Source organism: Electrophorus electricus, unplaced genomic scaffold, assembly GCF_041902795.1.
Source record: "Electrophorus electricus isolate QZ-2024a unplaced genomic scaffold, ASM4190279v1 Scaffold34, whole genome shotgun sequence".
Classification (NCBI taxonomy): domain Eukaryota; kingdom Metazoa; phylum Chordata; class Actinopteri; order Gymnotiformes; family Gymnotidae; genus Electrophorus; species Electrophorus electricus.
This window is the reverse complement of record NW_027658627.1, coordinates 1,889,830-1,961,918: the sequence shown is the minus strand read 5'-3', so window position 1 is coordinate 1,961,918 and position 72,089 is coordinate 1,889,830. Positions and strand designations below refer to the sequence as shown.

Below are 72,089 nucleotides of genomic sequence, written 5' to 3'. Positions count from 1 at the left end.
TAATATATATATATATATATACACAAATAAAATGTTTCTCTCATACTCAAGGTCACAGAAACCCTAGAGACAGGAGTCACTGCTGAATAAAAACAAACCATAGAGGGCATGAGTTCATGCTGGATTTATATTTATGGCATTTAGCTGACACATTTTTATCCAAAGCAACTTACAATTATGACTGAGTACAACTTGAGCAATTGAGGGTTAAGAGCCTTACTCAGGGGCCCAGCAGTGGTAAGTTGGCAGTGGGGGGGCTTGAAGCAGCAGCCTTCTGATACTTTAACCACTGAGCTACCACTGGAGAAAAAAAAAAAAAAAAAAAAAAAGCTAACCCTAGCAGACCAGCTGTACTGTCCATCCTGCTCTCCAATGTCTGTTCCCTGGTCAACAGGTCAACTCTAGCATAGCACCCAACGCGAGTGTAGAGACTGTTGTGCTTTAGTTTTCATAGAACTGTGGCTCAGTGACAGAATTCCTGACACTGAGGTAACAAAATGAAATTATTTATGTAATAACATGATGGAAGGAAGTGTAAAAGACCAAATTAGGCTGCATGTAGACATCTGAAAATCAGTAAGCAGGTAATTGTTTTATTCCTAAGAAATGTTATCTCGAAAAATGTACTGTACTTTAAGAATATTGGATGTTATAAAGTGATTTATTTGAGTATGCCAGTGTGGATTCTCCCGCGGGCCCGCTAGGGGGCGAAGTGCAGCATAAAGTTGGCCCCAAGATGCAGTAACCGTTAGTGAGCAAAGATAGCCATCAAGCTAGGATAGCTAACGTTAGCTAGTTAACTATTCATCCCATTAAATCACGCTTTTAATACTGTAAATGCTGTAATAATGTAAATAATTGTATATTTCCTCATTTATACATTTTGTAGCAGAATTATGATCGTAGCTAGTCCATGCTAGAAGCCACTGAAGCAACGCTTAGCTTCCAGCTCATAGCTGCCCCCAAACAACTCCACACACACATCAGCTAAAATAAGCCTCTTTTATTCCATGATGTCTAAAGGTATCGGCGATCAAATCATTTATATGGCTGCATAAGTTTCACCAAACGGCGTCAAACTATTTATCTGCCTAACGGAAACGCAGTTTGACAGTTCAGACCTTTAAATGGTTAAAGGGTCTAACCTAGGTTAGCTATCTTAGCTACCTAACGAGGTAAGATAAGGAACGGGGTGTTTGCAGTTGTTCATTTTTACACCTTCCTGTGTGGTCCGTTTTCAGATATTACAGTTACGTTAACAATATTGTGAAAATTGTAAAGGATACTTTATTCATGTCCTCATTGTTAAAAATTGTATCGCTTTATCACAGCGATAAGCTGGTTAGCTAGCTAATAGTTGAGGTCAGCGAGTGTCTAACTCGGGGCTATAAACCATTCCTTGTGGAACCATTTCATAGTTCATCTTTCAACTTAGATCGTTTAGGTGCTGGTAGTTTGTTAGCTAGCTAACTGTTCAGAAATAGAAAACCTACTTTTGTATGATTTAGAGACCCAAATTCACAAACCTGTGGGTTTTCAAATTTATCGTTCTCTCTAAATAAGCAAAATGAGGTAAGCCATTACTACAGCTATCGGACTGTTTGAACTACAATATTCGACTGTTCATTTATTGTTAGTTAGATTAAATTAACTTTCATAAACATTCTTAATTAATAGAATGTAGTTTTTAATGACTGATTAACTGTGTATATTTAACAGGAAGCTATTTATATAAAGTTTCAAGTTTGGTTTATTTGTCACATACATTTATTTGTCACTTTCATTTTTAGGCTGTAAAATGAAAGATCCTTGCTCACAATCATTGCTACAGTTTGATCAAATTCAGTTATATATATAAACTCCCTATTCAATAGGAAGAAACCAGTTCATGTCATTGTGAATTGCTTTTTCTGTAATCAAAACACTGAGGTTCCATATGGGAACAGAAACTGCTGGGACTGTCCATTCTGTGTGCAGTACAATGGCTTCTAAGAGGTATTGCTGTATTTGAGACATGGTGAGGACATATTTTAGTGAAAGTCTTCCAATGATGCACCCTTAACTGAACCATTTTATGCTGTTGCTGCTGTTAAAAAATGCAGAATGGTGATTATAACGAACCGATCCTTGCACAATATATGGAGCACCTCAACCATGGGGTATCAGCTGGTGTCCCTGTGCTTGATGCATCCAAGACTCAACCAGACACTGAAGATCAAGCAGCTGGCTTCCTTCACTCCCAGAGAGGAAGTAGGTTTTCCATTTGAACTGTTGCCTTCTTAGTTAAGACGTATGCAGGGTTTATTGCAGTGCCAGAGCTGTGAAACTGCAAGGTAATGCATGTCCAGTGCTGGACTTGGGCAAAGATTGTGAGTGGGTCTTCACGGGCAAACAGGATCTGATGGCCCACATGTAGTTTGATATTATTCCTAAATAACTAAGTTTACATGGCTATTTGAAAGAAGCTGATCATGTAAGCAGCAAAGACAGAATATAATTCTCTGACTAAGGATTTAGTTGACTCATGTTTAACCCAACTAAACTGTGGTCCTGGCTGATTTTAGTTGGACTATTGAGCCACTGACTCATGCACAGAGTTTTCTGAGTATTTTGCAGTTTCTTACTGTACTGAGTTCTTACTGAGTATAACGTCAACTTTGATGCATTTGTTTTCTTTTCACCGAACAAAGCCTTCAACTTTGACTGTGGTGACATGAAATCCAGATGTGCAGAGTGTTTTTTCAGTAATGCATCTTTTGCCCGTGCATTTTGATTGCAGTGTTAGGAGGTCATAACTGCTGATCAGAACTTTGGACAAGAGGGCTTATCCTCATGGCTCTCTGACTTTCATGTACATCAACAAACAATATTTTCTTATTTATTTTTTTCCAGTTGTAACAAACCGTTCTGCTGTTTTTTAACTTCTGTCAAATTTTTAATGGTTGTACAGGACAATTACGATGGAAATTGAGGTGTACAAGTGCTACCTTGAACAGACCTACGAGTTGTGCGTGCCTGTCAGACAGCTAAGCAGTATGACATCCAGCACCAGAACCGACAGCTGCGGGCCCTGCTTTTCAACCACCAGCTCAGATGCAGCCAAGATGCAGACAAAGCATTCATTAAGGTGAGGTCTTCTATAGCCAAGGCGATTCTATAGCCAAGAATTCTCAAGATCACATCTAGCTGCATTCCTGTTGGGTGTGAATGACAGTTGCTCCTTCCCAGTTGATACAAAGTGACGATAGAAAAAAAGGCATACACGGAACTGGTAGTGAACACTGTCCTTAAAGTGCATATAAGTGCATACAGTGTTTGAGCCTGCAATCCAGTTCATTACCCTGTCCAACAGCCTCCCAGGTTCCCCTCCACATCTTCCTTGTCAGAGATGAAAATTTATATAAAAAAATGGATACTTGAATACTTTTGGTTACTTTTTTGTTCCTGGCTACCATGCTTTTTAAAGCATTAATTATTTCAAACATTGATTTATCTAAGATAAGCAAAGACCTGTTCTCTCTTGCTGCATTTTGTGGGGTTTTTTTGGGTTTTTTTGTTTTGTTTTCTTTCCAAATGAAGCTGTTGTTTTCATTTTTGGTGGGTTTCATACTATCCACACCAGCTTCCAGGTTTCTCTCCTTTTACATACCAAGCAATCAGTTTCCTTTCTCTTTGCTACAGAGCACCTCTTTTCTGTCCACACCTGCTTGGCTGGTAGCTCTCAGAAGCCTTACCTTCCTCACCTGTGCTTTTCTAGTTGCGGTGGCCATATGTGGGTCTGGATGTGACTCTGGAGACACATCCTCTCTCCACAACAGCCCGCACACTCTCAGCAGGGGAATCATCCCACCCAAAGAAGCCCACCAAAGTGACACTGAAGCCAAAGCAAAGAGCATCACCAACACTATGCAAATGTGGAATGACCTGGTGGGTATTCTGCCAGAGAGAGGCAATAGAGAATATCAAGCTGATCTGGTAGTCTGGAAGCAACCACCAGATGGCTGTTGCTTCTGTTGGCCTTTTGACTTCCATCAACATCTACTCAGGCAGTAAAAAGAAATGGTGTACTGGGAGGTAGTAAATCTTGCTAATCAGTACTTGTTTTTGGCCTGTGAAAATACAAACAAACAATACACATATTCAAACACTTCTGAACTACAATTGCTTATCAGGATTTACACAGGCTTATGTTCTTAATAGCTCTTTGCTTACAACTTCATCAAAGCGGTTTTGTTCTACAGTATGTGCAAAGTCTACTTTCCCACACAGTTCACATGAGTCTTGATTCGTCCTGCTGGTTCTTCATGTCTGTGAATGTGAAAAATCAAACTTTTTTGCTTGGCTTCAAGCAGTGATCCTTTGATTGTATCATTCATGATTCATTTAGGATTACAACCAAATGGTTCAATATCCAGCTAGAGGTGTACTCAAGTGAGGTAATAAAATGAAATTATTAATGTAATAATATGATGGCAGGAATTGTAAAAGACCAAATTAGGCTTTGGAAGTAAGCAGGATGTGAGAATGACCAAATATGGCCTCTGTGGCAAGTCTGGGATTGAGGCCAGGATACCACCTAAAGATACAATTTTAATAAAAAATGGTTTTGTAACTTGATGAAAATATATAAAGATCGAACCCACCTGAGACTGTTAGACATTCTGTGGACAATGCCTCGTCTGTATGCAACATTGAGCTCAGAATAAAGATGGCACCGGCTATTCTCTTCAATGAATTACTGCATCTATATCTTTATTTTCTATTTAAAGTGTACTTGAGAAAATGAATGGAATGTGGGAAAAATCTAGGAACCACACAAGAATGTCTGGAGGTAAAAAGTCAAGCCTTAATGTGAGAGAGCCTCCATTTCAGAGTCTGCTGTGTGAGAGTCCTGTGCCTTTCTTCTCTAGCTTGGAATAGGACTGTTGCTTCTGCTTCTTAAGGTTTTCAATCAACAAGGACGGTGGCTCCACCTGCAATGAACCATGAACTTGTTATATTAAACTGCACAAGACAGTAAATTTACACTTGTATTCATTCAGTATGAAGTGCGCCTCACAAACACAGTGCTTGTCTGTGTTTATGTTTTCAGTGTTACAGTGTGATTTTATTTAGGTGAAATTTGTTTTCAGTCTATCTGCAGTAGTGCACTTAAAGGGCCAGGAAGGTTAGTGGAACACATTTGCTCTGCCTCTGACCTCACAATTCCACTGTAACAACAGTGTTCAATTCCGTCATTTAAAAAAAAAAAAAAAACTTGTTTTGGTTTAAATTTGTTTAAAGATTTGTTTAAATTGTGTGTGCCAGTGTATGTGAGCGTGTTACAGTCTCTCTGACCCTCCACACCCATTAGTGCGTTCTTCCACTAGCTTCTCTCTCGTTCCTGCTTCAATATTCAAGGGAGGATTGAGATCCATTCAGGTAATTTTGCAGTCTTCAAAAAATGCATTGAAAGACATTCCAGTAGCTCAGTGGTGCACCTGCGCTCCACTCTGCTCCCCAGTTCGGAGGATGCCAGCACCTATGTTTAGTCTTTTATGTTTAGTCTATTTTAGTCTGTTTCTCTTTATTTCCTTTGGACTCCAGTGCTTTTTAATAATCTGTTTTGGACATGGTATGGCTGCTCCATTACCCAGGAGCCCATACAAAGGTTCATTTCTGCCTGCCTGCATAACTGCTGGAGGGAGGATTTTATGTCCAGAAAATGTTAAGATGGCAACAGCTCGGTGGGAGACAGTATGTGAGAATCACGTCTTAGGCTCATTTTACTGTTTCTCATGTAGAAGGAATTCCCTCACTATGTTCCCATTCTGAGCATCAAAGCCAACTGGGATGGGGGTTTTGTCACATTCTGAATTCTAGCTCATGTCATATTTTGTCAGCAGTGGCATTGATAGACTCAGGTTATCGGTACAAATTTACATTCAAGATAAGTTGTCTTTTACATATATATCCCCTCTCCTGCAATCATGGCTAATTAGCTGCATCCGTCATTGTAATTGTTTAATTTTTCATGCTAGTTCATTCACCCTTGTATTAGTGCCATGCATGTGAAACAGACTCTTGAAAGGTTTTCTTTTTGTATATTGCATGCCTAGCATAATAGGACATTCAAAATCCCTTGAAAATTTTAAACTTTTTTTTTTTATGTATATATCTCCTCAACATTCCCAGTACAACTGCTGTAGAGTCCACGACTCAACTCTTGACTAAAGTCTTCACTCCGAGCGTCTGAGTCGGCTGCTGCGGCATACGCCACGCTGCTCTGTGACCCTCACTCTCCACTCCTCTCCTCTCCCAGCTTTTCCAGATCCCTCAGATGCAGACAGCCCAGCCTGCCATTCCAATTAACAGCGCTTCCTTTCGACCCGTGTCCGGCCAGCCCATCATGATGTTCCTGACACCCATGCCCTTCACCTCATCCCAGACCGGCCAGTACTACGTACTCCAGTACTACGTGCCTCAGGTACCCAGAGCAGAGAAAAGCGCCTGTGCAAATATGTACACAGTGTAGCAAATGGGTTGAAAATCTGTCTATAAACAGGTTGGCCAGCAATAAATAAACCGCTCCTAAAATGTGTAGATAAAAATATGTTTTATCTTGGAAGCAGAAATGAGAAGTTCTAGTTTAGTTTTTTTTCAGTGTAAAAACTAAATGTTTTTGTATTTTTTGTTTGTTTACTGCTTCGAATATCTCTTTTAGGAGTGTCCTATATGAATGGCCATGTCTGGTGCTAGGCCCTTTACTTCTGCTGTTCTGTTTCATTCTCAGTATCACCACAGTGGCCTTCCCTACGTGGGACATCCCCAGCAGTACTCCGTCCAGCCCACAGGACCCAGTACATTCTACCCTGGGCTCTTTCCTGCAGACTGCCCACTAGCATATGGTGAGTTTGGACTTCCCTTTCTCTACCCCCACCTGGGAAACCCACACGCGTGCTCTCACCGATAAAGAGACCTTTCTTCTGGGTATTCCCGCTGGCTGAAACTGGTTTTTCGTTTGCTCTCTAACTGAAACCAGTGCTTTTTTTTGGTCACCACTAGTGGCAGGGCCTTCATACTATCCTGGCCAGACCATATACACCAAATCTCCATCCATAATAGTGCATACAGCTCAGCAGCCTCCACCCACTAAGAGGGTAAAGAAAACAGTGAGTATTCCCCCTGCCTCAGAGGTGAAATTAATTTAATTGTGGATTGACTTAATAGATGCAAATAACTTGCTGTTCGCTAAGATCCGTATCCGAGACCCTAACCAGGATGGCAAGGATATCACAGAGGAGATCATGTCAGGAGTAGGCATTAGCCAGAACACAAGCCCACCAGTGGGACGTCCCTGCACTACCCCTACTGCTCCACAGGTAAGCCATTCAGTCCCGCAGCCCGAGCCCCTGATCGGCTGCAGGCCGCTGCTTCGCTTGATCCACTCCACAGGTTAAAGTACTCTCTCATCTAGTCCTCCCTCATAATAAGCTCTGAGCTGATTGTTTGGTTGTTTGGCTGGCTTTCATTCTCTTGTCCTATTAAAAGCATCATACAATCAGCAACAAAATCTGATGGTGTAGTTTGATTTCCGGCCATTCTCTCTTCCTTCTTCAGTGATTCGGTCACACCGTTGACCCTCCTCCGTCATATTTGACTTGTTCCAGTAGCTTGTGTGATTGTGGCTGTTCTGATTTAAGAAGGCTTCTCAGATGTGTTTTGATGTTCCGACTTTCCGTGCCTATTCTTTCGTCTGCCTCCATCTTAGTTCTCCCTCACAGCCACTCGAATCCTCCTGATCTTCCCTCGTGTTCCCTCTACACAGACAGTCCACGTAAAGGCCCTGTAAGAAGGATTCAGCCAAACCCTGAGCACCTCAACTCCTCTGAGGAAAGGCCTCTCTGTAAAGGGAACACTCACTACTGCGCCGTTGGCACTTACTTTGTGTCCTCTTTCCCTAAATGTTAACAGTGTTCCTCTTTCCTCTCTTTCTCTATTTCTCCTGCCCATTTATTTAAGCACCCCATGCTTGTCTGCTGTCTCTTGCTGTCTGTGTCTTCACCCCCCCCCCCCCCACCACCTCCACACACACACACATTTTGTGCCTTTGCGGCTGGATCTTTTGCCCTCTTGTGCTTTTTCATTTCCTCTCTCTCTCTTTGCCTCTTTCTCTACTCACTTCTCTAATTATGCTGTGCTGTGCTGTGCTGTGCTCACCCCCCCACCCTCATTGCCATTCCCCTTCTTCTGCATGTGTGTGCAGTATCTCTCTCTCTCTTTCTCTCTCCCTCTCTCTCTCCATCTTTTCCGTCTTTTGCTAGTTTTTATGTCCACACCCTCATTATCCTCGCATTTTCTACCTCAAATCCCAGCAGCTGAACAGCCAGGTAGCAGAGCAGGGGAATGTCAATGTCGGCCTGGCCCTGGAGGCCCACTGTCCGGCGAAGGCTGCAAGTCCAGCAGCCGGAGAGGCGGTTGCCTCAGGCACGCTGACGCCCTCGTTGCCTTCCAGCACTGCTGCTCCTTCAGGCCTCACTCTCCCAGGCCAGGCTGTTATAGAGGCAGTCCAGGCCTGTGGAGCCTCCACTGGGGCAGAGCTGAAAGAGACTGGCGAGGAGCCAGAGGTCTTGCTGGAGGATAAAGTGGAGCCCATTTTACAGTCCAATCTTAGGCAAAGCTTGAGTCAAGGTAAATAACCACATGCATGACATGCTATGTTAGGACACTAAAAAGACACCAGACTGATTTGTTATGATTTACAGCTATTAGTTTATCCAACACCTGGAAGAAGCCAAAAGAGGACACTCCTGTGGGGCAGGCCCAGTGTCCTGACAGAGAGGTGATTCCTCTCTCCAGGTGCTCACTGTACCCCTCTCTGCATGCAGAGCCAGAGCTGAAGGATGGGAAGAGGCAGTATGATAGAGACTTCCTGTTGGCCTTCCAGTTCATGCCTGCCTGCATGCAGAAGCCAGAGGGGCTTCCTCCCATCTCTGATGTGGTACTGGACAAGGTAAGCCTGCTAAAACATTGGCCTTAGGGGACCTTTAAAACCATTCCATGGAGAGGGGCTGATGGACTTCGACTTGACTCTGTTGTTTTCTAGATCAAACAAAACAAGCTGCCCCTGCAGCAGGTGGGCCCTCGCATTATCGCCAGAGACCCAGGCTTCAACCCAGCCTCTGCAGACTTCAGCAGGGCAATTCCTGGAGGCAGGGGTGCACCGGTGGGTCTCTCCGCTCATCCCTTCTCTTCTGTCACAAATGAATGAGCGCCTGGTCATCTTATGTGACCGAGGTCTTTGTGACATTGTTACCGCCCATAATAAAGAGCACCCATTCGTTGCTTCAGCTGCTCAGTGTAGGCCCGAGACGGCTGCCTCCCCGCAAGATCATTACCAACGTGTCCGTGAATGACGAGGTGCAGCTGAAGAAGGCTGAGAATGCCTGGAAACCTGGCAGGAAAAGGGAGAACACCCAGAACCCCGAGACCCAGAAAACTCAGGTCAGCACCTCACTCCGCTGTGCCCTGTTTTCAGATTTCAGAGTCACAGCCTGTTATGGTGATCTTGAAAGCTACTTAATTTTTTTTGCGATATGCTCTTCAAGAATTGGATATTTAAATTATAGAGTCGTTGTTTAATTGGGTGGGTGTGCGGGGAGTGTGCACGAATGTAGCTATGCAGGGGGACATTGGTTTCTAGTGTAAACAGGGGGTGTGATGATACTGAGGACCAGATCTTGTGTGCTTGTTGTTCCTTGTGTTGATTGTGGTGTTGATTTTGGTGAGAGAGTATTGTAGATATTGTAGTGTATTCTGTGGATGATCTTGTATATATTATAGGTTAACACCCAGTGGTTGTGTTAAAAATATTCTTGCAAATTTGTGTGCAATTCAGCATTTGGAGAGATTGACTGACAGATCTTCATTGCATTGTCTGGTCGGTAGGGTTATTATTGGATCAGATTTGGTTATTATGTATATATATTTTTTGTTTGTAGGAGTTATATATTGATTAAATCTAAAATTCTTGTAGCTGGTTCTAAGGGGTTTTCTTTTAATTTGAATTTGGAGCACATGAGGGGTTTTAGTTGATAAGATTTGATAAACTGTTTGCTGCCAGTGCTACACTTCTCGGAAAGTGTGATTGATGTATGATGCCTTTATCGGTCTATATAGCAAAGTTGAGTGATTTTTGTTCATGACGAAGTTCCAAATGGCAGAGTAAATATTTGGTGAAAGTGAGGAGTTAGTCATTATGTGGAAGAACTGCTGAATTTAACAAAAGATTGGGATCTTTGTAATGGAAAGCTTAGTCGGTAGTCTGTTTTCCTCTCCAGGAGCTTTTCCAGAAGGTGCGCAGTATCCTGAACAAACTGACACCGCAGATGTTTAACCAGCTGATGAAGCAGGTGATGGACCTCACCATCGACACAGAGGAGCGCCTCAAAGGCGTGGTTGATCTGGTTTTTGAAAAAGCCATCGATGAGCCCAGCTTCTCTATGGTCTATGGCAATATGTGCAGCTGCCTGGCTATGGTGAGTAACATGTTCCCATACATTGCTGCTGAAGTTCCATACAAAGGCAAATGCCACACAGAAGTGAACTCTGTTTGAACCACTCTAAACTGACATGGAGCTTTAATCAGCTTCTATTTAGTAACAGAACTCTCAACACTGTCTTATACCCAAGTGTTTCTCCTACATGTCTTTCCTGTGTAGTTAAAAGTGCCCATGGCAGACAAGCCCACCAGCACTGTGGGTTTCCAAAAGCTGCTGCTGAACCGCTGTCAGAAGGAGTTTGAGAAGGACAAGGTCAACGATGATGTTTTGGGGAAGCTGCGGCACCAGCTGGAAGCGGCCACTTCAGTAAGCAGCACTCCTGTCTAGTTTACCCGACTCACCAACCCACAGATCAGGAGAAAAGGGACTGAAATCGGCAGCAGTGCTGGGAGGCGGCCAGGTCGTTATCGGGTCCAAACGCGCTGTTTCTTGCTTTTGTCTTTGTTCTGGTTACTCCTCGCAAGGCCAGCGAGCGGGAGAGGCTGGAGGAGGATCTGGAGGAGGCGAAGGACAAGGCCCACAGGAGGTCCATCGGTAACATCAAGTTCATCGGGGAGCTGTTCAAGCTGCACATGCTGTCGGAGGCCATCATGCACGACTGTGTGGTCAAGCTGTTCATGAACCACAGCGAGGAGAGCCTGGAGCGTCTGTGCCACCTCCTCACAGCCATCGGCAAAGACCTGGACTTGGAGAAGGCCAGGGTAAGCAGGCCGCGGGCCTGGTCTGGGTTGATTTAATATTCTCAGCAGATGCTCAGCACTTGCATCGGTTTATCTTTAATATGTCATGTAAAGGTTTACGGCGCATGTGTAGATGAGTGCTAGTGTGCAGTGCAGCGGCTGTGCGGATTTTGTCCAGATTTGGTCTGTGTTGCGTTTTTCACAACAAGTACTTTACACATCGAAACTGGATGAAGAAGTTTTGGATATTGTATATTGACTGTCAATTTTGTCTCTAGTAGGAATGGCAGTTGTGATGTTGACAGTTCAGTCACCAACTAGTGTGACAGTTATTTGTGTTCAAGTTTCCTGGTCTTTTTTATTGTATTTTTTTTTCTCCATGCACGTTTTTAACCAAAAAACAAGCATGTTGAAATGTTGTTTATAAAAGTTTATAAAAGCCTGCACTCTGACTACAGGGTAGCCAACTAATTAGGATCATCATCTATAGTGCGACTAGCATGCTGTGCTGATATCAGTGTATTATTAGGCCTTGGCAATGATTTTAAAAGTGTCCAAGTTCATGTTGTTTAGTGAAGTTGTTAGTGTGGTTGTTAGCTCTGCTCCTACTGCAGCTGACAAAATGAAAGGCTTTTATTCAGGACTGGTCAGCTGTTAGAAGGTTTTGCTCTTACAGCCTCCTCCACGTTTGCCACCTCCTGCTGCTGCACCCTGGATTCCCCAAAGCCAAGTGCAGCTGATGACAGCACAGCTACACCCACAGTGGCAGTGAACTGCTTTACAGCACTGACCAACGTGCAAGGCAGCAGGGTTTACATAAGAGTCATAAACGTCTTGTGACATGAGTTCAGCTGAGAGCACACCTGATCGAATCGAAAGGTGAAGAATATCTGAAATTTGTCGACGTTTCTCTTACACTCTCTCTCTCTCTCTCTCTCTCTCAGCCAAAAATGGATCATTACTTTAAATATATAGAAAAGACAGTGAAGGAGAGGAGGGGTTCCTCACGCATTCGGTTCCTGCTCCAGGACGTCATCGACCTGCGACTGGTTAGAGACTCTGCCTGTGTTTGTGTGTTTGTGTTTGCCATTCCAGCGCATGGTGATGCAAAAGTATGCATCTGCTGATTTTGCTTTTCTAGAATAACTGGGTGTCGCGGCGAGCTGACCACGGGCCCAAGACCATCGAGCAGATTCATAAGGAGGCCAAACTTGAGGAGCAGGAGGAGCAGAGGAAGGTGCACCAGCAGCTGCTGTCCAAGCACAACAAGAGGCAAAGGTGTGGCCCTCAATTCCGTGACAGCCTTTTTCACCTGGCTGTGTGAGGCCGAGGACAAGTCCAAGGACAATCGACAGGAGGATGGACACATTTGCCAATGTGTGCTAAAAGACAATACAAGAATTCAAAAAAATAATATAACTGTGTGACAAAGAAACAAAAGTTCTGACTCTAATGTATTTTTGCTTTTTCCTTTATGAACTGCAGACAAAATTATATTTAACATTTGCAGATGTTCAAAAGAAAAGACAGAGGTGAATATAGAAATAATATTATTTATTTTTTATTTTATTCTTCCTTGGCTTCTCCTGAATTCAGATAGGCTCTGCCCATTAGATTTCACTTTTTTGTTTGTTTGTTTTTTTATTTTTTTGCTAATTTCAAACCAGTCCTAGGATTTTCACACAATCTGAGTGAAATTGGTGTCAAAATATTTGCAAGAGTCTGAATCTCAATAATTATTTAAACAAAAACCTGACATAAAAAATACAGCTGTCCTCTTCCAGTCTAATATTAGTAGTACAAATTAGTAGTACAAAGGTCAGGCTTTAACTTTAACTTTAACTAGCTGTCACTCCTGAACGACATGTTCAGATTTCATGAAATTTAAAAGACTTATACCAGTATTGACTTTGAGGTAGCTTACCAAATGTAGCAGTTTTGTCAATATGGGGCATTATAATATGCAAATAACTTTCTCAATGACTGCTCTTCTGATTAAGATGAAATTTTGCATACTGCTTCTGTAAGCAAGCTGAAGGATTCCTAAGGATGACTCAAACATTGGCTAATGTTTTTCAGGTAATGGGCTAATCATAGAACTGGCTTCAGTGGACTTCTATAACGTTGATTCTTGTAGAAATAACTTTAAATTTAAATATCCTACTACTTTTTATGTTGCTGATGAACTGTAACACACTAGTCGTAGGACCTTTCTCCAATCTTCCCAAATTTGGTATCATAATGTTGATGAGACTAAAACATGTTGATATTTGTATGGTATATGGCACTTACATACCTATCAATCCTTCCAAGGTGTACTGATTCATTCAAAACAGCTGAAAAAAAATTAAGACTTCTTTGAGTAATTCTTATGAAACTTGACATGAGTATTGATTTATGGACTTTGAGCTAGCATGGGAATTATAGGACATTTTTGCCAACAGAGCCCCTCTGACATATGAAAAGGTATTAAAAAAAAAAAAAATGAGTCAATCCCATTGTGTACCAATTGTGCATGAGAAATGCAGTTTATACAGTGCAATACTTTGTGACTATTTCATAAAAAAAGTTCAATACGTTTCGTAAACCTTTTTTTAGCCTGATTTTTGATACCTAAATTAGTTGGGCAAATGCACCTTTCAAACAAGTCAGTGACCTTTTGATCTGGAGATACCTTTTAAATATAAAAAATGCAGATCTTCTTGTAAATAATGATCAAAAATATGTGTATTTAACTATCAATCCCCAAGAGCAGGATTTTTATTAATAGGCTAAAACTTAGCCATAGAGTGTTAGATTATCACCAAACTTCAATGGTGTATATGAACATACTGTGAATGCAAGTACATTTGGGGTGAACTGACCTTCTGGGGAAACTATATTTCTTAGTCATGTCGAATCAGAAAAATAATATTTATATAAAGCAATTCAGCAGAGAAAATTGAGAGATTGGTTTCAAAATACAACATTCCTGGAAACAAAACCTCAAAACCAACCACAAAGGCTGGTGAACTTTATATGGGATGTCATCAGCAACCAAGTTGTGCAGATGTGATAAAATGATTGGACCCCTTAATTGCCACCTGCAGCTATAATAAATGTAATTCTAATGTATGTCATGAATTCCCTAGATGAAGGAAGTTAGACATTTCAATAGCAACACACCTCCCTTGATGAAATGACTGGGTACAGAAATTAGTTGACCAGAAAGGCCAGAAAAATAGCACAACCACAGCCTTCAAACCTGACAACAAACCTGCTTAATGCTGACAGTTTTTTTTTTTTTCAAATACAAAATACAGACTCACTCTCAATAAATAACCATTTGATGAACTAATGCAGAATATAAATTAAGACAGTGACACAAGCTTTACTTTAGTTACTAAGCATTTAGGTTTGGGTGTTTTTAGTACTTGGTGGGATGGTTACGAGAAAATATTGGCATATTAGATAAGCAGAAAAATACTATGGATGGGTTCAACACATGATGTGCGTACTCGTTTGACTTTGGATCTATTGGATCCCGCCAATAACTGTTGAAAAGAAAAATGACCACCTGAATGCTAAAACATATAATGGAAATAAATGTCTTATGCAATACGAGAATTATGGAAATCGGGTCAGCTTTGGAATAGAGAGGAGCGTTAGGCACATACTAATAATATTAATACATTTTCAGAGACACACAATATCCATCCTGCCAAGGACAGGCAGTGATCAGTGAACCAGGCAGCCAGTAAGAGAAATAAAATCACCAAGAAAGTCAGGCTTTTTGCTGTTTGTTTTCAAAACAATGTCCTTGACAGAACACAAGATATGACTGAATGAGCAAAGTTACATTTACATAGAGCCTTTCAAAGAACATACAATGTTTGAACTAATAACAGACACCTGTTCATTTCAACACAATGGGAGAAATTACTCTGCTCACAGAGCTTAGTAACGCGTTAGATCAAAATTCGCTGCTGCTCTTTAAAACACTGAGCGTTTTTCTTAAAACACATAAAAGGTGCAAGATCACGCGTTGTCGTGTGAGCACCTCAGTCGTAAAAAGGGCTGAGTTGTCATGAATACGTTATGATCAGGAGTAGTCGGCCGTACTGCTGCGACATCCGGTCAAATCAACCGTCCTCTAAGAATCAGCGCAGTACTAGTTTTGGTAATAGCAGCATCTATGGACATAAACGGCGGCGAAACGGATGGTTTCTTTCTCGTCAACTTTATAGTCCATCACACCTGCTCCTATAGATCGGGATAAAATCTCCATACCAAAACCTCTGTGCATTGGCATGATGAAAATTTAGAGCACGCAAATCCTTCACTTCTGAAACAGCAGAAATTATGTAATTTTACGCAGATTTAAAAAAACCCTCAACGTTAAAGACTGCTGTTGACGGAGTTTTAATGTAAATATAGTAGGTTGGGGAAGTGTAACGATGAGCAGTGTGTGGAAAAGAGTGAGATTTATTAGGGGCAAATCCAAAGTCCAGGGTCAAATTATTAACATGGAAAGTCCGAGAATTCATGATAAACTAAAGTAAAGAAAAGTGCACGAAGACAAACCAGGGATGCAGGCTATAACATTGGGGCGAGGATAAACATTCAGGCTTATATTCACATGCACGGAAGCCTCGATTAACAAACAGCAGCTGGACTTACAATAAATAGCAGGGCTTAAAAACATGGTCAAATGAGCATTAAACCAGACACAAGTGCAAATTATGAGGGGTGCAGAAAACGAAACGAAGGAATGGAACCACAACAAGGGAGTAAATGAAAATAAAGACACTAGACAGGGAAACCGTGGAGACATGAACGCTAGGAGGGTGGTCAGTGGTGACAGGAAGCTTGTTTCAGTCATGGATGTCTTTGGCAAAATGAATGCAACTAAAATGCTTTCCTCATGTGTCCTAATAACCAAATAATAACCAAGTTCTTCTTTATTTCTAAATAATATGCCTTTCGGAAATTGTATAACTGCTTGTGTTATATTACTTTCTTTTATTCAGAAACACAGGAGACTCAGGTGAAAAGTGTGATGGAAATTATACACTTATTATTATATCCTAAAACTTGTCTCACCTAATCGTAGTCATCAGTTTATTAGATAAATGCATACCTATTTTTATGTTTGTGTTTCACATGTTCCATTCCTTTTCTCTTCTTTGAAAGAAAAATTCCTTAACTTAATCAAAGACTAGGATTAAAAAAATAAAATAAAATAAAATCATAGACAGGTCAGCTGAGCCCACTCCCTTGTCGTAATGTCCCCATATTGACAGTTAAATACCACATATTAAATACAATAGAGACTGGAGTGTCTTGTTTTTCTCTGAACATTCCACAGTGCATCTAGAATTTTAATAGTTGTTTATTTCTGCTCAGTTTTTCTGCTCTTATTTTAATTTGTTTTTGTCTTAAGGAGAAAAAAAAGGCGACAAACGAGACCTGTGACCCCAGGGGGAAATCGTGGATCAGATGCCTCACACCAAGTCACTGTGTAAACAACACCAGGTTCATGTTTTAGTGTGAGGAATGAGTGCAGGAGTGTTTTGAAAGAGCAAATACAAACACTAACAAGAAGAGAACAAAGAAAACAGGAAGGAGAAGCTCCTTTCCTTTTTGAGTTACTTACTGAGATCATTCTCATAGCAAGTTCATTACACCTTGTGTACTTGTTGTAGTGCAGTTTGCTGTTTCTATATTGGCTGAGAGAAGGAGCAGACCTGTTCCATTTACATTTAAACAACAGAATCTTGTCAGTGGAGGATGTACTTTCTCAAACCTTTTTAACTGGTATCTCGCCTCTGTGTCTCTCTGTGTTCGCAGGACAGGGACCACTGCACGCCTCGCACCAGAACACCTTTCCAGTGATGACTCCCCTCGTGTGGAATTAGTTCACAGCTGTTTAGTCTTATACTTATCCACAACTAGGATTAGTCCATTTACTATTTCTTAGAAGTGGGGATCAAGAACATTGGAAGACGTGAGTAGTTTTTTGGAGCAATACAGATCAATACATAAAAACAGGCAAATGACCTGGTTATACTCAAATACATCCATAAACATATCAAACAAAGTAATGCTTAGGTATGAATTTTCTTGACTTCGTGACCTATTATGAAGCTTAACTTGTTATGAACTGACACGTGATAATGTTCACACATTTAGCTGCAATTCTTTGTTTAACTTCAGAGGGTTAAATGGAGCTCACCCAGATGATGGTGTTGACTGCTTCAAGGATTTTCACTAGAAGTTATATAACTGCAAGTTATATTACCGATGTCTAAGTGTATGCAGCGCAGAATTCTTTATTCGTAATGTAATACATGTCCTATTTCATTCTACAAGATAAACAGGTTGGAAAATATTTGTGTAAAATAGATTATGATTATTTTTGGAACATAAAGCCATGCAAACATTGTAAGTGGACATCAAGGAAAAATATAAAATAAAAGAATAGTATAGCATACAGTTACAGGGTATGCCTGTTTTCATTGATTACTAGGGAAGCTCTTTGTCTCCCTCTTGTGGCCATTGTTGTCTGAGCCAACAACCATATCAGCATAAGTGACATGAAGTTACAGAAATTAATTAAAACTAAAACGTATTTTTATAAACACGATTTGACAGTGTGTTTTACATATTCTGGTTGAATATGACATTTATGTGTACAAGATTATAAAAAACACAATCATACATTTACCTGATACTTATATCCAAAGTGACTTACGAGTGAGTATAACTTGAGCAATTGAGGGTTAAGGGCCTTGCTCAGAGAACCAACAGTGGCAACTTGGCAGCAGTAGGGCTGGAACCAGTAAGCTTCTGACTACAAGTCAAGTATTTTAACCAATGGGCTACCACTGATCACTGCTGCTGCTGCTGACCATAAATGTTAGAATTTACAATGTTGGATACTAAACTATTTAAAAAACATTTTGAAACATTTATTTATTTCATTTCCCCTAACCTTTGACAGCACGGCTAGTCCAGACCTCTGTATATGCATCTTCTTACCCCTTCTCTCTGCACAAAGAAAATAAAAGACATTAAGAAGAGACTAATTGCCCAAAGGATAAAAAAATTAAATGACATTTATAATGATAAAAGGAAAAAGTAAATAGATAACAGTAGATGTGTTAATATAAAATCAAAAGTCATCTAAACAGAACTCAATGCAATAAGTGTGTTTTGAGATGTTTTTGTTTTGTTGTTTGTTTGGGGTTTTTTTCCTTTCAAGTGCTAATGCCATCATGGGTTGCTAGACCTTGAAGACATTTAAAGAATAATAAAATAATCTTCAAATGTTTTTATAGTTATGAAGTTATAAAGCCTATAAAGGCGTTTGACCCTGATTTTGCTGTAAAAAACAGATGTGTTCACACTGCACAACTGCACTGCTTTATGTGATCTCCTGCTCACATCTGGCAGACACGCTTATCTATAGCAACTTACAGTTTCAACTATATTACAGAGCTAGGTCCATATAGCGGTAGGAGTTTGATTCAGTTCAGTTCAGCTCACTCAGGCTTTCATTTCTATTGTCTTGTCTTCAAGTTTTGTTTCATTGTCCCTAATAAGTCCAAATTGTGCTTGTCTACTCATGTCTCACTGTCCTCCTTTGCTTGATGTCACAACTTCATTGATACCTAAAGTGAATGTTGGAAATATCACATGTTCTTTGAGTAGGAATCAAATATCATTGCACTAATACACTGGACTGATAGTGGACTCTGATGAGGTACACCTACCCCTGATGTCGTGATGTTACTGAGCCTCATCCTGTCTCAGATGCCTTGGCTACTCCCATCATCCCCTGATGTCCCCTGTTGTAGCCCACACCACCTCCACCCCAACCAACTACTCTCTGTTGCCCTTAATGGACGTTCTCTTGCGACTTGGGTCTCGGACACATGCACACTATCGGGACAAGACTAGAACCTCCAGAAAGTTGGTCTAAACATTAAATGCTTATTTCATTTTTTAATTTATGTCTCTCTTTAAACAGCCAGAGGAGGATGGGGCCCCCTTTGAGTCTTGGTACCTCTCAAGGTTTCTTCCTCATGCTCTAGGGAGCTTTTCCTTGCCACTGTCACCCTTGGCTTGCTTACTGGGGGCTTGGACTTGGACATTTGAAAGCTGCTTTGTAACAACACCTGTTGTAAATAAAATAAAATAAAATAAAATTTTAAAAAGCACTTTATAAATAAATTTTGAGTATTTGATTTTTATATGTAATCTTAAAATTTATAAGATAACTAAAATTTGTTTTTTAATCATTACATTTTTTCACTTAAAACAAAAATAGAATTTGGAGAGTCCCAATAATCTAGAAAAATCAAATCTCATCATTACAGTGCCAACAACACATCAACATCACCAGACTTCAAAGCACTTGTCTAAGAGGAAGATTTGTATGCCTGTAATTCTGTTGTTGAAGAGCCTATAAAATCAAAATAGACTTTTAAATTTGAAATTTTAAACTCAAATAAATACAGCCTTATTTTACATGCCTAAACACACACACACACACACACACACACACACACACACACACACACACACACAGTTACCTCACAGTGTAAATATTGTTGTTGGTGGAGAAAGTATCATAGATCCTCTTTGCTGACACATCAGTGATGTCATTGTGACTGAGGTTGAAATTAGATGGATTATAATTACCACATTGTTCAGGATTCCCAAACACACCTCCCTCTACTAAATCACCGTGTAGTAGTACAAACACCTGTAGATTTATATATCAATGAATTAAATTAATGAACGAATGAATGAATAAACGAATGACTGAATTAGCAAATGAATGAATAAGCAAAGCAATAAATAGTATATTTGTGTCAGTGGACCTGAGTCATTAATGGCCAGATAATTATGCATTTTGACATTTTAAACAAATTATCATTTCTTTCAGTTCTTGTACACATGACTTGTTATCTATCAGGCATGAAACTGTAAATCATAAAGAGTCTGTTATGCCTTATTTCTCTTTTTAATGAGAACATGTGTTTCTACAAGCAGTCTGGATATTCTGTAGACCACAGAGGTCCATCCTGTCAAGTACAGGAAGTGATCAGTGAACCAGGCAGCCAATGAGAGAGGTCGTCATTTCCAAATAAAATCACCAAGAAAATCAAGCTTTTTGCTGTTTGCTTTTGAAAAAAAAAAAAGTCATTGAAGGAACACAGGATATGACTGAATGAGCAAAGTTACATTTATATAGAGCCTTTCAAGGAACATACAATGCTTTACAATGAACACACACAGCTTCTATGTTCAGTCACATGCCAGATTTTGTGTTAAATTGTGAGAAAAAGAGTAAAATGTGTTATATCTATGTTAGTGTTCACTGTGGACTCAACAATCAAGACTCTCTACACATCCCTCCTCCTGCTTGTCCACTCACTCCAGGATGTGGGCTTTGTGCTGGTGTGGGAACAGCAGCTGCAGGCAGTGGTCAGTGAGCTGACAGTGGCTAAGGTCCAGTTCTGACAGCCCTTCAGAATGTTCCAGAAACAGCGCCAGTGACGTTACGGCAAAGTAGACGAGCTTCGACCAGCTCATGGGAGCACTACACATCCCCAACATTAAGCAGCAAAACCCCAGAGACCTTCTGCCTGTACTGGCCAGACCTGATACAAGGATAGGAATTTCAATTTATTCATATTGGATATAAGAATGATTAATGGCTGCTGAGCGAAGCACTTTCATTGAAAATTCATCCACCAATTTAAATTCTTTTTTTTTTTTTTTTTTTTTTTTGTAACCAGAAACAGGGCACACCAGCCAGGAATACATTCCAGGTCTGTTTTAGAACACTGGCTGTGATTCATTACATTTTGGCAATTGTGAAAAGAAACTGGATGATACTTCTAAAAGTAATTGTGTTTGCAGTTTATTTGCACAGTTACATGAACAACACTGGTAGCATAGTCAACAGGCTTGATGGTTTTCCAGTGCACGACACTGTGATACCAGGGCTGGCCCAAGCCTGTGTGGGGCCCCATGCAGAAATCTGAGCTGCCCCTTCATAACATAGATAAAAAACAAATAGAAATAAATACAAGGCCTTAGCACGCACTCATTTTGCTTATACGCCGGGACAATTGTTCTGCTGTTATCCTACCTATTGAGCAGTCCTACCTAGATTTAATGCACTTATGTACATCACCCTTAGTCCAGGTTTCTGGTGTTTATTTTAGATGCATTTTTAGTTGTATATATTATAATTAGGCTACTGTGGACAATTGTATACCGTATAGCTACAGCACCTGTACTTCACACACATGAAGTAATCGGATCTAGAAAGTTGCCAACCCTATTAAAATATTAGGTTTATAGTATAATATTTGAATCAAACAGACAAAGCATTAATCACAATCATTTGCATGATGATTAAATCTTGAACCAAAAATGTATCAGAGAGCTGTAGTGTTTTTCACAGACACACACCCAATTAAACTGTGCTTGACCATTTCTTGCTCTCTATATCATTCTCTGCAGTTTACTGAGAAAGACCTGACACTGGGTAATGCCATTGTCTATTCGAAGGCCAAAACAACAACAATCTTGGTTATCAAAGATTCACTCCACCCTGACCACAGCCTCTTCTTTTAGAAGCTATGAAAAAACCACCATCGCAGCTTGTGAGCACAAATCTAGCCTCTTAAAAATACTCGCCTGGAATTAAACCTAGTAGAGTTCCACAACGAGGTGCAATTTGTAAAAGGACGTCTTTTTCTCTCAGAGTTAGAAATCTGCAGAAATAAATACATCAGTTAAATTTTTAAATATGTAGGTTAGAAATCCAAGTATAAAGAGCAGATATATTATCTGTGCTAATTAATGAATGTATTTAAAGTATACATTTAGTAGGCCTAAAAATAGAACTTGTATGTAAATCATATCTAAAAATTTTTATTTAGAGTAAATTACATGTGACATATTGAAGATTTTGATTTTTTTGGCCTGCTACCACCACACCGCCTCATCGGGAACTGTTACACTTTATTTTTTATTTATTTTTATTTATAACTTAAAAATAATCACCTGGAATGTAAACTTAGCCGAGGTCCACAACGAGGTGCAATTTGTAAAAGGACGTTTTTTTTCTCTCAGAGTTAGACATCTGGAGAAATAAATATATGAATTTATTACCCCCCATCAGTGGACCTTTAGAGCTTTATTATTAAAAATAAGACAGACAGATGAACAGAGAAACCCAAAATGTATATATAATATTTTTAAGTATTCGCCATCTGCACCATTACAGGAATGATGTGTGTGTGTGTGTGTGTGTGTGTGTGTGTGTGTGTGTGTGTGTGTGTGTGTGTGTGTGTGTGTGTGTGTGTATGTATGTATGTATGTATCTATGTATATGGTTATGTGTGAGTACATGTATGTTGGATTGTATATGTACACGTATTAGAGTGTGATATTTAGCGTTTATGGATTGGCTCTGTATGGATTTTATCAAAGGTGTCCACTCTAGATTATTGGTTCTGTTATTGATTAATTCTGAGAATTATTCTATTGATATATATACTATCAATAGATTTTTCTATTGGGTGACACTAATATTATTTTTTGTTTTCCAGTTCATGAGTATGTTTTTTTGTTTGTTGTTTTTTTTGCAAGAATATTTTTATTATATCAATATAATAATGTTATACATAGTATCCTGTCATATTGGTTGATGATATGTCTCCTAGGAGACATAAAGATGGTGTTGGATGGATATGGTTATTTAAAGCATGGGATATGTTGGTGATGCACTATATTGGACTGTTTGCACTTGTGTAGCATGTTGTCTGTTGCACTGTTGTTTTTATGTTGCACCATGGCCCTGGAGGAACGTTGTCTCGTTTTTGTTGTGTACTTGTATATATAGCTGAAATGACAATAAAACCACTTGAACTTGAACTCGAACTTGATGACGACTTGCCAAAATTGCTTGATAGGTGTGCTCTGCCACGTGACGTGAATGTAATCGTCAACTGTGATTTGAATAAAGTATGTACAGATTGCTGAGCTTGTGAAACCAATTTTAAACATCCAATGTGTAGTATAATGTACTCTGTATTATTTTGTACTGAATGCATTGTAGGTTAGTGTTGCAGTCATGTGGTAATTATTATTACACATTTTAATCCAAACTGCAGCGTCGGGGGCTAGTAATAAATGTTCCTCCTATTGTCTCGATGGGAGAGTAACTGTGAGATTTGATTTCACTATTATTTTGTATATCTTAGATAATAGGTTTTTTGTATTAAGAATGCTTGTTTATAAATTCTGATATGGATGTAGGTATCGGAATTGATTTTTGAACACATAGGTGATCTTAGCTGATGGTATTGTAGGAACTGGGGGCTTTCTATAGCATATTTTGGGGCTAGTTGTGGGCGTGACATGAAACAAGTCTTAGGATAAATATGTTTAAGGTTTGTAATGCCTTTTTCTATCCAAGATGTAAAGTTTAATATTTTTGTTCATGGTAAAGCCTGGATTGTTCCAAATTGGAGAATGAATAGTTCGTGTGAGTGTGGAGTTTGATATCTTGTGGAATTTCCACCAGACTGTTAGTGTCATGGCCACCTTCAAACTGTTGAAACATGGATATTTTTGAATATGAGTCTGGGCACATTTGAAACACCTGCCGCAAACATTACTGACATTATATCTTGTTTATGTGATTGGCTGTGCAAACAAGCTGGCCTGAGAGGTGTGTAGCGGGATATGACTCAGTGCATCTCTGGTGCAGCTTTTGATGAGTACAGTGTCATGAGTGTGTCTGTCCAGCAGCACAAAAAGGGGATACAGCTTCTTCTACTGGAGGTTTCCGATAAATATGTAGATATGTTAGTATGTAATAGAAAGACAGCTGTCCATCCTCATAGTCTAGGTACATGCCCACATTCCTGGGCAATTGTGTCAGGGGCAGAGGGGTCTCAGGCATGGTGCAGGTGTACGACTTCTGGTTGCTCCTCCAGAGCACCCAGAAACCCTCACAGTGGGTTTCTCAACTTGCTCAGACTCAAATCTCAATATCGGCATCCGAACCGTCTTAGAGAGGAACAAAAAACACAACTCATTTGATTAAATTGTTCCAGTATAAATATGGTTATCAAACATGCTTTTAAAAATATACTTCCATGGAGATGGTGCCCTACAGGGTAGTGTTGGATCAGTGTGTACAGGCTTAGTGTCATGTTGTGGCCCCGCCCCCTCCTCAAACATCTTGGTATGTGTGTGTTCGTCTGTGTTGCCACACCCTCTCGTGCCGTTCACCTGTTCTCTGTTATGTGTAATCGGCTTGGGTGTATATATGTCTCGTGTGTCATAGTACGTGTGTTGGTGTTTGAGATGTGCATAGTATTTGAGCTTTGTTGTATGTTTTGCATGTTTGTAAAAATAAAAGTGCGTTTCATCTTGCCTCGTCCCCGCATCCTGCTTATCCTCGCAACGTCACAAGTAGACCACTTTAGATGTAACTTAGAACCTCCAGTGACCTCTGTATGTGTTTCTTTAGTTGTATGAGCTCCACTGGAGGACTCTGAATAGTTGACAATGGAAGAGGGGTATATCAGATTCACCCCTTCTGCCTCGGTGTGACAGATTAACACACTGCATTAACGTTTAGAAATAAAAACATATGGTAAACACAGTCTAGAAAATATTACCTTGTAACAATTCATTCAGTATATGAACTGTTTTCTGTGTCCTTATGTCTATAAATTAAAAGTAATAAAACATTTAAATGATAAATAAATTACAATGAATGTATAAATGTTCACAAATAAGAAACTACATTGGTCTGCACTTTTCTCCACAGATTCAAGGAACTCATGAAAGTTGGAAGCTATAGAAACACATAATACAGAATTATAGACTGACTGATGTGTGAGCAGAAAGATCACTGTGATGTTCTCATATCTAAAGCACTCAAAGCATTGATGTTATGTAAATGAACTGTGATCTGATTGGTTTAAGGAAATAGATTCACCTACTTTGAAGTTCAAGTTTTTATCAAAAGGTTAGAACTGGTTGACTATACTTTGTCTGTCCTCCAACAGGAAATTTAAACATTTATATCCAAAGTATTACGCGATAGAAATCAATTCAAGACTACCCGTTATTGACCGCTAGAAGGGGGAAGATACGAAGAAATAAATGAGTCCAGCTCCTCCTGCCCGACTTTACGGTGAGACTCTGCTTTTACGTCATTAAAACGCTAAAGATAAAAGGCCGCCATATTTGTAGTTCCACAACGTGAAAAGGCGTCATTTTGTATGCCAAAGAATGAATAAACACCATGCCATGCCTTGAAGACGACGAAATTGCAATCTATTTAGCTAGCCATAAGAATAAGAATAGCTGCTTGATTTATATAATCACAAATATATTGTGTTATGCCTCTTTTCCCAGTTAACACTCTTTTTATTACCTCAAACTTATGCTTATTTTGCATCTCTTCTAGGTATTTTAGCAGTATTCTAGTTCAGTGGTATCTTTGTCTCTAACCTACTGTACTTGCTAGGATACAATAGATGACAAAGTATTTTTGTAAGTCACTCTGGATAAAAGCATCTGCTAAATGCCAAAAATGTAAATGTAAATGTAAATGTAAATGGAGGGTTGTATTAATACAGAATCCTGTTGTTGTGAAGCATAGTGTCATAGCATTTAAATTGATACTGTATGTATATCAACTTGGCAGCTCAGCTCAGCCAATCAGATTTTAAGGCCAGATCTCTCTATGGCTTTTTATACTTCCAGCCAGCTGCTTCAGCAGTGCGCAGTGCTGTTGCACAAAGTCCAGGGAAGCGTCTCCGTTGCAGAGGATGTCTGCTCAGTCAGCTGTAGCAGGCAGTCTTCACGCAGGAGCACTCAGAGGCCTGGATCAGCTTCTTTGAGACCGACATCCCGAACCATGGAAAACTGTCCTATGAATACGGTTATCGATTTCAGCAAGAGTGCTGAACATGTGGAGACTCACTCAACCAGCCAAAGAAAGCACAGTGGACTAGCTAAAAAAGTGCAGAATCTGGTTACTGAAAATGAGCGTGATTCCTGGACAGCTATTTCCCAAACCCAGAGATTCCCGATATGGCAATCAAGAAATTCAGCAATGACTACACCAAGAAGCCTTATGATGACGCCTGTTGAGGAAATCTGTTTGAATCTGGACACCCTATTTGCCACTCCACGAAGTTCCAAGTGTTCATTTTCAACTAGAAACAGCCCTACTTCTTTACTGATGTGTTTTGACCTACCTGGTGTGCCCATTTATGAGCTGGACCACACTTTGACTGTCCGGGACAAAGCTAGAAGTTGCTCGCCTGATCTTAAAATGGACACAAATCCACAAAGCCGCAAGTGTGCATCTGCGCCTTCGGCTGGACGCGGAGCTGCTCTCTTGCCCTCTGCTTTGGACTTTCTGCCACACGATGTTCCTCCTTCTGAGCCAGCCCAATCTCGGACCTTCCTGGATGAAGCTAACAGTACAGTAACAGAACAGTAACAGATGAAGCTCTTACTTGACCTGGATGAACTGAGTGTGAGGACGCCTGAGCCGTTCGACCTGGAAGAGCAGGACAGCTGTCATGGCAGTGTAGCCTCCTGGCCTGCACATCCGTGGTCTGAAGACAGCCCTTGTGCAATGCTGAAAACCAGCCTTAACCTTGACTGAACATTTCAGTTAGCCTGATATCGCAATAATATCCCAATATCTTATGGTATTTCAATAAAAAGCATGAATAAAAATCACAGCAAGCCGTATAGTTACTGTAGGACATATACATACACAGGGGCAGCTGTTATAAATGGGCTAGTGGGGCTAAATCCTAATCATAATCATCAATACCATATTCTTACCATTCAAACCTTCTTATATGTAGTTAAGAAATGCATTGAAGCAGATTATTTTGGACTTCTGTGGACCCAAGAACAATAGCATCACTTAAAGGTCATAATAAAAATACAAATTGGCTAAGATGGACTGATTTGATCTAGCCACAAGCTGCAGATTCACACAGCCTATCTAGCAAGCACATTCTGACATATTACATACACTGAAATCAGTGAAATACTCCACTAATTAGATCTTCTTGGGCTAATTTTTTTAGGCCCACAATGTCAAGCTCCACCTTCTTGATATCTACATTTCAGTACTGTTTGAAAAGGACTGGCTATAAAAAGCAAATCACTGACTATAAAAATGTAGAAATGTAAGAAAACACATGGAGGGCTCATTAAGAGTGAGTACATTCATAACACGTGGTCAGTGTTTGTAGTCGTTTTTGTTTATCTAAATGTATCCTAGTCTGTTTATGCCTGGGAACAACCGCAAAGCATTAGTTATCTAGCTTTCATTGCTTAAAGCCAGAATGTTTATATTTTTCTTTGGTTGCCTGTTTGTTTTGTTTAGTTGATGATGTTAAAAACATCTCTGCCACATATTTGCCATATAAAAGATAAGAGAAATATATGTTTCAAATATGATGTGAGCATTCTACGACATTAAAAGTCGCATCCGTTTTTCTTTGTTTCAATAGGCCTTTATTCTAACAGTCATATATGCTAGCATAAATAAATAAAATGCTGAATTGCATAGATCATTGAGTTAAGGCTGCTGTCCTTCCTCTGAGTGTTGTGGAGCCTTTTGGAAGTGCCTCATTATTGCTGAAGAAACCCTTATCTCTACAATATAGCACATTTCCAAGCAGGAAATAAAATGTAGGAATATCAAATGTGCAATCATGAGGTTTATAATTTTTGGTTCCTATATAGATGCAAATGATTCTGAAGCCAAGCAGACGAAACGGTGCTTGTCCAGTTTCTCTGTTCACTCTGATTTCCAGACCTAAGAGGTTCAGTGTGAGAAAGGTAGATGTGTTCAACACTGCACTGAAACCTCAATGGTGGACATTTCCATCAGATACTCTTATATCAGCTTGTATTGAAACAAGCTGGTGATATGGAGCTGAAATGATAGCTCTTCATCATGAAAACAGAGGGACTGGGCTTGACAACATGACATGATTTATAGGGGGCGTCAGGGTGGGCATTGACCATATGCCTGTCACATTTGGTCCTTTATATTGATTGGTTGTCCTTCCTGCAGCAGTGGTCTTTGGGCCACCTCCCATCTCAACCCCCTCACAGGCTGATGCTTTTATCCAAAGCAACTTACAATTACAACCGAGTACAACTTGAGAAACTGAGGGTTAAGGGCCTTGCTCAGGGGTCCAACAGCTTGGCAGTGGTGGCACTTGAACCAGCAACCTTCTGATTATAAGTCAATTACCTTAACCCCTGAGCTCGGACAGTTCAAGAGGAAGGTCAGCTAGTTCACTATGTGACATTAAATCACTTCAGTGGTGTATAATTATGCTGGAGTGACTTCTCATCATGTTTATTGGCAGAGACATTGAATTTGACATTTTTGGAGTAGGTATTATAGTTAATGGACTGGAGTAAGTTCCATTACGTAAAATTGTATTTTGAATGAATGAATTGAACAAATGCAGTTTGTCACATTTTTTACACTGAGGAAGTAATAAACTACTTCTGATTTCACACAAATACTTAGTTTTACCTGGATTATATTTTTTATGGGTGTAAAGCAAACTGTTTTGTATTTGGCATTCAACTCATTCAAACAAGTCTTCTGTTTTGTTTAGCTGTGTAACGTTGAGCGGTAAGGAGGCAGACATGTGCGGAGAAGAGCGAGATTTAATAGGGGCAAATACAAAATCAGTCGTTTAGGCAGTCCAGGGTCAAAGAGCCAACACAGAGAGCGAGGCGATACATGATTAAACAAAACAAACACACAAAGGCACGAAAGCAAACAGGGAAGCAGGCTATAACTAAGGCTAGGGAAAACTCAGAGCTAGGAAACACGGAGCACAAACCAACACAACCATACGAATAAACATGCAAACATTCAATGAACTAAACACATAGACCAATCAGTCAAAATTCAATAATTCAAATGAACAGCAAAATCTAAGGGAACAAGGCAGGGTTTAAATATATTCAACTTCACAAAACTAGAAACGAAGGACAGGTGTAAGCAATCAAACAAGGTGAGGACAAAATCAAACTATGGAACGGAACAGAGCTAAACACAAGACAGGGAAAACACGGAACACCGAAGATGAAAGGGACTGATCGTGACAAGTTGTTTATTTTAAGAGACTTTTCTTATTCTTTTTGTATATTTCCAATTGCTCTTTAATAAAGCAAAGTATTACTTATCTGAAAAATCAGTTAGTTGATGCCATAATCGAGAGAATACTCGATTACTAAAATATCCTATAGCTGCAGGCCTAGTGTGCATATATAAAATATGGCATTGAAATAAATGGAACCAATGCTAAAGTATGGCTCTGAAACAGAGAAGGTCTCTTCTGTGATAAGCTCTGGAAATAAACTGATGCATACCGACATTTGTAATGTAATGTAAACCTGACATTACAAATGTAAACCTGGAATTACCGTTACAGTATCTGAACCATAACTGCTGCTGATGCAACAAAATGGTCCAAAATTAATTATGGAAATAACAGAGCGCCCTTTAACTTCATCACCACAATGGCTGACACATGGCAGTTTCATAGAGGAAGCCTCTTTCTGTCCTCTGCATTCTTATGAATGACACTAATATAGTACACACAAATATTTGCCAAGCAAAAAGACACTTAGAATGATACTATCAGCAAATCAAAGATGGCCCAGAAGCTCCAGGTGACCATGAGTTGATACTGTACCTTGCTGCTGGCAGGAGTCCACAGACAGCAATGAATGCATCTGTGTTTTGTCTGCTGCAGGTAAGTAGGTCAAGAATGGCTCACCTAGTGTGTGTGTGTGTGTGTGTGTGTGTGTGTGTCTGTGTCTGTGTCTGTCTGAGTGCATGAGCGTGTGCAGTACCTTGCAGGCCACACGGTGGGGACAGAGCATCCCAAAGCCCAGAGGAGGCTGGATAGTCCTAAGCAGGGCCACCACGTCCAAGTGCTTTGTGAAACCCTGTGAAGAATGCTGGAGTGAGAAAAGTGGACGATGAAGAGAGACGGCAAAGCGAGACATGGAGGTGGAGCTTACTTATGTAGGTGGGGCTTACTTATGGAGGTGTATCTTACTTATGGAGGTGGGGCTTACTTATGGAGGTGGGCCTTACATGGCTTCGGGATCATACTCTGACCAGATCCTTTTGAACTCATCCAAGTGATGCAATCCCAGAATCGACCAATCATGTGTCAAGTAGTCAAAATTGTCCACGATGACAGCAACAATGAGATTGATAATCTGGGAAAGGTGATAAATGGACACAGCAAATAAAGAGGAATGTAAGCATCTGAATTAAATTCACATGAAAGTAAAAGAATTGTGCATTACCAAGAAAGCACAGAGCATGAAGAAGCTGATGAAATAGATGATGGCAAAGTTGCTGCCGCAGGTGAATTCCTTGCCGGGCTCGTAGTCCGACTCTGGATCACAGCGTTTCCCTGGCAATCTGGCCAACATAATCTCCTGCCAAGCCTCGCCCGTGGCACACCTATGTACGCACACACACACAAACACGAGCACACACGCACACAGGTGGGGATGAGACTCATCCAACCTGAGTGCAGTTTTGTCTACGCTCCCGCGGGCTGTGAGGTCCACAATGACTCCACTGCTGTGCCTCCTGCTGGCTCCTCTGCTCCAATGTCTGCTAGGGAGAAAGACAGTCAGGCAAGCACCATGTCCCTGAGATGCCTGCACAGCAGTGGGTTCATATTCGGTGCTCTTCAAATGACGTGTATTTGTATGTTCACACTCATCAGAATCTGTATTCCCTCCCCCACCCACCTGCATGCCAATCACAGCATAGATGAAGAAGATCATGGCGATGAGCAGCGCTACATAAGGGAGGGCCTTTGGGACAAACAGAAGAAAACAGAAGAAAAAAATCTCATTTGAATTCTCAGCTTTTGTGTGTTCAGGTAGAGAGAAGAAACTGAGGGGTTTTTTGTTGTTGTTGCAGTGACCATTGACCTAAAGAGATTTCACAAAGGTCCAGAGGCGTGTGCGGATGCCCTCCCCCTTGCTGAGCATCTTAACCAGTCTCATCACACGAAACAGACAGAAGAAAGCGATATACACCCGAGAACTGTCTTCAGAGCTCTGTGGAAAAGGAAGTAAGAGAGGCAGAGGCTATATAAAGAATTTCTATGAGTAAGATTATCTGATTGCTGTGCCTAATGTCTAGTAGATCTCCAAGTTTATAAACTTGCAATAATATCACCTTCTGGACAGTCTTAAAAATTCAATTGCAGTGATGATTATGACAAGTATATAGTTGTAAATAATTTTTGCTGATTACTGATTATAAATAATGATTCTAATGAAATAATAATCTAAAATACTAATGAGAATATTTCTGAGAAATCATACGATACTGTATGGCAGGTATGCCACTGCCATAGTTTCCCCACCCTGACATCATGGTTGCCGTGGTGCTAGTGCCATGTGGATTTGTTGTTCTTTTTTGTTTCCACCCTGTAATATGCTTTGTTCTAACTGTTCTTAACACCTGTTTTGAGTTTTCCCCTAAGTAACCTGTCCTGCTGTGGTGCTTGTTCCTCTACTTCTAGTCATGTTTTCTGGTTTTATGTCTCAGTCTCAATGTTACAGCCAATACATTTTCTATACTTCTATATTGATAGTAACAGTATGAAAGCAGACTGGACACTCACAATGAACTCTGTAACCACAATTTCCACCACACTCCCCACCACAATGAGAGCATTGAAGAAATTCCAGGCATCCATGAAATAATGCTGGGGACAAGACAAATGGCCAAATAACTAGCTTCAGTTACAGCATGACATAGCATGAATAGTGGAGGAGTGTGATGATGACAAAACCCACGAAGATGTTCCTCATGAAGAAGGCAATGATGATGATATAGACGATGAAGAAGATGGATATCTCCACGCGGTAGTTGTAGAATGAGCCATGGTTCTCCCCGTTGGCATCGATGGCCTTGTAAAGGAGTCTGAGGGAAATCATGAAACAGAAGAGAACAAGTGTAACCCAGGGGAGGAAATATGTGCTTAGTTGACCTTTGCCCTTTGACATGGGATCACATCATTGTGGAGACTTACGTGGGTCAAGCCTCAAAGGTGGAGACAGTGAAGAGGGCCATCATGCCCATCAGCACGTTATCAAAGTTAAACTCGCTGTTGAGCCAGAAGTGCTGGCGCATGATCGGGTGAGTCACATCACCATCTTTATATACCACAAATGTGCCTCTGCATTACATGCAAACACACGCACACACACACACACACACACACACACACACACACACACACTATGAGAACAACACAGAATCAATGAATCATTGCCATTTGATAACACACAGACACCTTCCCTAAGTAGTGCTTACTTGCACTGCTTCAGTGTGTGTTTTGCCTCATCTGTGCGGCAATAAAATTTGCCCTGCGATACAAAATGTAACATTTACTCTCAACAGCACCCACAAGAGCACCTACTTTGTCAAAAGTGAGACAAGTCATAAGTGCAATTCATGTATTGCTGGTGTCATTACGAAGTAAGGGAGGTGCAGGGGGTGGTACGTGTGCACGGGGAGCAGAGAGCACCTTAAAGAGCTGGACGCCAACGCAGGCGAACATGAACTGAAGCAGAGCGGTGGCAATCATGATGTTCCCGATGGTCCTGATAGCCACGAACACACACTGCACCATGTTCTGGTCAGACGGGCAGAGAGGCAGTTATCAGGGATGGCAGGAGAGAGGCGTGTGGCACGCATGGGCACAGGCACAACGGGCAGTACCTTGAGTCCCTTTGCTCTGTTGATGGCTCGGACAGGCCTGAACACTCGTAGCACTCTCAGGATCTAGTAAAATGTTGTGATCTATATTGTCAAATGCTGCACGCAGTTCAAGCATTATAAGCACAGAGACCTAACCAAGGTCAGAAGCCAACAACAGGTCATTAACTACTTTATTTAGTTCTGTTTCTGTACTGTGATTAAGCCTAAACCCTGACTGAAAAACTTCATGTATCTGGTACTGATTCAGATATGAGCTTAGCTGCTGAGCTACAGCTTTTTCTAGGATCTTGGAAATAAATGTAAGCTTTGAGATCAGCCTGTAGTTTGACAGCTGACATGGGTCGACGTTAGATTTATTGATAAGTGGTCTGATTACTGGTAATTTGAATGGTTTAGGGATGTAGCCAAGGTTCAAGGAGGAGTTTATTAAATTTAGAAAAGGTTCAATTACTTCAGGTAGGATTTCCTTAAGAAAGTGTGCAGGCAGTGAATCTAGTAAGCATGTGGAGGATTTTGAGCGCAAGATCAAAGATGTAATTTCTGTAATTTTCTAGGTGTAAAGGATTCTAGAGTCACAACTAATAAGGCGATTTTTTAAATTGCTGTGATTCATTACATTTTGGCACTCATAAAATGTAACTGGATCCAAGTTCTAAAAGAAATTGTGTTTGCAATTTATTTGTACAGTTACTTGAAAAACCCTGGTAGCGCAGTTAACAGGTTTGATGATTTTCCTGTGCACAAAACTGTGATGCCAGGGCTGTCCCAAGTCTTTATGAAGCCCTAAGCAAAAATCTGAGTCGCCATTGCAATAGCATAGGACATAGATGTCAAACTCAGGGCCGCAAGCCAAATCTCGCCCACAGTGTAATTATATTTGGCCTGCGAGAAAATACTATATGTCTACTAGAGCTGGCCCACCGGTAGACAGTGAATTCACCGCTAATACTACAAATCCCAGAATGCTCTGCTGGTGCATTGGCGTGTCAATCAGGACCCACAAACGCCCCCTCCTCTGTTGACATTCATTAGCAACCTCATGCCACCAGCTGCACAACTTGCAGCTTCAGGGTCAGGGCCATGTCATCACAGACATGTATGTTGCAGTGAGGGCTTTTAAAACAAAATTGTGCCTGTGGCCAATTTTATGGCCAAACCATAAAAATGCAGAGCTCTACTGCCATGTTCCCAAGTGCACAGTTTGCTGAAAAACTCAAGTTACTCAGTGCCGAGTGACCTGGCAATTTGCTGACTTTGATGCCCAGAAATGTAGGTTTTAACTGCTTAGTAATCCTTTTGCAGTTGATATGGAAAGCCCACCAACTAACCTCCAAATGGAGCTGCTTGAACTCCAGTATAGTGACACGCTGAAGTCAAAGTATGACGCTGTGGGCGCTGCACAGTTTCCACATTACATCCATGACACAATGCCCCAGCTGCTCCAATGCTCTCTATGTTAGGCAGCACATATCTGTGTGAGCAACTATTCTCCTTGATGAAGATGAGAAAAACATCACACAGGAGTCGTCTCACTGATGAACACCTTCACTCAATCCTGAGGATTTTCTCAGCTCAGAGCCTGACCCCAAACATTGATGAGCTAGCATCCAAGAAGAGATGTCAGGTATCTGGCTTGGACCAGTGTGCATCAGAGTAGATCAGAGAGTAGCAAACTGAGCTTGAATGAATGTTTTCTTTATGCACTTTTCCTCGCTACTCCAAAGCATGGACTTGAATGGGTGGATTTTCATTGAAGGAAATTATTATTATTATTATTATTATTATTATTATTATTATTATTGTTAGCCTGTGAAAAAAAAGGTTACCATTGAAATTTAACTCATAAGGCTACAAATAAAGAAAGAGGCATACGATTTTTAAAAACATTTATTTAAAAAATGAATGCCACAGATGTCTTTGATTTGACATTTGATTTCACGTGTGTCTATAGTATTAAACTTTGCTTGTTCCAGATTCAATGTTTAAGCAAAACATTGTCCAAGTTTTTAATTTTTGCCCACTGTGTATTTGAGTTTGACTCCCCTGGCATAGGACAATAAATAAATAAATACAATGACAATGTTCCCCAACTCTGATGATTTTTTATTTATTTTTTTCAACAGGACAATGCTCCATGTCACACAGCCAGGTCAATCAAAGTGTGGATGAGGGACCACCAGACCCTTTCATAGCCAGCCCAATCTCCAGACCTGAGCCCCAATGAAAACCTTTGCAATGTAATCAAGAGGAAGATGGATGGTCACAAGCCATCAAACAAAGCCGAGCTCCTGGAATTTCTGTGCCAGGAGTGGCATAAAATTACCCAACAGCAATGTGAAAGACTGGTGGAAAGCATACCAAGATGCATGACAGCTGTGATTAAAAATCAGGGTTATTCCACCAAATATTGATTCTTGACTCATCCAAAGTAGAAATATTAGTACCGTGTTGTTTGTAAATGCTTGTTTTCTTTGCATTATTTGTGGTCTGAAATTTCTGTAACTGTTTTGTTATTTTGACCATTAGTCATTTTCATAAAGAACATGCTCTAAAATACAATATTTTTATCTGGAATTTGGAAGACATGTTGCCAGTAGTTTATGGGATAAAACAAAACTACTCAGCCTGGTCAAACTCATACACATCAATTGTAAAACTAGAGAAACTGATCATTTTGTAGTGGTCTCTCATTTTTTTCCAGAGCTGTAAATACATTTAAGTGCTCTGGGGAGCCAATTGGTGGCCACTTGGAGACCTAAGCAGGCGTTCATTTCGCTTATATGGCGGGACAAGTGTTCTGTTGTTATCCAACCTATCGCAGTCCTACAAAGAGTTAATGCACTTATGATTTCTGATGTTTATTTTAGATGCATTTTGGGTTGTACATGTAACCGGGTGATTATCGGTTGTGCCTACACAAAGCTGGTGGAACAAATAGGTCGTGGTACCTTTAAAACCACCAGGTGGTGCCATCGCGATAACAAGCGGGATTAACATGTTTACCAATAAACGAACAAGGAACATTTTGCTCCTGTGAGTTGCCTTTTTGTGAGTTTTAAGAAAAAGGTGAAAAAACCTTGGATTATTCCCTTACCAACACAGTAAAGATTTAAGATTTGTTTTAGCCGTCTAACAAAAGGGTTGTTGAATGATTTTGTGGGTGTGTGCGTGCATGAGTTGTAAGATAAAGGTTGGAGTTTTCCATCAGTGTTGCAGGTTCACCTTCCATGAACCTTTCTATCTGTTTAGGACCAACCGGAAGGCAGTTGTTTTGGGACTTTATTTTAGTTTAGTTTGTTGACGCTTCTGTAATAAGGGACATAGAAAATAATTGTATACGGTCAGTGGAAAAGTGAATATGTTCTTTTCTGTTTAGTTAGTTTGTGTAGCTACTGTGAGTGAGCGCAGATAAGTTCCAGTGTTTAGCCTACGTGTGTTGTGGAGTTTAGCACATGTTAACAAAGTAAGTACAGGCACAACAGGTCAGCGATCATTTTAGAAGATGCTTTCTAATTGTAATCCTTCACACTACAGTGTGGAAGCATAGTTTGTTTTTTTGTTTTTTTTTTAAATTTCCAAACAGCCACTGACATATTATGTGTACACTAGCTTGTGTGTACTACAGGAAGTTTAAAAAAGAGAAATACATATATTTTCAATTGATGTGCCTGGTTTCCTCTTACTCTCATGTATGTATAGGAAAGGAATGTCCCATTGGGTCTCAAATATTCACAGGCCATAAAACTTGCTACCAGGAGTGGAGTATTCCAAGTAGCTAAGAGGAACTAAAGGGTTTTTTTTTTATGTGCAAGTATAGAGTGAAGTACCTAATGCGGTAGTGCTGAAGAGCAGGTTGGCATTTAGTGGGAGACCGAGTGGTGTTCTGGTGTCTGGTTACAACTGTTTTGATACCACGTCAGAGCTACAGAGATCATCGTTGTGACGCAACAGGACAACGACAGGAACTTTAGGCCAGAGGGACTGTGCCAGCCAACTCATCATCAACTCCTATCCTTCACCAAGCTCGTAGTAGGGACTGTAAAGACTGAAGTTTGTACAGTATCACAGTCAGGTGAACAAGAATCACAGTTGCAAGAACAAATTAGGGAGTTGCATACTAAACATGAGGAAGCTATGGCTACGATAGATTTTATGTTTATGTTCCCATGGAGAAGCATATTCCCCCATTTTGTGGCGAGCTTGAGAAAGATGGTAGGCCTGTCGATGATTTCACTGAAGATGTCGACCAGATGATAGGAATCAGTCTGACCATGACCAGTATGATTTTATGTCCCTGCTAAGAGGTCTGGCTCTAGAAGAGGCATGTATGTGCAGCAGTGCTGACCTTGATAATGCTAGTGACTAGTTAACCTACCTCAGAGAAGCATTTTCAGACAATCACAGTGTACCCCAACTGTTGCATTGTTTTTACAGCTGTAAACAGCAGGAGGGTGAAGACATAAGAGAATTTTCACATGCCTTGGCGCAAGCCCTTAGCTTGCTACTGAAGTGGTGTCGTAGTTGATGAGAGATTGGCACTAAGGGATCAGTTCATAGAGGGAGTCAGATTCTTCTCTTAGGAGAGAGCTTTGCAGATATGTGCAAAACAACCCAGAATCCTCTGTGATGGAGGTGCGGGAGGAGGCTTATTTGTGGTTTCTAGAGGAGTCCTTAGTTAAAGCCAAAGCTGTAAAGTTGAGAGGTGGTAGTAGTACTAGTCGAGCACAGTGTGCAGCTCATAAAGTGCAAGAACTAATGTCAGTCACTCTGGAGGACGTCCTTAAAGTGATAGCAGAGCCGTGCCATAGTTGAATTAACTAAAGCAGCTAAAGACCTCACAGTACAGAAAAGTAGTACTGCTAGCAGACCGAATTCACAGCCAAAGTATCCGTTGGATGTGCAACCAGTCTGTTTCAAATGTGAGGTTCCAAGGCATATTGCAAAGAACTGCCCACAGAAGTGAAGCATAAGAAATGCAAACCCAGTGTTCTCTAGCTCCCAGGGAAACGAGACCCCCCAGTTGTTGTTCCCCCAGATTGCCTGACTCACCCCATTTACTCAGCTAGTACACAACCCTCCTGTGATCAATTATTGCAGTGTGTTATTGGAACATGTCCTCTAGTAGAGCTCAAGATTTGCAATGTTGTTACTCCTTACCTGTTGGAGAATAATAATCAAGTGAGTACTCTTACGGAGCAATTTTTCTGAATGCATTTATATGGGGAAGATGAGGATATGTTGCCCACTATAGGTTGTGTTAAATTGACAGCCACTAATGGGCTCAATACACCATACCCTGGGTATCTCGAGCTGGAGGTTGAGGCAATGGGCCTAAAAATTCTATTTGTAATCCTTTACACTACAGTGTTGGCGGCATTTGTATTCTGTATAGCTACAGCACCTCTACTTAACACTCATGTTGTAATCTGATCTAGAAAGTTGCCAGCCCTTTTAAAATATTAGGTTTATAGTATAATAGTTGAATTAAACAGACACAGCTTTAATCGCAATTATTTTCATGACGATTAATCTTAAACCAAAAAATGAGCTCACTGAGAGCTGTAGTTCTTTTTACAGACACACCCAGTAAAACTGCTTGATCAATTCTTGATAGCCACTGACCTATAGGATCAATAGACTAGTACAACCAAATAACCTTTAATGTGTTGCTTTACTGCAACGCATTTTAGAATTGAGATGTTAGTGTGTTCTGTTCTTGAAAAGGTTACAAAAGCAGCTGGATAAAGCTTTGATTGACATGCTAGTCATGGACTAGAATCTAATATGGTTATAATAAATTAATTCAGGACAAGTGCAGCATAATACATTTTTTAAATTAACATTAGTATAAAAATGTGGGTTCTTTGTTTTATTCTTAGACATATGATGGTGCCTCAATAATGCTTAACATTAACCTGCAATAAAGAACAGGACCAGCTATTCTCTTGTACTAATTCTGAAGTTTGCATCTTTATTTTATATTTGAATGTTTAACAGCTGACTGGGGATTTAGGAACAACACCCTCCCAGGGCAAGGCCTTCACCAAAGGCATGACCATGGCCAGTGACTTGGGCAGGTCGGCGGTGTTCTACACGACGCTTGGGGCAGACACTTGGGACTGAGCGGTCTGCATGTGGACGAGTCTAAGTCCTGCACAGTCACGCAGGTGATGACGTTTGCCTATTGGCTCACGCCGCAGCTGGAAGGTGGGGCTAAGGAAGGGGAGGAAGGATTAAACCACAAGATGAGCAACAGCAGGGAAACTGTTAGGAAGGATTTCATAATGGATTTAAAAAGACTTGAGTTGCAGTGGAGCAGCAGGTGGAACAGCAGGGGTGTGAGAGGTCACGGCAAGGGCACCTGGTGGGCGGGACCTAGGCATCGGTGTCGTCCTCGTCCTCTTGAGTCGCTGGGGATGGTGATGTTGCTGACAGCCAGGCCGGGCGTGAGATGATGATCGGCTGTGACAGGTCGCCGATGCCTTGCATGGCGGAGGAAACAGGCCTGGGACAAAGGGGCACGTCAACACTCAACACACACCGCACACTCGAGTGAACACACAGCCTATCACCAAATTGTGATGCCAAAGAGCCATCCAGCACTTGTTAGAACAGTTGTACCCACTATGCAGACCGACATACTAGACCAGTAGGTCTCAGTTCCAGTTCTAGGGTTTCCTTGCGTTGTATTAGTGTGGGGTTTTAGCCTTAATGCTAACCATGTCGTCCATGTCCTCTCTAAGGTTCTTGATGTACGCACTGGGGAACTCCTTGGCCCTGGCTCCCATCTCAGCCTCACACTCCTTGCGAGACCTGAAGCAGCCAATGAACACTTTGCGGTCATTGAGCATCATGCCATTAAGTTTCTCAATGGCTCTCTCCGAAGCCTCGCCGCTCTCAAAGTGTACAAAGCCGTAGCCCTTAGAGCCGTTCTCATCACAAATCACCTTGCAGGAAAGGAATGGCAAAGTTGCAGAATGTGTCATAAAGGGCTCCGCAGTCAATAGACTTGTCCAGGTTTTTGAGGAAGATGTTGCCAATTCTGCTCTTCCTCAGAAAGGGGTCTTTCTGGGACCACATAATGCGCATAGGCCTGCCTTTGATGACGTTAAAGTTCATCATATCCAAAGCACGCTCAGCATGGCTGCTGAAGGTTCACATATGCATATCCAGGTGAGCAACTGGTCATCATGTCCCCACACACTCGGATGGAGACAATTAGACCAGCAGGGCTCAGTTTCTCGAATAGCATGGCCTCCGTAACGTCTGAATGAAGATCACCTACGTACAACAAGGCCATCGGAGCACTTGGAGCACTCGGATTCATCTTTGTGAGGGACGTCGTTGAACCTTTCTGGAAATCGTAGGTGAAAGTAGTAAATGAACAAAATAAAATATTAAACGACTTAACCAAATAATCTAAATACACAAATTATACAACAGTTTTCCAAAAAGCAACAACAATTCAACAGAGCCAGGGAAGTGTCGATTGACCAAAGCGATCAAAGGAACACTTTAGCTTTAGAATTCAGATGACAGATGACAACTTAGTTGTTACGTAAGAGTTATTTTATGTAAATGTTTATTTTTTAATATTATCCAAATGCCATTTATTTATTTATTTTTATCGTTAATGATTAATTATTCAATTATTTAAACTGATAGCCTTAATAACATGAATGAGAGGCTTGTTTCTCTACTAGCCTATTAACTGTACTAGACTTTAACAATGCCTTACATTTCAAAATATTACCCAGTTAAAGTATTTTCCAAAAATCGTCCATATGCTGGTCACACTGGATCATTTACCACATGGCTCAAAATAAATTCTTTTACATTGATAAGCACAGCAACATTCATGGCAACAAAAATCTATCACATTAAAGATAGTTAATGGGATTAAATCAGTTTGCCTTGAAGAAGGCATTTGTTCTTTGACGTTAAAAATACTCGCCTGGAATTAAACCTAGTAGAGTTCCACAACGAGGTGCAATTTGTAAAAGGACGTCTTTTTCTCTCAGAGTAAGAAATCTGCAGAAATAAATACATCAGTTAAATTTTTAAATATATAGGTTAAAAATCCAAGTATAAAGAGCAGATATATTATCTGTGCTAATTAATGAATGTATTTAAAGTATACATTTAGTAGGCCTAAAAATATAACTGGTATGTAAATCATATCTAAATATATTTATTTAGAGTAAATTACATGCGACATATTGAAGATTTTGATTTTTTTGGCCCGCTACCACCATACCGCCTCATCGGGAACTGTTACACTTTATTTTTTATTTTTTTTTATTTATATCTTAAAAATAATCACCTGGAATAAACCTAGCCGAGGTCCACAACGAGGTGCAATTTGTAAAAGGACGTTTTTTTTTTCTCTCAGAGTTAGAAATCTGGAGAAATAAATATTTTAATTTATTACCCCCCCATCAGAGGACCTTTAGAGCTTTATTATTAAAAATAAGACAGACAGATGAACAGACAAACGCAAAATGTATATATAATATTTTTAAGTATTCGCCATCTGCACCATTACAGGAATAGTGTGTGTGTGTGTGTGTGTGTGTGTGTGTGTGTGTGTGTGTGTGTGTGTGTGTGTGTGTGTGTGTGTGTGAGTGTGAATGTGAATGTATGTATATGGTTATGTGCGAGTACATGTATGTTGGATTGTATATGTACACGTATTAGAGTGTGATATTTAGCGTTTATGGATTGGCTCTGTATGGATTTTATCAAAGGTGTCCAGTCTAGATTATTGGTTCTGTTATTGATTAATTCTGAGAATTATTCTATTGATATATAGTCTATTAATAGATTTTTCTATTGGGTGACACTAACATTATTTTTTGTTTTCCAGTTCATGAGTATGTTTTTTTGTTTGTTGTTTTTTTGCAATAATATTTTTATTATATCAATATAATAATGTTATACATAGTATCCTGTCCTATTGGTTGATGATCTGTCTCCTAGGAGACATAAAGATGGTGTTGGATGGATATGGTTATTTAAAGCATGGGATATGTTGGTGATGACAACTTGCCAAAATTGCTTGATAGATGTGCTCTGCCGAGTGGTATGAATGTAATCGTCAGATGTGTTTTGAGTAAAGTATGTACAGATTGCTGAGCTTGTGAAACCAATTTTAAACATCCAATGTGTAGTATAATGTACTCTGTATTATTTTGTACTGAATGCATTGTAGGTTAGTGTTCCTGTCATGTGGTAATGATTATTACACATTTTAATCCAAACTGCGGCATCGGGGGCTGGTAATAAATCTTCCTCCCATTGTCTCGATGGGAGAGTAACTGTGATATTTGATTTCACTATTATTTTGTATATCTTAGATAATAGGTTTTTTGTATTAGGAATGTTTATAAATTCTGATATGGATGTAGGTATCGGAATTGATTTTTGAACACATAGGTGATCTTAGCTGATGGTATTGTAGGAATTGGGGGCTTTCTATACCATATTTTGGGGCTAGTTGTGGGCATGACATGAAAGAAGTCTTATGATAAATATGTTTAAGGTGTGTAATGCCTTTTTCTATCCAAGATGTAAAGTTTAATATTTTTGTTCATGGTAAATTCTGGATTTTTCCAAATGGGAGAATGACTAGTTTGTGTGAGTGTGGAGTTTGATATCTTGTGGAATTTCCACCAGACTGTTAGTGTCATGGCCACCTTCAAACTGTTGAAACATGGATATTTTTGAATATGAGTCTGGGCACATTTGAAACACCTGCCGCAAACATTACTGACATTATATCTTGTTTATGTGATTGGCTGTGTTTCTCTAGCCACAAGTACTTTTTGATTTATTTATTTTTTAATTTGGTAATTTTATATATAACAGCAACAAATGACATCTTAAGTTTTATGACAAAATGTGCAAACAAGCTGGCCTGAGAGGTGTGTAGCGGGATATGACTCAGTGCATCTCTGGTGCTGCTTTTGATGAGTACAGTGTCATGAGTGTGTCTGTCCAGCAGTGCAAAGAGGAGATACAGCTTCTTCTCCCAGAGGTTTCCGATAAATATGTAGATATGTTAGTATGTAATAGAAAGACAGCTGCCCATCCTCATAGTCTAGGTACATGCCCACATTCCTGGGCAATTGTGTCAGGGGCAGAGGGGTCTCAGGCTTGGTGCAGGTGTACAACTTCTGGATGCTCCTCCAGAGCACCCAGAAACCCTCACAGTGGGTTTCTCAACTTGCTCAGACTCAAATCTGAATATCGGCGTCCGAAAGGTCTTAGAGAGGAACAAAAAACACAACTCATTTGATTAAATTGTTCCAGTATAAATATGGTTATCAAACATGCTTTTAAAAATACACTTCCATGGAGATGGTGCCCTACAGGGTAGTGTTGGAACAGTGTGTACAGGCTTAGTGTCATGTTGTGGCCCCGCCCCCTCCTCAAACATCTTGGTGTGTGTGTGTTCGTCTGTGTTGCCACACCCTCTCGTGTCGTTCACCTGTTCTCTGTTATGTGTAATCGGCTTGGGTGTATATATGTCTCGTGTGTCATAGTACGTGTGTTGGTGTTTGAGATGTGCATAGTGTTTGAGCTTTGTTGTATGTTTTGCATGTTTGCAAAAATAAAAGTGCGTTTCATCGTGCCTCGTCCCCGCATCCTGCTTATCCTCGCAACGTCACAACTAGACCACTTTAGATGTAACTTAGAACCTCCAGTGACCTCTGTATGTGTTTCTTTAGTTGTATGAGCTCCACTGGAGGACTCTGAATAGTTGACAATGGAAGAGGGGTATATCAGATTCACCCCTTCTGCCTCGGTGTGACAGATTAACACACTGCATTAACATTTAGAAATAAAAACATATGGTAAACACAGTCTAGAAAATATTACCATGTAACAATTCATTCAGTATATGAACTGTTTTCTGTGTCCTTATGTCTATAAATTAAAAGTAATAAAACATTTAAATGATAAATAAATTACATAAAATGTATAAATGTTCACAAATAAGAAACTACATTGGTCTGCAATTTTCTCCACAGATTCAAGGAACTCATGAAAGTTGGAAGCTATAGAAACATAATACAGAATTATAGACTGACTGATGTGTGAGCAGAAAGATCACTGTGATGTTCTCATATCTAAAGCACTCAAAGCATTGATGTTATGTAAATGAACTTTGATCTGATTGGTTTAAGGAAATAGATTCACCTACTTTGAAGTTCAAGTTTTTATCAAAAGGTTAGAACTGGTTGACTATACTTTGTCTGTTCTGCAACAGGAAATTTAAACATTTATATCCAAAGTATTACACGATAGAAATCAATTCAAGACTAACCGTTATTGACCGCTAGATGGCGGAAGATACGAAGAAATAAATGAGTCCAGATCCTCCTGCCCGACTTTACGGTGAGACTCTGCTTTTACGTCATTAAAACGCTAAAGAAAAAAGGCCGCCATATTTGTAGTTCCACAACGTGAAAAGGCGTCATTTTGTATGCCAACGAATGAATAAACACCATGCCATGCCTTGAAGACGACGAAATTGCAATCTATTTAGCTAGCCATAAGAATAAGAATAGCTGTTTGATTTACATACTCACAAATATATTGCATGTACATACATCTACATTTCAGTCGATCAAAATGTTTCACGTACTTAGAACCGCAACTTTATGTTACAGTGGTCATATCAGAGATATAATATAAAATATAAAACGCAATAGGTGTCGTGTTCTGTAATAGAACATTTTAACATTTATATCCATATTACACTGCAGAAATCAATTCAAGACTGTAGAGTCGTCGTACCAAATGACGTAAACTCAATATAAACCGCTGACTTAATTTAATGAACAGTATTAAGATAATGAGTGAGTACAGCGAGTCTCATCTTACTGATGCCTGTTCTAACTGAACATAGGCAGACTCCTGCATGCTGACTGGTCTAGTCACCAAACACCTGCAGCTATGGCAGCTCGTAGCAGGCAAACAGGACAGTCATTTATTCAAATGATTTACACTGACAACAGTTCTGGAATGTTACCCCTGCTGACATCAGAATTAATAAGATTCAAGTTCAGCAAATGTTAGCGCATTTGACAATGGGACAGAGACGGAGCAGGACGAAAATCCACCCTCTGCCGACTGAACAAGAGCAGCAGAGGATGAGCAATGACTGGCCCATTAGACCAATCTTGAAGCGTGTGGAATTCTGTATAGAAAGTGCGTTATAAGTATAAAGTGTTACAGTAAGTGTTTTGGCCCCTGACTGCCATTAGGACAAGCCAAGACAACCGCTCACTACGTTAGCTTATCTACTTGTTAAATCAGCCTGAAATTAAGATACAGATAAAAGTGTTGATTTTTATACTAACATTTTAACAACTTGAGCCAAAGTATTCAGAATGTAAATGTTTGGTCTAGCAGGTATGGCCCACAACTGATGCAGAGAGTGCATGACATGGCAGAGGGGATTCATGTTGGCAAAATGCCCTCCTACGAATTAGTCTCAAATACTGAAGCAAAAAAGAGGCCGAATTCACCTGATGGAAGTAAGTCTAAAAGGGCTTCTTGATGATGTTACCCTGGTGACTTGCATACTTTCCAGATGCTCAACAACCATTAAAAGTAGTGCATTGCTAAAAACTACTACTTGTTGTGCTGGAGGTGTTGAAAATATGGTTTCCTTGTCATTGTCAGTTTGATTTTATAAGGTTCTACCTGGGTATCGATAGGAGCTGAAACTGTGCATTTGTTGCCCCTCTGAGGAGATGAGCCAATGAGGAAGATGCCCGTGTTCAAATTTGGCTCTAGACCACGCTTTGAGCCGGTGCACTTTGTCAACGGTTGAAGTTGCAGCAGCATTGGCGGAGTGGGACGCAATGGTGAGAAGGAGAACGAGAAGGATCTCAGGAGTGAGAAGCTGAACAGCGGCAAGCAGCGAGAGGCTGGAGACAAAGCCTCTCCTCTCCCTTCTCTGACACAAACACAGTCACGTGTTATATACTCACATAATCCAAAATCCAGCATCTTTTATTTGCTGTTAGCTGGCAAAGAGTAATCAGTATAGTCAGATTCCTTTAATGTAAACACTTGGGAAAATTCCTGCTATGAGATCACTTTGGACACAGGGAAGATCTGATATTAAATATTATGACAGGGTGAGGTCATGACTGCTTAAAAAAGTTTATAATGAAGGTCATGAAAGGTCAGTTTTGACTAATTACAAAAAACAGCATGTAAACATTAGAATGGGAAATTCAAGTGGTCTGAGCGAAGCGAACTGCGAACGAGGCATAGACCAGACTAGCCAGGACCAATATTTTGAAAGGGATCAGAGGAGGATGACATCAAGAATAATTCTGATGATCAAGTGGCGCACGGTCAAGCAAATTGCAGCCAGATACAATGCTGTTGCTCCAACTAACATGTCTGAATGCACAGGTCATCGTCCCTTAGCACATTTGGATGACCTGTTCAGATGACCTGTTCGAGTGTCATTGCTGTCTGAGGCAAACAGAACGGCAAGGCTCCAGTGGGCAGAAGAGCAGAAAACTAAACAGTGGAACATCATCTTGTCAGATGTATCCAAAATTCTGTTGCACTATGATGATGGGAGGGTAAGAATTTGGCATAAGCAGCATGAAATAACGAGTCCTTCCTGTCAGGTGTCAGCAGTTCAAGCTGGTAGAGGTGGCATAAAGGTGTGAGGAATGTTTTCTTGGCACACCATGGGTCCTCTGAAATCAGTAGACATTTGAACAGAAGGGCTTACCTATGTACTGCGACCGAGTGCATCCCTTCATGCAGCTGCTTAAACTATGGCAGAAGGACACTTTCAACAAGACAAGAAACCCTGCCACAAGGGTTGTATAATCACGGATTTGTTCCAGTATTAAGACAGCAAATTTTCAATGTTTCCCTGACCTTCACAATCCCCAGATCTTAATCCTATAGAACATCCCTGGGTAAAGGTATAACAGGCAGTTTAGAACATGTCAGTCCCTCCATGTAATTTGAGAGAAAATATCCTATGAAGATTGGACCAATATTCCTGCAGGGTATTTTCAGCATATAGTGGAAACTATGCCAGAAAGAATTGCTGCAGTTCTGGAGGCCAAAGAAGGTCCAACATGCTATTAAATGGGTGTACTTAAGCCAGATACACTGTGTCCTATAATGGGATGTTGCTAGAATGTATGTGGATGTTGTTGGAATGGCCGCAGAGTTGCGGCAGCAGTACAGGTAGTCTGTAATCCTTTCCCCCATCCGAGTGAGTTTGCCCTATTACACGGGGTCGAGTTATGATGTGAATGTTTAATTACACAGGATGGATTGTGGGCGACGGAACCGAACAGCCTTCAGGATTCAAATAGAGAAAGGTGAAACTTCTCCAGCCTTTGAGTTAATCACAGGACTATCGCATAGCAATTAGGGATAACAGAACAGCTTTCGGGGGGTTTGGGTGGGGTGCCTTATCCGCCCCTTTAACAGAGTGGTCACAATTCAAATTTCCCTTCTTCCATTGTTTACAAGGCATTATACATGTGGTTTATTTATAGTGCACGGAGTAATATGCAGCGAGTCTGGTCTGTCTGCTTTGGAAGAGAAACATTTGGCCAAAAGAGCAAGACACAGCCAGGAGGATGATTGGTAAGAGCACATCATAATATGCACCTTAAAGCTGTGCTCTACAGCTAGGTCCTGTTCCATGACTGCATATATAAATTTACTACTGACATTGCCATTTATATCTGGCCATTTACAGTGCACTCTTGCTCAATGCAGCACTTGAAGCTGATTTTCCATTGTGTAGTTATTATGTTCAAGAGATGTTTGACCCGGTCAGGGTGACACACTTTAGTGAGGGCAGCAGTATCCTAGAGGACACTACAGACAGTGACGGAGACATCTCAGAGCGCGAGGTGAGAGGTTGAGTTTTTTGTTACTCTCTCTACGACATACTTTTCATGCCAGGTACTATTGTCCAGTTCAGCCCAATTTAATTTACTGCCTTGTATTATCATATATAAATTGCTGAACATCTTATCACTCAGTTTCAAACATCCCCTCAGCTGTTTTAAGCCATTTCGGTTATTCAGAAGTACTGCTAAATGGATGTGGTGGGAAAATGAGAGCACATCAAACACAGACAGCTTTATGCATTGAGTAGTAAAGAGTAAAAGTTTATTGAGTTTGTAAAGGGAAAGAAATGTGAGTTCCACCTTCCAACTATAACTTTTCTAGGATACGTGATCAGCCATGGTGAAATCACTACGGATGATAAGAAGATCAAAGCCATCTTCCAGTGGCCCATTACTATTATAATTAAAAAACTCCAGAGATTCTTGGGATTTGCAAACTTTTACCGATGCTTCATATGGAATTTTAGCAGCATTGCAGCTCCTCTCACAGCCCTCCTGAAAGGAGCAATGACCAAGTTACTTTGGAATCAGGAGGCTGATCAAGCATTCAGGAAACTGAAAGAAGCTTTTACCACGACTAGCATACGTCGACATCCTGATCCTTCCATTCCATTTGTCGTGGAAGCTGATGCTGCTAACATCGGGGTAGGAGCTGTACTTTCACAACGATACGACAAGTCCAAGTTACAATAGATGATTAAATAGACAAGTGTATATAAAATAGATGATGGAATAAACAAGCCATACAAGACACAGTCATCCCAATGGAATGTCTGTCGGGAAAACATTACCTACCTTGTGCTGTGACCATCTGTTGAAGTGGGCTCATTCTTCGCTGGTTCAGGGCTATGACAAGCGATATTTATAAGTATGTTTCTTCATGTTCAATTTGCAGTCAAAGCAAGATGCCTAAGACCCTACCCACAGGAAAGCTCATGCTTCTTCCCGTACCAGAAAGTCCTTGGTCTCACATCACCTTAGATTGCGTTACTGACCTCTCTGTCCTCACTGTAGTTGATGGATTCTCCAGGGGTGTGTGGTTCATTGTGTTTCCGAGTATGCCTACAGCCTGCCAAACTGTGGAAGCCTTGTTTAACCAGGTGTTCCGTATATTTGGCATCCCAGAGGACATAATATCATATTGGGGACATCAATTCACATCTCGAGTTTGGGCTTCCTATATTGAACACATCGGGGTAGCTATTAGTTTTACATCCACAGTCAAATGGCCAATTCCTACATTGTTTTTATATGAACAATCCATCAGACCGGTCCAAGTTCCTCTTATTGGCAGAAATGGCCCAAAATTCACTTACTAGTTCATCCACTGGCTTGACTCCTTTTTATTGTATTTTAGGTTATCAGCCTCAAATGTCCCATGGACTTCCATATCAGCTGGTTTCCCCGCTGTGGATGAGTGGATGCAGCGGAGCGAAAGGGTATGGGAGGAAACAGATCAGTGTATTGTATGAGTTCTCTGAACGTATAAGGAAATTGCGGACAGGCACAGAGGGGAGAACCCGATATACCAACCTGGTGACAGAGTGTGGCTCTCTACACAGGACTACCGCAAGCCGGGGTCATGTCGCAGGTTAGGTCCCAAGTATATCGGTCCATATGAAATTACCAAGCACATTAATGAAGTCACATATCAACTCAACTTACCTGCTCACTTTTGTGTTTTGAGGTCATTTCATGTGTCCCTTCTTAAGCCTGTTGTTCCTGTTGTGGCCTTTGGATGAGATCACCCCTGAGGTCACTCCTGTATTAAGTATGTTGGTTGCTGTCATTAGAGTGTATTGTTTCTGAAGGTTTTTTTGCATTATGCAATGCCTCTTCGCAGAGTGTGATTTTCAAGAACTTTAGTAAGCAGATGACTTATTTGCATCACCTTTTTTGGTAGGACAAAGCCCATCCATGAGCCAAAGGAAGCTGAGGTAGGCCCCATTCCATGAAAACACAGGGAGTGTGTGAACCAGGATACCAACACAAGCATACATGCAAGCTGACACCTACCCTCCCCTTGTCCAGTGGTTTGGCCAGTAGACAACTAATGAAAAACATTTCAAAAGCGTTTATACAGAAGCCAATGTTCAAATGGCTCTCTGTGCAGTGAGGAAACATATCATAAGGAAGTGCAAATTCCACTAAAGTTTAAGTAGGATCACTGAATTCAAAGTCTAGAGCACTATTACACTATGACTTCTAACAATAGCGTAAAAACAGTAATGTCATTCGTTTTTAGGAAAGGAATGTAAAAGTTTATGAAATATTCTTAAAAAGAGGACAGTTTGATGAGGAGCTTGGTCTTGCACAGCTACCAAAACCCAGGACTGAACTAGGAGTCTTTTGATATTCAATCTAACACTCACCCAGCTGAGCTATTTCAGCTAGTGACTAAATACTTTTGCCTGGTTTCGATCAAAATGTTACCAATGAATGTAGCTCATGTTCATGTCAGAGGAAACTGTCACCTTTATCCCTGGTGAGCTAGTGGCTAGGATTCTCTTTCAAACTTAATTTTTATGTGGAATAAAAAGAAATATGAATACCTCTCTTTATGACCTCCTAATGCTCATGGATACCAAGTCCAGTATGCATACAAACATCGTCAGTATACTAGGAATACAGAGTTTGAAAAATGTTTGTCAGAAGCATCTGAGCTTTATTGCTGGTGGGTGAGTGGCTAGGATTCAACACTTTCACCACTGCGACTTGGGCTTGATTCCTGGTCAGGGGAAGCTCTTTTTGCTCACTTAAAAAAGAAGCTTGTATGTGAAAAAACAAACTTCCTTTGAGTCAGATTTTAACTGACAGACTAAGGATAACAGTTTTAAATTCTACAGTCCTCCACTCTACCAACTAAGCTATTGAAGGCAACAGACATGTAATCCCATAAGTCCAAACACCAGTATGTTGGCAAGAAACACGGCCAGTTATGGATGTTTGAATTGTTAAGTTCATTTGACACAAAGAAGAAACATTGCATTGTACGAGTTGGAGATGTTCAACAGATATCTCTTGATTACATTTGGATGCATACTGGACTTTGTGTACAATCAATAACTACTGGTACTAACTCAAAGTATGTTTCCCCCTTCAGTTTTATTTTATGCCAGAATAAAGACTTTCTGTCTTTAGAATTCTACATGACTCAAACTGAGATGCAGCAGATCACTTAGCTAGAACAAAGGGTCTTGTACTACAATAATGACTTTTGCTTTATTGCCCATAAGGTCCACCTCTTTTTTCTTTAACGCTCAGATCATCCCGTAGATGTTAGAATTATTCTAATGAAATTATAATTAACATTTTAAAAAATTCCTTAACATCACTCTTAAAATAACTTTTACCTTACAAATGATTTCTTTACCAGCAAATTTGAGTTGGTATGAATTCATCTATTAATTTTTCGTTATTATTTCATTAAATACATGCCCCCCCCCCCCCCCCGCCCCCTAAAAAAAGAATAACAGTCCAAATGAAAGGTCTAAATGAATCTTTGCAGTAACAACAGTCTTTTATGCTCTTCCAACCACCCCACCTCCCCCCAGTGGACACACCATGCTCCAGTACATGATTCTGGAGTGCTGTGCTATCTGTGCTCCCCACTAACTCTTCCTACCTGCTGGGGTTTCTCCTTCCTGGACCTGCCTTAAAATGCTTAAAATGACAGCACCTTGCCCTCCATTTACCTGCAACATTCTGCACTGTCACAAACAATATTTATGTGCAGATTAGCAGATGAACCTCACCTGGATGATCCACATTTCATTTCTTTGTACTGTTATAATAATGAGTTACTGTATTTCTACCCAGGTGTTCTATCCAGGTGAACTGTGCTCTGTTTCTATCTCCTATGATGTCTTTGTGTAGGAATGCTGTAGTGTATCTTTCATGCTTACAATTTGTCAGCCATCCTCTACCCAACTCATCTTTGCCCAGGTTTATCCAGGGTTAACCGAAGGAGGATGAGTTCCCTTTTGGATTGGATTATAAAGTGAATTTCATTGGTGAGTACTATATTTTTTGGTATAATCTAATCTTTACAAAGCAGTGACCAGAAAGGAAGAGCTGGATGAGGCTTTGGTCCCCATGATAGTTAGAGACACACAGCCATTTAGCATAGTTGAGGATAAAAGCTTCAGGGACTTGGTAGCAAAATTGGATTCAACTTATATTCTCCTAACTAGGAAGGTATGTGTGGTGACATGGATACATTATGAGAGTAGTATTAAAAATATATATAATTATTTTCTTCCTTCCCTTTAGACTGTAAAGGCCATGGTTGAGGCCAAATGTCAATAAGAGAAAGAGAAGGCCAAAGCTGAGGTCCAGAAAATTCCTGCAATGAGTTTGTCAGCAGATATGTGGACATCTCTTAATGTGGATGCCTTCTTGGCTGTGACCTGCCATTTTATAGATGACAACACATTTCTGAAGTCTACACTACTTGGTGTTGTGAAATTCCTGCAGGCGCATACGGCTGAAAATTTGGCCTGTGTGAAATCCTCTCTTATGGAAGAATGGGGAATAAAATAAAGTCACATGTCTGGTTACTGATGGCACATCTAATATGATTGCCTGTGGAAATAGCTGAAGCTGCCTCATGCGCTTCAAAAAAAAAGAAACTGAGGTTGAAACAAGGTGTTGGAGCGATTAGTAGAACTCAGGGAGCCTGTGGGGGCAGATTTGGCGGGTTTACAAACTGATATTCCTGCGCTGATCTCTGATGTATACAGTAATGTATGTGGGTGACGGTCTATACTATATTCTTTTCACAAGGCAACTGTGGAGCTGTCAGACCTCAGTGGCAGGCATAATCATATCCCAACACATTTCAGACTAAACGATTTGAACTCCCTGGCACTTCCAGACACCTAACTGGCTATAATTTGATGGGGAGGATGCAGGTTGTCTGCATGCCTCTGGAATGGCTTCTTTGACCTATTCACACAGCGATCGAGAGCCTTACACTAATGCCAGAGTCCCTCTGATTTCATACTTTTCTCTGCATTGTCCAAGATTTGTAAACAAGCACAAATCCAGGGGTAAAGTTTTGTAATCAAGAACACACTCTCATGTACTTGGAACATGTCTTAGCAGATTGTGATTTACAAGCAATGTTATAAGCAACACAAGTTCAAACAGGTGGTTTGTTGACAAGGGGTCATTCATCAAACAAAACCCACATGGCCCATATGGGGATCGAACCCATGACCTTGGCGTTATTAGCACCACGCTCTGACCAACTGAGCTAATCGGCCTTTCTCTGTTCATTTCGCAGTTTTTGGTGGAGCACTGAAGGGAACCTTTCCATGAAATTGTAGACTTGGTGTCAACGAGATTACGGCCACTTTTTCGACCGAGCATAGGTGAAAGTTGACACTTATTGTTCCCTCTGACAAATGGTTATTCTGCAGCCAACTTTTGAATTAAACTTCAAAAGCAAATGTGGAGAAGCTTTTGTTAAAGAGCAAATCAGTGCAGTTGTACACAGTGACGAAATCATCAATTGCAAAGTCCACTGAGCTTTATTGCTGCGAGTTACATAGTGCTGTCTATTACACCATGAAATCTGCCATAACAACAAAAATGTAATGTCTGATTCTGTGAGCCAAGGAATATAAACCTTTTAGGGACATATTTAAAATATCAGATTTTCTGCCTGAGCACAGAGTAGGCATTTTTTTCTAGCTTTAACCATACGTCCTCTTTCTTTGGAAATCTGTGTCATTGCTGCATGAATAAGCAAAAAGATTTTGAGCAATTTTTTGTCTGGGTCTAAGGGGCAATTTATTCAAACCAAAAGATGCTATTTTAGCTAGTTTGTCAAATGAACATGTCAAACCTACAGAGACAATGTGTCTAGCTACAGAGCTCTGCAAGGTTTAATTCTTGGAAGTATTTGAAGCCATAGAAAGTTATTCTGTAAGCATTGCTTAACTCAATAAAAAGAGACAGTTAGAGCCAATGGCTGCCAGATCTAACATAGCTCACATTTTATAGTGTTTGCATAGCATATCAGAATCTGCAAGAACTATTCCTGTCATTTCAGGAATAAGCTTTTTTGACTTCACAGCTAGATGAAATATTTAGGGTGGATGCAGGATTTGGTATGATCTCCTAGAGAATTGCCATTCCACTGTGTCTTCAGCTTTTGTCCGATCTGCAAACAAGTCCCACTCTAGGAGAACTAGGTCAAGTGGTAGAGTGCTCTTTTAGTATGTGAGTGTTAGTGGGATTGATGCTCACATTCTCAAGTCTAGAATTTGTAGTTTTTTTCTATGATGAAATCCTTTCTGATAGCAAATGTTTTCGGGACCTGCTAATACGCTTATGCCATGCACACATTACGTGACTTTTGAAGTTTTCAAATTGATGTATGGCTCACACTGCACAACTGTATGTCTTGGAATCTGGAAAGCTTAATTTGTGGTATCTCAGTGGCAGACATAATCAGTGATAAACCACTGATATGTCAACTGGTCTTAACACAGACAGATTTAACTTACTCTGTTGAGACTGTGTCTAACTTAAACCTTTCCTTCAAATAGAAGAGATCCTTGTTGCAGAGGTAATGTTTTTACCTTTATATGGTTTTCCCACTCATAGTCATGCAACACACAAATGCAAACCTCTCACAGACTGTCTCACACACATCCAGTTATTCATCTGAACACATGATGTTTCTGTCTCTGTACCGCTATTAGTTATGCAATGGTTCCTCAATACTAGCACTAACTGAACAGGGTTCTGTATAAATATGATCTTTATAACAGCTGCCATAACAGCAAAAATGTAATGTCTGATTCTGTGAGCCAAGGAATTATTATTGATATTGTGAATATTTAATAACCTCCAATGCCAGCAAATTAAATTTAACAATATTGTGAAAATTGTAAAAGATACTTTATTCATGTCCTCATTGCTAAAGATTGTATCGCTTTATCACAGCGATACGCTAGTTAGCTAGCTAACAGTTGAGGTCAGCGAGTGTCAAACTCGGGGCTATAAACCATTCCTTGTGGAACCATTTCATTGTTCAGCTTTCAACTTTGATCGTTTAGGTGCTGGTAGTTTGTTAGCTAGCTAACTGTTCAGCAATAGAAAACCTACTTTTGTATGATTTAGAGACCCAAATTCACAAACCTGTGGGTTTTCAAATGTATCGTTCTCTCTAAATAAGCAAAATGAGTTAAGCCATTACTACAGCTATCGGACTGTTTGAACTACAATATTCGACTGTTCATTTATTGTTAATTAGATTAAATTAACTTTCATAAACATTCTGTATTAATAGAATGTAGTTTGTAATGACTGATTAACTGTGTATATTCAACATGAAGCTATTCATATAACGTTTCAAGTTTGGTTTATTTGTAACATACATTTATTTGCCACTTTCATTTTTAGGCTGTAAAATGAAAGCTCCTTGCTCACAATCATTGCTATAGTTTGATCAAATTCAGTTATATATATAAACTCCCTATTCAATGGGAAGAAACCAGTTCATGTCATTGTGAATTGCTGGTTCTGTAATCAAAACACTGAGGTTCCATATGAGAACAGAAACTGCTGAGACTGTCCATTCTGTGTGCAGTACAATGGCTTCTAAGAGGTATTGCTGTATTTGAGACATGGTGAGGACATATTTTAGTGAAAGTCTTCCAATGATGCACCCTTACCTGAACCATTTTATGCTGTTGCTGCTGTTAAAAAATGCAGAATGGTGATTATAACGAACCGATCCTTGCACAATATATGGAGCACCTCAACCATGGGGTATCAGCTGGTGTCCCTGTGCTTGATGCATCCAAGACTCAACCAGACACTGAAGATCAAGCAGCTGGCTTCCTTCACTCCCAGAGAGGAAGTAGGTTTTCCATTTGAACTGTTGCCTTCTTAGTTAAGACGTATGCATTGTTGATTGCAGTGCCAGAGCTGTGAAACTGTGCAAGGTAATGCATGTCCAGTGCTGGACTTGGGCAAAGATTGTGAGTGGGTCTTCAAGGGCAAACAGGATCTGATGGCCCACATGTAGTTTGATATTATTCCTAAATAACTAAGTTTACATGGCTATTTGAAAGAAGCTGATCATGTAAGCAGCAAAGACAGAATATCATTCTCTGACTAAGGATTTAGTTGACTCATGTTTAACCCAACTAAACTGTGGTCCTGGCTGATTTTAGTTGGACTATTGAGCCACTGACTCATGCACAGAGTTTTCTGAGTATTTTGCAGTTTCTTACTGTACTGAGTTCTTACTGAGTATAACGTCAACTTTGATACATTTGTTTTCTTTTCACCGAACAAAGCCTTCAACTTTGACTGTGGTGACATGAAATCCAGATGTGCAGAGTGTTTTTTCAGTAATGCATCTTTTGCCCGTGCATTTTGATTGCAGTGTTAGGAGGTCATAACTGCTGATCAGAACTTTGGACAAGAGGGCTTATCCTCATGGCTCTCTGACTTTCATGTACAACAACAAACAATATTTTCTTATTTATTTTTTTCCAGTTGTAACAAACCGTTCTGCTGTTTTTTAACTTCTGTCAAATTTTTAATGGTTGTACAGGACAATTACGATGGAAATTGAGGTGTACAAGTGCCACCTTGAACAGACCTACGAGTTGTGCGGGCCTGTCAGACAGCTAAGCAGTATGACATCCAGCACCAGAACCGACAGCTGCGGGCCCTGCTTTTCAACCACCAGCTCAGATGCAGCCAAGATGCAGACAAAGAATTCATTAAGGTGAGTAATTATTGTCAATGGTTGTCTTAGAATGGTGCTAAAGTGCTTAAGATAGTTTTTGGCGATTCTATAGCCAAGAATTCTCAAGATCACATCTAGCTGCATTCCTGTTGGGTGTGAATGACAGTTGCTCCTTCCCAGTTGATACAAAGTGACGATAGAAAAAAAGGCGTACACGGAACTGGTAGTGAACACTGTCCTTCAAGTGCATATAAGTGCATACAGTGTTTGAGCCTGCAATCCAGTTCATTACCCTGTCCAACAGGCTCCCAGGTTCCCCTCCACATCTTCCTTGTCAGAGATAAAAATTGATATAAAAAAATGGATACTTGAATACTTTTGGTTACTTTTTTGTTCCTGGCTACCATGCTTTTTAAAGCATTGATTATTTCAAACATTGATTTATCTAAGATAAGCAAAGACCTGTTCTCTCTTGCTGCATTTTGTGGGTTTTTTGGGGTTTTTTTGTTTTGTTTTCTTTCCAAATGAAGCTGTTGTTTTCATTTTTGGTGGGTTTCATACTATCCACACCAGCTTCCAGGTTTCTCTCCTTTTACATACCAAGCAATCAGCTTCCTTTCTCTTTGCTACAGAGCACCTCTTTTCTGTCCACACCTGCTTGGCTGGTAGCTCTCAGAAGCCTTGCCTTCCTCACCTGTGCTTTTCTGGTTGCGCTGGCCATATGTGGGTCTGGATGTGACTCTGGAGACACATCCTCTCTCCACAACAGCCCGCACACTCTCAGCGGGGGAATCATCCCACCCAAAGAAGCCCACCAAAGTGACACTGAAGCCAAAGCAAAGAGCATCACCAAAACTGCAAATGTGGAATGACCTGGTGGGTATTCTGCCAGAGAGAGGCAATAGAGAATATCAAGCTGATCTGGTAGTCTGGAAGCAACCACCAGATGGCTGTTGCTTCTGTTGCCCTTTTGACTTCCATCAACATCTACTCAGGCAGTAAAAAGAAATGGTGTACTGGGAGGTAGTAAATCTTGCTAATCAGTACTTGTTTTTGGCCTGTGAAAATACAAACAAACAATACACATATTCAAACACTTCTGAACTACAATTGCTTATCAGGATTTACACAGGCTTATGTTCTTAATAGCTCTTTGCTTACAACTTCATCAAAGCGGTTTTGTTCTACAGTATGTGAAAAGTCTACTTTCCCACACAGTTCACATGAGTCTTGATTCGTCCTGCTGGTTCTTCATGTCTGTGAATGTGAAAAATCTAACTTTTTTGCTTGGCTTCAAGCAGTGATCCTTTGATTGTATCATTCATGATTCATTTAGGATTACAACCAAGTGGTTCAATATCCAGCTAGAGGTGTACTCAAGTGAGGTAATAAAATGAAATTATTGATGTAATAATATGATGGCAGGAATTGTAAAAGACCAAATTAGGCTTCAGAAGTAAGCAGGAAGTGAGAATGACCAAATATGGCCTCTGTGGCAAGTCCAGGATTGAGGCCAGGATACCACCTAAAGGTACAATTAAAAAAAAAAATGGTTTTGTAACTTGATGAAAATGTATAAATATTGAACCCACCTGAGACTGTTAGACATTCTGTGGTCAATACCTCGTCTGTATGCAACATTGAGCTCAGAATAAAGATGGCACCGGCTATTCCCTTCAATTAATTACTTTATTTTCTATTTAAAGTGTACTTGAGAAAAGGACTGGAATGTGGGAAAAATCTAGGAACCACACAAGAATGTCTGGAGATAAAAATTCAAGGCTGCATAGCCATATCTTAATGTGAGAGATCCTCCATTTCAGAGTCTGCTGTGTGAGAGTCCTGTGCCTTTTTTCTCTAGCTTGGAATAGGACTGTTGCTTCTGCTTCTTAAGGTTTTCAATCAACAAGGACGGTGGCTCCACCTGCAATGAACCATGAGCTTGTTATATTGAACTGCACAAGACAGTAAATTAACTCTTGTATTCATTCTGTATGAAGTGCGCCTCACTTGAGATGTCAGCCAAAGTTTAGCAGTAAATATGGTTATCTGCAGTTAAGTGTGTTGCTATTGATAGACATCTTCAGCTAAAAATAAGTCTTCCTTGACCCTAATCCACCAAGCCCAGATACAACACAGACATGCATGTGCTGTAGTTGGCTTCAAAACATTCAATGAACTTGTCAGCAACATGGTCCAGATTCCTGCAGCATGTGACATGCGTCTGCACGCATCCTGCCCCCACAGTCTCTGCCTGGCTCCCCCCACCCTCCTCCACCCCCAGTTTGCTCTCTCATCCTGCCCACCAGCAGCTAATGTCCGCTGCCGCAGCGCAGCACCTCCCACTGTATGCTGCATGCTCCTCTGTGTGCCTGTGGTAAAACCTCACCAAGTTTAGTGTTCTAGCCACTGCACTCCCCTCCCCAACTCACACATCAATCTCAGAGGCAGATGGATTCCTGTCTCCCAGCCGCATCCCAACTTTTTGACCTGTACACATACTTGGATAAATGTTCTCTGTGAATACAAAACAGCAACATTTACAGATGAGGCCGGGCTGTGCTAGCTGAGAGAGACGATATTTGAGCTTGAATCTGACTAGCACATGCACAGAAGCATAGGGTATTATGAAGACTCTGCATGATATCATGACCCAAGGTTGAGCTTACAGTAGGTTGCCATATTGCCTCATATCAAGGGCAGTGTACGTTGGAAGACCATAGCAGAGACGTGTGACCGAACTATGTGCACGAGCGCATAACATGCCACATTCCTTGTTTTCTCCCATTTTTGAGTGAAGCTAATTGATAGTGCCATCTGCCATCTCCTTTTAGAAAGGCAGTGCAGTGCCTTGGCTGTTGATGTGAGTTGTTTTGTCAAAGGAAAGAATTGAAAATGTGAGCGGTGATCTCCATGTAATACTTAGGCTTTAATGCCCTTTACCACTCATTCAGTGCTTGTCTGTGTTTATGTTTTCAGTGTTACAGTGTGATTTTATTTAGGTGAAATTTGTTTTCAGTCTATCTGCAGTAGTGCACTTAAAGGGCCAGGAAGGTTAGTGGAACACATTTGCTCTGCCTCTGACCTCACAATTCCACTGTAACAACAGTGTTCAATTCCGTCATTTAAAAAAAACAAACAAACTTGTTTTGGTTTAAATTTGTTTAAAGATTTGTTTAAATTGTGTGTGCCAGTGTATGTGAGCGTGTTACAGTCTCTCTGACCCTCCACACCCATTAGTGCGTTCTTCCACTAGCTTCTCTCTCGTTCCTGCTTCAATATTCAAGGGAGGATTGAGATCCATTCAGGTAATTTTGCAGTCTTCAAAAAATGCATTGAAAGACATTCCAGTAGCTCAGTGGTGCACCTGCGCTCCACTCTGCTCCCCAGTTCGGAGGATGCCAGCACCTATGTTTAGTCTTTTATGTTTAGTCTATTTTAGTCTGTTTCTCTTTATTTTCTTTGGACTCCAGTGCTTTTTAATAATCTGTTTTGGACATGGTATGGCTGCTCCATTACCCAGGAGCCCATACAAAGGTTCATTTCTGCCTGCCTGCATAACTGCTGGAGGGAGGATTTTATGTCCAGAAAATGTTAAGATGGCAACAGCTCGGTGGGAGACAGTATGTGAGAATCACCTCTTAGGCTCATTTTACTGTTTCTCATGTAGAAGGAATTCCCTCACTATGTTCCCATTCTGAGCATCAAAGCCAACTGGGATGGGGGTTTTGTCACATTCTGAATTCTAGCTCATGTCATATTTTGTCAGCAGTGGCATTGATAGACTCAGGTTCTCAGTACAAATTTACATTCAAGATAAGTTGTCTTTTACATATATATCCCCTCTCCTGCAATCATGGCTAATTAGCTGCATCCGTCATTGTAATTGTTTAATTTTTCATGCTAGTTCATTCACCCTTGTATTAGTGCCATGCATGTGAAACAGACTCTTGAAAGGTTTTCTTTTTGTATCTTGCATGCCTAGCATAATAGGACATTCAAAATCCCTTAAATTTTAAACTTTTTTTTTTTATGTATATATCTCCTCAACATTCCCAGTACAACTGCTGTAGAGTCCACGACTCAACTCTTGACTAAAGTCTTCACTCCGAGCGTCTGAGCCGGCTGCTGCGGCATACGCCACGCTGCTCTGTGACCCTCACTCTCCACTCCTCTCCTCTCCCAGCTTTTCCAGATCCCTCAGATGCAGACAGCCCAGCCTGCCGTTCCAATTAACAGCGCTTCCTTTCGACCCGTGTCCGGCCAGCCCATCATGATGTTCCTGACGCCCATGCCCTTCACCTCATCCCAGACCGCACAGTACTACGTACTCCAGTACTACGTGCCTCAGGTACCCAGAGCAGAGAAAAGCGCCTGTGCAAATATGTACACAGTGTAGCAAATGGGTTGAAAATCTGTCTATAAACAGGTTGGCCAGCAATAAATAAACTGCTCCTAAAATGTGTAGATAAAAATATGTTTTATCTTGGAAGCAGAAATGAGAAGTTCTAGTTTAGTTTTTTTTCAGTGTAAAAACTAAATGTTTTTGTATTTTTTGTTTGTTTACTGCTTTGAATATCTCTTTTAGGAGTGTCCTATATGAATGGCCATGTCTGGTGCTAGGCCCTTTACCTCTGCTGTTCTGTTTCATTCTCAGTATCACCACAGTGGCCTTCCTTACGTGGGACATCCCCAGCAGTACTCCGTCCAGCCCACAGGACCCAGTACATTCTACCCTGGGCTCTTTCCTGCAGACTGCCCACTAGCATATGGTGAGTTTGGACTTCGCTTTCTCTACCCCCACCTGGGAAACCTACATGCGTGCTCTCACTGATAAAGAGACCTTTCTTCTGGGTATTCCTGCTGGCTGAAACTGGTTTTTCTTTTGCTCTCTAACTGAAACCAGTGCTTTTTTTTGGTCACCACTAGTGGCAGGGCCTTCATACTATCCTGGCCAGATCATATACACCAAATCTCCATCCATAATAGTGCATACAGCTCAGCAGCCTCCACCCACTAAGAGGGTAAAGAAAACAGTGAGTATTCCCCATGCCTCAGAGGTGAAATTAATTTAATTGTGGATTGACTAGATGCAAATAACTTGCTGTTCGCTAAGATCCGTATCCGAGACCCTAACCAGGATGGCAAGGATATCACAGAGGAGATCATGTCAGGAGTAGGCATTAGCCAGAACACAAGCCCACCAGTGGGACGTCCCTGCACTACCCCTACTGCTCCACAGGTAAGCCATTCAGTCCCACAGCCCGAGCCCCTGATCGGCTGCAGGCCGCTGCTTCGCGTCATCCACTCCACAGGTCAAAGTTCTCTCTCATCTAGTCCTCCCTCATAATAAGCTCTGAGCTGATTGTTTGGTTGTTTGGCTGGCTTTCATTGTCTTGTCCTATTAAAAGCATACATTTAGCATATGCAATCTTTGTCAGTTACAGGAAAAAAAAATACTGTTGGTGGGTTTTTTGTTTGTTTGTTTTACATTCTCCTTACTATAGAATTAACAGTCGACTGTTCGGTGACTTTGCATGCTGAGTTGTAACACTGATTATTAGTATAATTGTGGCAAGAATCAAAATCAACACTAGCTAAAATGACTGAATGCATTGGAATTTATTATTCCAATAGCACAATTTGAATGGGTCTACGGTACCTTAGTGTGTCAGGTCCTGTTATTTCTGTTGAACATTTGATGTTTGGGGGCACATTTTTACATCATTAGGCCTGCAGGCTATGTGATAACGGCTATGCGATAAAAATTGTATTTGTTTCCTTTCCAGTCCAATACAAATTATAAATTACAAATGTATCAAAATGTAATTAAAGTCATATTTCAATTAAATGTATTTAAATACTGTTCAACAATATTTCTACTCATATCTACAGGTGGAACCTAAAGATATGAATGTCAATGAGAGGGATAAGTGTATTGAGGACCTGGAAGCCGTGTTTGCTAAAGTGAGAAAGTCTGCAGTGGAGCAGAGCAATCCTAACGCTTGTTTTCCATAAATTCTCACAATGCTATGAACTATGCATTTCAAGTAGATGTAATTAAATATTGCTTAACACTGTTTCTCTTCATAGTTGGAGGTGAAACTGATTTCTATTATAAAGATGGAATATGGTTCCTGTGAACATGATATGGGCCAACTGATTGAGGAGATGGAATCCACAGTTGCTAGAGTGAGAAAGTCTGCAATGGAGCAGAGCAATCCTAACACTTGTTTTCCATAAATACTAACAATGCAATTAAATATGCATTTCAAGTAGATGTAATTAAATATTGCTCAACACGGTATTTGTGTCTGCAGGCGGCCAAACTGTTAGGATTAGAAGCCGTACTTGCTCGGGAGGATATGGCTGCATAACCACTGATGACAGCAATAAAGAGCATTAAAAATACTCTGACATTTTTCAGTCTAATCCCTGCCTATGTTGTCTGCAACACAGTCAATTATACCATGGATAGTAATTATATCTTATTTTTTTTTGTCTCACAAACATTCTGAATGTAACATTTCCTACAGCTTTAAAAATACAATCACCATACTTGGCACCCACACTATTTTTTCCCTTCATGTCCACTTACATCTATGTAACTTAACAATCACAATTCATTTTTAGACAACCAATTTCCAACCTCTATATATATATCGCTCGGAATTCAACAGACACCTGACTCAAGTATTTTTATTTAAATTTCCTCCATGTTGTTTATAATAGGCCTACAGTAAGAAATCCTTTTAAAGGTGATCGCCATTTCTACCACTGTATACTGTTGAAGCATACAAGTTTTTATTCATTGAGAGATATGTCATTTATGGGGATTAGGTACAGCGTGTTTTGTTCAGGACATTCACGACGATATATGTTCTAAATGGGATTGTAAAATAACTAGCTAGCTAGCCATGTATTTAGACAGAACCTGAATTGTGTTACATGGGGATTTTTATCCTATGTTTTTAAGGCTGCATTATGTACAGCCTAGCATAAATAAATACGCAAGAATGCAGAGCACAAATAGTCCATAGTTTATTTTCCCTTCTATATAAGCCCGCAGGTTCATAGGTGACTAGCTTTTATAATGTCATGTGTAATTTGAGCATAATGGTGGAAACTTCAAAGAACAATATGGAAAAAAAGGAGGGTTGTTTACATAATTGCCCTTGAAAAAGTTTATAAGAATTAAACTCTTGTGTACCCCTCAGACATTCTCCAGAGGGTCCCTCAAAAGCATGTTTATATTTAAGTTGCAATAAAGGACAGGACCAGCTATTCTCTTCAACTAATTCTGATATCAAGTGGAAACAAGTTGTCAGGTTCTGGTCCGCACCGAACCAGGAACGCAGACACAGACACGTACACACATATCCGCACAAATCACCTACCACGACCACTGCTCGGTTCACAATCACACACTTATCAACCATCACGATCACCTGCTTCTAATTAACTCTCTCCCTATTTAAACCCCTCATGTACCATCCTCCAGTGTTTCCCATTTAGCATACTGTGGACTAAAGCTGAGCCTGTCTTCATGAGCTTCCCCACATCTGTGTTTTTAAAACTTTTTGGCAGTGCTTTGTGTGACTAATATCCTGCCTTTTTATCCCTCACCCATGTCTTGCTCAGGTGTCAATATGTCACATAACTAAATTAGTGTTCTATTATTTTCTTAGTTTGTACAAGAAGTACAAATATGTAGCTATCTAACATTTATAATGTGTATTGTATCTTATTTTGTTAACATTAAAATGTAAAACCAAGTGAAAACATTTAAATGTAAAAACAGGTTTGACACTGCTTTGGATCTAGTGAAAATACTAGAAGCTGTCAAAACCATGACCTGAGCAGTTTGCATTTAACACATAGAGAGAGAGACAGAGACGATGTACGACAACAACCAAAGGTATTCAGATCTTAAGGGAATCCTTTCACTTAGTCTTCAATTATGCACTCCATAGATGTCATGAGGGACAGCCTCACAAGAAAGGAGGCCTGGTGCATGGCATGCAGTGGTGCCTATCATGCGAACACAGAGAGAGACAGAGACAAGGTAGCAGACAACAACCAAACGTGTTCAACTGCTGTCAGGTCTTTCTCAGTAAACTTCAGAGAATGAAGTACAGGGCAAGCACTTGAACATGCGCATGTTCTTCCCTGGATACAGACACTTTGCCTCAAAGACAGTTGCCTCACAGGTTTGTTCCAAAATGACTTCCCTTGTCCCTTATTCCCTTATGCAACAGGAATTGAAAAGAAAGGTGTGAGCAAGTATACCCTCCACTGACAAGCTCCTGTTGTTTAAGTGTGAATGGATTCTGTGACTTGAACAAGTCTGCTCCTTCTCTCATCCAATATAGAAACTGCTCACCGAACTACAATAAGTGAACAAGGTGTAATGAACTTGCTGTGAGAATGATCTCAGTAATTAACTCAAAAATGATAGGCTCAGAAGTGTTGATTTTTTTTAAAGTCGGAAGGATTTTGATATTTCAACCTTGCCAGGAGAACTAGCTAGCCTAACCTGGGGGAAACGGATGTGAAATGTCAGTTTAATCGGCAAGGCTCAAGGCAACAGGGTCCTGTCCCTTGACTTAGGTTGATCTAGAGGTATTTCAAGAAACTTCTCAAGCACACTTTAGTGGCAAAAAACAATATTTTCACTTGAACAGGGACCTCTGATTAAAAGTCTGATGCTCTACTGACTGAGCTATTCAGGATAGAAGCAAAGCTTCCTAGCTACTTCAGGAAGGATTCAGGACACGAAAAATAAGTCTCAAGCTTTGATATGGTGTCTGTGTGCCAGTCTTCTCAAGCGACACAAAGGCCCAAATGGTCTGGTTTGGTCATCCTCCCCAATCCAGGACATCGTAACTGACATGACATGTTAAGAGCTTTCCAACAGTGAACTCCTTCAGTGAACGGGGAATGATGACACATCTGTCAGCTAACTCCTTTGGCAGTGTAGTGTTAAAGCATGCTAAGTATCATGTGAGATCCAGTCAGTTTGCATATAATGAATGTTCTTCCTCCTCTTAAAACTCTTTAGCTCTGATGGCAACATCCTATTACAAAGGCCCACTTTGTCTGGTGGTCTGCCTGATCAGGACAAGTGGGAGATGCTAAAACATTTCTAAAATATCACATTGGCAGCAGGCTGTTGTGTTACATTTGCGATCCAGCCATATATATATATATATATATATATATATATATATATATATATATATATATATAATGTGTGTGTGTGTGTGTGTGTGTGTGTGTGTGTGTGTGTGTGTGTGTGTGTGTATAATGGAATGCCATCCCCACCCTCTTGAAACTCTGAAGTTATCATGCCAACAGCACCTAACCCCTTTATTTCTGCCTGAAGATTTGTCCCTGTGTGTACAAGAAATGCCAATAATGGCTCTTTCCATGTTTTAGTGACACTAGCATTCCCACTTTTCTTGAGTGATTCCAGAGGGTAAAAAAATTCCTGACTCTTAAAAACTTCATCTTTTTTGTAAAACAAAAAGAAAGATGAATAACTCGTTTAATGGCCCGTTTCCTCTCATGCATACCCAGTCCAGTATGCATCCAAATGTCATCAGTATAGTAGGACTGCAGACTTTGAAAAATGTTTGTGTCAGGAGAAACATGCAGCTTTGTTCCTGGTGGTCTTGTGGCTAGGATTCAGCGGTCTGACCGCTGCGGCTGATTCGATTCCAGGTCCTGGAAAGTCCTCTTCTTTCGCTCATGTAAAATTGAAGATTTTAGGTGAAAACACAAACTTCCTTCGAGCCGCATTTGAACGGGCAGACCAAGGATTACAGTCTTAACTTCTGCAGTTCTCTGCTGTACCAAATGAGCTATCAGAGGTAACATGAAAGTACTTCCATGGGTCCAAACACCAGTATTTTTTGGATGTTTCAATATTTAAGTTCATTTGACACAAAGAAGAAACATCACATTGTACAAGTTGGAGATGTTCAGCTACCAACAGATATCTCTTTTGATGACATTTCGATACATACTGGACTTTGTGTACATGAATGGAGAAAAGCTATAACTGTTCAGAATAACATTCAGTGCTTTTGGAAGAAATGTCTACAGTGTTGTCATGTAAAGAGAGAAATGAAAGGCTGAAATATCAGAAACATTACAAGTGCAATATACATGTATGCAAAGAAAATTGAGTTCATGTGAACCGCATTAAGATGTCAATCTGCCTGTGGAACATAACACCTCTTAAGAGGCTCGATTTTTGCTCTCAAGCTGCGATGGTTTTGTCATGTTGTCTAAGAGAAGAGGCTTTGGTCGGTGGAGTGAGTCTTTGATAACTAAGATTGTAACTAAGATTGAAACTGCTCACCGCACTACAACGAGTACACAAGGTGTAATGAACTTGCTATGAGAATGATCTCAGTAAGTAACTCAAAAAGGATAGGCTCATCATGATGCATTAGCTAACAGTCAGCACTCATACACAAGTGTGAATGTTCAACATTCATTCAAGAACCTCGAGGTCACAGTCTGAAGTGTGTACAAAAGGAATCTAAAGTAAAGGTGTGAGCAAGTACATCCTCCACTGATAAGAGATGTAAATTAAGACTCGAATTGTAACATTAGAAAAAAGATGTACAGTTCTAACAATTTATTTAAAATGCCACACCTTAAACATGTAAAGTTATTGTTATTTACAATAAATGTATTATAATGCAAAAATAATTAAAAAATATTATTACAATGACATGTCATGAACTATTACACAATTATTTAACAAGGGACAGACTAAATGACTAAATTTAAAATTAAGAAAAGCTTAAACAAATTTTAAACAATACAGAAACTCTACATATAGAATATAAAAAGTTAATAACAACAATCACAATAATAATAATAATCACAATAATAATAATAATCACAACAACAATAATATAGATATTGATAGAACAAGAATAATAAGAATAATAGTAAAAATACAAACAAGGATGACAATAACAATCACAATAATAATAATAAAGTCAGTATCTTCGCCTTTTCTTCTTAGGCTGTTCAGGCATGGGTTCTTCACTTATGTCCACTTCAAAGTGCGGCACGAAGCTGTTGAAAACTGGAGTGGAGAAGCTTTCAGTCACGTGGAACTGTCCATCAGGCTTCACTTCCTCGTGCAGAGTCGGACAGTGGAGCGCCTCCCACAGGCGCTGCTTGATCCTGCGGCCCAGTTCCAGGCTGTAGGGCTTGGCCTGACCGGAGGAACTTCTGAGCATAGGCTCCACCACAGAGTTGTAAATTTTCTGGTACTCCTGCTCTCTGTGACCGTGGATCAGCAGGGGTTCGTCCTTGCTTAGCTGCCCACTGTTGCAGTCAGACACAAGCGTCTCAGAGACAGGCTTAGGGCCCACCCTCATCTGAGGAGTTTTCATGGACTTGGAGGTGCAGCTGTAAGTGTGGTCCAGTCTGGAGCTAAGCACCTGTACTGAGAACTCTGTGCCTACATTCTCAGTACCTTTACATGTTGATGCTAAAACTCCCCCCACCAAGTAATCCCTCAGTCGCTCTGAAGGTATTATGTCCCTTCGGAGGCCATATGGACCTGTAGAGGTACGTTTCCTATTGTTCTGAGACAACAGATTAAACATCACTTCTTAGGCTCATGAACCAAAGAACATTTTACAATTTTTTCATGCTGTCACACTTTAAATCATTAACCTACATCAAAAGTTCTGTATCCTAAGAAAAACATTACCATTTCTGAAGATGGTTTTAGAAGAATGTTTTTGTAGCAAAGTTCTGAAACCACGATTGATATCTTGTTGAAAATTGCCTGATGTTTTGTTTACAGTTGGTTACTGTTACCAATATTCTGCTGAATGCTGGTAAACATTCTAGAATAGCATTAAACCAATCATAAGGCCCTGCAGAATGAGTCAAAATTTCAAACGTATACATAGCTACAATATGTCCTGGAAATAAAACACTGGCAAATTGAATGTTTATCTTATTTAAATGTACACAAAACCAGTTTCCACTGGACTGATTAAAGCATCAATATACAGATAGATCATTTCACTTTACCTTTAGAGTTATCCCAGTAGTAACCTGTTGGCACGTCACGGCCCCGCCCCCTCCTCATGTTTTCGTGTGTGTTCGTCTCTGTGGCCACGCCCTCTCGTGTCGTTCACCTGTTCTGTGTTAGGTGTAATCATCTTGTGTGTATATATGTCTCCTGTGTTGTAGTGCGTGTTGTTGGTGTTTGAGTTGCGAGGTTGTCGTATGTGTTGCGTGTTAGTAAGAGAAATAAAACTGTTTCATCGTGCCTCGTCCCATCTTAAATAATCATTTAAGAGGATTCGAAAGCCTGCTAGATAGTAGACTAAACCACAGGATATTACTAGCCTAATATTAACACACACAGTTAACATAAAAAATGAATATTGATCGTATACAGCTTTTATATATATATATATATATATATATGTATATATATATAATTTTTATTTCATTTTATTTTTTAATGTTTAGTCGTTGGTCATGCTAAACATTGTGTGAAACTTTGTGCACTTTCACTTGCTACTTACAATTGGTCACTTGCTGACACCAGACACGCGCAGAGCAACATAAATGTAGCCAATCAGCGTCCTGAATCTGAAGCCTAATGGCGCTTCATTGATCCACCCAAGAGAACTTTGGTGAACTGCCCTTTACTGTGGAGCTTCCTGAGGTGGGCGCGTAGATAGCTAGTCAAGTTGTGTACTGTGTATTTTGTGTTAGTTTTTCATTTATAGTACCAATGAATTAGTTAAGATAGTGACTAATAGATAGTGCTAGTTAACGTTTAGCTAACGTTAACTTAGTTCTCTAGCTAACCTGGTGGTTTAGATTAGTGGTTCTAGTGAATTGAAGTGGCGAGCGTTCGCTAATTGTTAGCTCGCTATCTTGTTTAGCTAGTAGCTTGTGAACGTTAGCTAGCTAGCTAACCAGCTGTGTGTTTTAGTGGCGGTTCTGGCGAACTGGCTAGATAATAAAAGGCCATTGCATTAACTTTTAAAATGCAAGCCATCTTTTGCAGTAAACAAAAGATTCAAATATTTTTCTAATTATGCATACTGTCCCTTCTATCAGAACAAATTAGAGCTGCAACTAGAGATAATTGTCTTTTATTATTCTGTTGATTTTTAATGCAAATTAAATAATGATTGGCTCTTTCACAGACCCCTAGTAGTATGTGTTAGGTTGTATTGGAATGATTGCAGAAAATGACAACAGTCATACGCAGTACATTTTTTTAGCAGCCTCCACTGGTTAGTGCATCTTCTTTCTTTCACTAATAAAAATAAATATAAGAGAAATAAATACATTTACATGGTTCATCAATATCCTTTTACAATATTCTTTTACTGTATGAAAGACTTCACCAGACCTTGCAGGGGCAGTACGCTTGTACAGAGAAAGTACTCCACACTCATGCATCAGGGAAATCACTGCATTTGCATGTTGAGACCAAGAAATGGTTCTGGTCAGTTTTTATAAAGCAGACACCATAGATGGGTAAGTTCTCAGCAAAGCAGACTTAAAGGTTGCAGTGCTTTGTAGCTTTCATTTGTATTTAAATATATTAAATGCAGTCTGTCATGAAGTTAGAAGAACAGATATAAACTCACTTTTAGGCAGATGTTTTTCTGTTGCTGATTACTGTATCTTCCTATGTTTTCCTTCATAAAAACAGATGAGATCATCAAAAAATCAGCAACTTGAATGTCGGTTGTTGCAATATGTGCATTAAAATATCCTTACAAATGTAAAGGGGGGGGGGGGGGGGGTATCTTCTTTTTCCTGAAGATCTGTGTAAGTGATTGCACTGCTTCTTTGGATTTATTTTTGTTTTAGGCACAGGAAGTTTACTAACCACAACATGAACTGTGCTTTTCCTTTTCTCATCTCCACTAGTCATAATGAAGCAGGTGTACTAGCATGTAATTTTTAAGTTTTTTATTTAAATTTAAATGAATCCTTTAAGTTCTCCTTAGTATTATTAGATTTTACATCTATGTCATGACATCCAGCCTAGTGAGAATTGCAAGGGACCCAAGAGATGGCCAATGTGCTGTTTCATTGTTGTAGTCTTAATAAAGTCTTGGTCTATGTTTTCCTTTATTCAGGTTCTACATAGAAGCACCAGGCACTTCACTATAAAGAAGCATCAGACCAACTACAAGAATCACTGTGCGTAATATAGCACTGTTCCTCAGCTCTAGATTTGAATTAGATAATGCTAAATCTTATTCTTTTTGTCTAGTGATATTATTTACAGGGCACCGATCTCCAAATTTATAATGTACAATTTTCATACATATGGAACATTGTAACTTTGTCTGCCCATTCTCCCTCATTCATCGTTGAGGGATATGGCTTGGCATGTAGATTCTCTTTGTATTTTTATTTTTTTTAACTGAAGTGCAAAGTCATGTAAGAACATCAGCCTACTATCTAATGTAATCTCAATATTATGGTTTCAAGATACAGTCTGAAGTATTCTTATTGAGGTACAGCACTGGTAGTATTATACCCCTAATGAGCGGGTTTAAAAACAAAAATGATGACCACTGCTGGTAGAGGAACAGATATCTGAACTCTTCTAATTTAAGAATATATATTTTTGAAGTTGCTCTTTTAAATTCAGCTAAAACAGGGTACAGTTGTTTGCAAGTGTTTAGTGGCTAGGCAGTGGCTTAAAAAATTTCAGACATGTCTCAGTTTTTCTTCATTTCAAAAAGCACGCTATCATTAAGATGCCTCTTTAGTCTGTGCACCTCAACCTCACTGTTTCCTTCCCTTTATAGGCTTATAGACTACCACACCACTGTGGAACTCACAATAACTCAGGGGACTTTTAACGGTGCGACTTCCTCTTTACATTTTACACAATCAATATTCTTATGTGTTTCACTACTTTGGCACAGGTGTCTGTTTTTGAATGGTGAGTATTGTGTGAGTAATGGTGAGTATTTTTGAATTGTGTGTTTTTGTTCTGCATTTTGTTCATCAGGATGTGCAGTTCTTAAACATTCTGTTGAATATCTGGAATGTTCGTAACTACATTATGACCCATTGCATGTAAATATGCAGTCTTAAGACACTGACAAAGTGCTGTTGTAGTAGCAGAGTTGCAAAATGTACCTACAATCTAAGCTCCTGCTGGATTTAATTTCAGCCCTAACCAAATAGGTAGTCTAGTTCTACTGGGGTCCTTTAATGTTAAACTCTCAGCACTTTTGTTATAAACATGTCTAGCATACATATAACTGGCAGTTCATAATGGACTAGACAATGACATTGTATTGGTGTTTTAGCTTTATGCTCTTTAACATTAGAATATAG

At 40.1% G+C, this 72,089-nt stretch overlaps 1 non-coding gene and 3 pseudogenes across 1 annotated transcript; all 4 read right to left on the bottom strand.

Moving 5' to 3' along the window:
* Positions 1-29,123: 29,123 nt before the first annotated feature.
* LOC145655746 (voltage-dependent L-type calcium channel subunit alpha-1D-like) lies at positions 29,124-31,351 on the bottom strand (annotated as a pseudogene).
* Positions 31,352-31,935: 584 nt separating this feature from the next.
* LOC145655745 (voltage-dependent L-type calcium channel subunit alpha-1D-like) lies at positions 31,936-36,053 on the bottom strand (annotated as a pseudogene).
* A 3,716-nt stretch (positions 36,054-39,769) lies between these two features.
* On the bottom strand, positions 39,770-40,407 carry LOC113586649 (polyadenylate-binding protein 1A pseudogene; annotated as a pseudogene).
* A 12,784-nt stretch (positions 40,408-53,191) lies between these two features.
* trnai-aau (transfer RNA isoleucine (anticodon AAU)) lies at positions 53,192-53,265 on the bottom strand. Its single transcript has one exon. It is a non-coding gene; the product is annotated as a tRNA-Ile (tRNA).
* Between the last annotated feature and the right edge of the window lie 18,824 nt (positions 53,266-72,089).